Source organism: Phaenicophaeus curvirostris, chromosome 8, assembly GCF_032191515.1.
Source record: "Phaenicophaeus curvirostris isolate KB17595 chromosome 8, BPBGC_Pcur_1.0, whole genome shotgun sequence".
NCBI lineage: Eukaryota > Metazoa > Chordata > Aves > Cuculiformes > Cuculidae > Phaenicophaeus > Phaenicophaeus curvirostris.
In genome coordinates, this window is record NC_091399.1 from 4,231,950 (window position 1) to 4,296,008 (window position 64,059).

Here is a 64,059-nt window from a genome sequence, read left to right on the forward strand (position 1 = left end):
ACCATGACTACTTAAATGATCCACCTCCTTGCTTTGCTCAGACAAAATGCATCGACTGCAGCCATCTAAGAGGCCGTGATGTTCCAGTGTGACACAATGAACAAATTGTCTTTCCATTGTTTTCTTTCTAACCTATGTACAGGCTATGCACTTTACTTTGCTGTCACATCCATGCTCCTACATCACTTCCCTATAAAGCTTTTAACCATAAATGACTCTGTGGACTGTGCTAGTTGGGGAAAAAAAAAAATCAAAGTGGATTCCCAACCAGAAAAGTAGTTCAGATTCCAAAAACCATGCTATTCTGAACAGGAAAACATACTGCAAAGCTGCTATTTTCTGTGAAAAAAGCATTTGCTCTTACAAAAAACAGGATTACTCTGTAGGACTATAATTCACAGAAATATTTCCAACAAGCTCCACTCCATGGACTTTCATACTTATATCTTTAAAAATGAAGAAGCTGTTTTCAAGTCAGCAGTGTGTATGAAACTGCCTGTCAAGTGATGAAAGTATACTGCCATCAATACTTTTTATTGTTAAAAATATTGTAATAATGTAGCTTAATAACTTTGTGATTATGATAAAAGGTTTTAAAAAATCCTTGTCCTTCTTGTAAGAGAAGTAGGGGTTGATCATCTCTACAGTTAACAATGGTGCAGTCATTTCTTCTTTTAAGGACACCCTATGCTTTGCCAAGGAAATATTACCTTCAATTTTAGGAATGGTTTATTGCTTTCGAAGTTTTCATATCAGTTAATGGACTTCATTTTCAAAGATTCTCACTCTGGAGGAATGCTCCTTTGAGGATTTCCTCACAGAAAGAGATGCCTGCTTTGAAGACTGTCATTTTTTAAAAAAAAGTCACATTTCTGGGGTGTCCTCTTTGAAGACATTTTTCTGTAACACTTAAAAGGTTTCTACTTTGAATATCTTTTGCCACGATCGACAGCATCTATTTGAAAATATTTTTTTCTCTATGATATTCTTTTTGATAATTTACACAGTCTTGTGGGAGTCCACAGAATAATCCCTATGAAAAAAAGCCGAGGAACATAATGCTGTTCCTGCATAACGTGTAAAAGCATTTGGAAGAACTTTTGTAGGATGCGATGTTACGAGAGCACAGTTTTAGAAATATCGTACAAAAATAATTCAGTTTGCTAACATCAAAGAGTAAAGTGGAAAGGTGAGCTTATCTGTCACTTACACCACCTTTTAAAAATTACTGTGAGACACTTTTTATTTCTTTTATATTATTTGAGTTCAGAGTTCAAGTTCTGGCATTCCTGAAATCAATAGCAGAAGTCCCATTTCAGTCCAGCAGTGCAAAGAACATTCTTTGAAATTGCTGTAAGTTTTCTTCCTTTGTTTTAGAACATATTGCTTTAATTTACTGTGTTATTGGGAATTTGGTCTTTTCCTTGATGGTGTTAGTTTTTTTGAAAAATGTATGTTTTCCCCATTTCTTTTTTTTGTCACATTTTTTGGAATCATAGTGTTTGTAAAACTAGGCAACCTCAGATCTTGTACAAGACTGGGCTCACTGTGTACATTATGTAAAGTCTTCTGTCCTGTCTTAGTCTATGAGTTAGAAAGTGGGTGAGTCAAAACACATCTAGGCAACCTGTTAAGCTTACATCTAGCCTAGTTTTGTGATATTTACTGTGGTTATGGCTTAAGCCTCTGACCTGAGCTCACTCTTGTCTGTAGGGCACAGAGCAGGAAGGGCTCTCTGACTGCAAATGAGCAGCTGGAGCCAGAAGGATTTGGATCCTGGGGCTCTCCTCTGATAAAAACAACTGCGAGTCTGTCTAGATAGCTTCAGTGCAAAGTCAAACCAGATGAGTTGAGATCACGTGCAGCACTTGATTTGCTTGATTTTTGCACTGGGACAGAAAAAAAGCCCCATCTCCCAAGTAGGCATATGGCACAAGGAGGTTAATCATTGCCACCTCACAGCTACCACTAACTACCCTCCGGCTGAGACATTATGCTAGAGTACCATTAGCCAAAATTCGAGCATCTTCACTTAAGCTCAAAATGAAAATCACTTTGGCATTCCTAAATTTATACTTTGTGAGATCCTCAAACAGAGAACTTTTGTTACCTGCAATCCTGATTGGAAAAAGCTGTTGTAATGATGAGGGTGCCTCTAAGAATGAAAGTCAGACTTTTCTGATTGTGGGTCTTTTATTAACCCCCACATAAAAAAACCATTAAATAATCATTTTAAAAGAATTGTACTTAGAGATTTTTTAATGGCTTGTATGACTGTCTGGTAGGTAGGACAGCTATGCTGTCTGTAACATAAGGACCTAGGCTGGCAAAAGCACACATGATTAAGGGAGCAGTCCTCATCAATACTGGTCAACCATTTTACAGTCAGGTGAAAGCCAGGTTCTCACAACCAATCAAATTACTTTACTAATGTGCCTGGAGAGCAATTACAGTTTCAGCATTGGAATATTTCACCTGTGTCTTGTACACTGCCAGGCCAGCAGTTAGACACCTGTTTGTTACCACAGAAGGATCTATAAATTTTTTTTAGGTCAAGAAGCAGAGAATTTCCTATCCTTTGTCTTACAATCTCAACACAAATCTTTGCATTCAGGAAAAAAAAAATTGTTTTACTTCTTTTTCATGACAGAATACAGCACTCTCTTCCCAGAGCTGCAGCTCTGGCTGTACACAAACCACAACATGATCCTTACCCCACTACCAATCAGCTGAGGCAAAAAACCAACACAAACTCTATAGTAGGAAAGATGTTTGCAATCACCACTGGCATATAATGTTTATAATAGAAAGTAAAACTGATGTTCAGTCCCGAAGAAAGTAAGTGTGTATGTATTTAAACACAGTGGCAGAAAAAGGTGAATTTGCTCTGGAAAATAAATTTCCAGGTGGATATAATATAATATATATATAATATAATACAAGCAAGAGTGGGAAAGTGGGAAGGAAAATAATAATCCAGTTCGGACACATACAAATGTTTACTAAAATACAGTACGATCTATGTCACATGTTTTGGTGTTTGAGATGGTAAAGAGCAGTAACACTTCCAGCACATCCAAGATAATCTATCTTTCTAGAAAGGATGATAGAAATAAAATGTTGGAGAGCATCCTATGGGATTCACATCATCAAGACAAGTTCTAGCCTGAACTTGAAAAAGAGACATTTATTTAGGGCACTGTGCTTGCAAGAACTATCCAGTAGCTTCAAAACTTAGTTCAATAAAACAAAGTAAATCAACACAGACTGCTGGGAAGAAATGTTGATTAAGGATATTGTTTACAGGAGCACAAAAAGATGAATAGCTACTAATAAATGTTGGGACTTTGCTCAAAGGCATCTGGGGAATTTATGAAGTTGATAAGAACTGGCTTAAGATAGAATAATGTGGTTTAATATAACAAAGACTGGTAAACTGAATGATCAAACCTTTCCCATAATATCCAGAGGATCTATTGTACTAAGCAACACCATTCAATGACACTACTGCTAATAATATGAGAAAACTAAAGAGACAGGGCTATTTAGGTTGGTTATAGGGACAAATGAAGAGTTGTTACTGAATAACAGCATCTAATAGCAAAAAGTATATTCTTCCAAGGAGTCACTAAGTTTGACGTTTAGCACAGTCTGAACAGCATGATATAATTTAAAAATAAGAACTTGTTGAAATTTTCTCTCCAAAGCTCTTGAAAGAAATTAAGCTGATACAGGATTTACAGGTACATTCTTTGATATATGAATAATTCCTTAATAATTAGTTCTTAGTGCTAGATTATTAAAATATATTAAATGAAGGGCAAGAAAAAAATAGTCTGTTTTTTACAGTAGAGGGAGGTCACTGGTAGTGTACCAGAGACCTGCACTGTTCAGCATATTCTTAAATGATCTGGAAAAGAGAGTGATTATTGAGGCAACAAGTTTGCTGATGATGCTGAATTATTCATGGTAATAAAAACAAAAGCTGACCGTGACGAATTGTGGAAAGCTCTCATGATACTGTGTGACTGAATGATAAAATGGCAAGTTAAATTCTGTGCTGAAAAATGGAAGTAATATGCAAGGGAGAAAACAAGCCAAACTACACATGCAAAATCCTGGAATCTAAATGAATTACTTCAACATAGCAAAGAGTGCTTGTGAGTTGTGGGGAGCTCTGTGAAAACATCAGCTTATGGCTTAGCAGCATTCAAATGTGCAAATAAGATTTGCATTACCAGAAAAAAAAAAGAAAATATTAAACCAGAAATAAACCAGAAAAACATTTATTATGCACCTACATAAAGCCATTAGATTTGTAAATCGAATAATTAGGAATATTATCGTCTTCTAGAATAGGAGGTAGAAAGGTGCAGAAAAAGGCAAAACTAATTATTGAAAATCATAGAGTCATAGAATGATTTGAGTTGGAAGGGACTTTAAAGATCATCCAGTTCCAACACCCCTGCCATGGGCAGGGACACCTCCCACTAGATCAGGCTGCCCAAGGCCCATCCAACCTGGCCTGGAACACCTCCAGGGATGGGGCAGCCACAGCTTCCCTGGGCAACCTGGGCCAGAGCCTCACCGCCTTCACCATGAAGATACTCTTCCTAATGTCTAATCTAAATCATTCCCCTTCCAATATATAACCACCCCTCCCCATCCTATCACTCTTTGCCCTTGTAAAAAGTCCCTCCCCAGCTTTTCTGTAGCCCCTTCAGATACTGTACGGTCACTCTAAGGTCTCCCCAGAGCCTTCTCTTCTCCAGGCTGAGTAACCCCAACTCTCTCAGCCTGTTCTCATAGCAGAGATGTTCCAGCCCTCTGATTATCTTCGTAACCCTCTTCTGGACCCGTTCCAACAGTTCTGCAGTGGGTTTGAAACAAACAAAAAAAATATATTTTTCACACTATGATTTGTTAAATAGTGTAACTTGTTGCCCTAGAATGCTGCAGATGTCAAAAAGTGCTCAGGTAAATCCTTGGACAAGATATTTTCTGAGAGTGTGGATGCTGCTTTTTTTTTCCCAGCAATCCCAGGGACTCAATTTAGGACTAAGTACTGCAGGAAATATGTTTGTGTGCTTCCTAATTCCTATTGTGTTTCACTAAGCATACACCACTAACTACTTATACTGCTGCTGAACTACACAGACTATTATTTATTAGCTGTTCTTGAAATAAAAAGGATACAAGCAGTCAAAGCGGAACATGTAAGTATATCGATGATAAAAGGAAATTATCTTGGAAAATGAAATATTATTGCAGCAATAAGATTACTGGGGTTTAAAGAGTACTGAACTTTCGTACAACTAATAATAACGTCTACACTTAAATTTGGTTAGAACAAAATGGATATAGGATATAAGCCCTCATGCTTCATAATGCAACCACTGAATGTGGAGGGGTTTGGTAGTGCTGTTTTACTGAGTGGTTGCCTGTTACTGGATGTTTTAGCTGCCTTTAAAAATATCTGAGGCAAGACTTCAGCAGAGAGCTGATGGGTCCTAAGGACAAGAGGGTGTTTTTGGCAACTAGTTTTCCTGACCTTCGAAAACATGAAAAAGACAAAGCAAAGATACACTCTAGCAACAGAGAAAACAGATGACTAAATCACTATACATACTCTCACAATGTCCAAAATATGGTAAACATTTTAAAAAGCATCCAAAGGCATGCTAAAAATAATCTGATAGTATACAAACAATGAGCAAGAGAATGCTATGTCATTTTATTAGTAAGATGCTGGGTTTTGGTATCTTTTTTCCCTTCTACAATTAAATGTTCTAGCTAAAATCCTGGTTGATTGATTGATTGATTAATTATCACTTTTATTAATGGTTTTCAGCAGTACCAGAGTTTTGCTTTATAGAGTCACATCCATTATTTCACCAAGATTTGCAAACTCAGTTCCACTGGTTTTTTTCAGCTATAAATGCTCACACATACGCTGCTCACTCTCCCTTATATGGAAGAGCATCTCACTCAGAGGATAAACCACATGAGTATTAGCTCACTTAATCAGATTCTGGTAGGTGTCATAAAAGGAGAAACAAGAATATTACAAAAGGGATGAGAAAGACAGGTTTGAAGATGGCATTGCTATAAAAGCAAAGGAGGTAAGACAGGCAGTGAGACAGAGAAGCAGCTGGAAAGGCAGACTTTCTACTAATTGCAAAGAAGTAGAAGGATTGGTACATCTACCAATACAAACCTGGGCAAGATGTGTTTAGATTTATGGGGGGGGGTAATGACAAAAGTATCCCAGATACAGAGTGGTAACAAACAGGAGTAAGGACAGAGACAAATGAGAGAAACCAACTATAACTCCAAATTCCAGTGCTGCAAAGCCTCCTAAATGTGCCAGAATCTATATATGTAGAAAATATATAAAAATGCACTGGATTTATAGAGATGTTTATAAGCAATTCTCAGTCTCTGAAGTCCTTGATGTTACTTTCAGGCACAGCACTTCTTTAACACATGCAGTCAGTGAAGAATGCTATGACCAGATACTGTTTTTTTTAAAAAAAACCCCATAACAATGTTGAAAGAAAAAAAAAAGAATAGTGTTTTGCACGATGAACTTTATATACAATCTAAGGATTTTATAAGAATGAGAATCATCGATCATTTAGTCTAGTGGTCAGTGATGGGTGCTGAAGACAGCTGCTGAAAAAAAAGTACTGTAGGGGTGGTGAGGCAGAAAAGTCATGGATACTCCCTCCCTGGAGATGTTCAAGTCCAGGTTGTATGAGGTTTTGAGCAAAGGGGGGTTGGAACTGGATGATCTTTAAGGTCCCTTCCAACTCAGACCATTCCATGATACCCAAATGATACTGGCATTTAGGAGAAGCAATATTATTTTTGACGTAGTAAACTGGTTGCTAACCAACAACTCTGATAACCAGAGTGACTTTTCCACAACAGAACAACAAAATGTCACAGAGCAGAACGAGAATGTGCATATACTCCATTGTTACGTTAGTTACTGGGCTACTCATGTGGTCAGTTAGAGGAGAGGGAGACAGCATAGAACAGCATGGTAAAAATTCTCTAGTTATGGATATATGCATAGTTCTTTATCTCTTAAATTCTTTATCATGCTTCATTGCCACAGTTTTGGTGAGAGATTCCAAGGGACTTGCGCTAACTTGAAAACATTAAAGAGCAATCAAGTAATGGGTTACCTCCTCAAAATGTATTTTTGAAACCAGTACTGCCAGATCAAAATATAGAAAATTCAGATTATGCTTTGAACATTTTTTTTAATATCCCTCTAGGATTAGGGACTTTTAGGAACAGTTGGATCACATTTTCAAGTTTTCCTTCACAGGTATAACATCTTTACTTTGACTTCTTGTTTGAATGCAGTCCAGGATTGTCCCATGAACAGCTCATTCTAGAAAACTGTATCAAACCTTCTAATGTTTGTGATGGAATATTGAAACCTGCTAAAACCAAATAAAATATAGAGGAAAAGCGTATTTTGTAATGGCCACATCGAGCAAATAGGAATGTGAGAACTGATAAGTTTTGCTGCAGCTGGTTTGTATGTTTACTTATCCTGTCATATAAATCTGTCATGTATCAAGAAGTAATATGCAGACAATCTCCAAACATGGATAAATAACTTGAAAGTTATTTATCTTAGAGCTGCAAGACTTTACTGGTGTGCTTAGTTGTGTTGTAAGATGTAGCTTTTAGGTCAGGAGATAATCTGAAGTAAGTCTCCAGACATGATTGGATAATCTAAAAAAATTAAGAATTCTTTGGGGACTTACATGGTTCTTTGTCCAAAACTAGGATATATACCCACTGCTTTTGTGAGACAGTATGCCTTTTTTGAGAAGGGCATCCAATTCAGCACTGAATTGTAAAATAAAAATATTATTGTCTTTGCTTTGAAGACTTTGTCCTTTTCAATATTTTACCAGTGAATGAATGATTCTCACAGCCACATAGAGCAAACAGAACCATGGATACATCACTTTCTGTGAAGAAACAGCCTAACCCACGGCAGTAGTTAACTTCTGCGTCCACCTTACTTATGTTTTGAGATAGTATTGCTGAAGTCAACAGCTTGCTTGCTTATAAATGTCTGTGACTGAAGGCGCTGCCCAATGAACCCCCTATAGAATATTTTTGATTTAAGCTAAAGTAAAGTTTCATCTAAGTAAATGTGGGGGGGTTTTTAAGTTAGACAGAAAGTCCCTCTGGTAGCATATTTTCTTTCAAGCAGTGTTTTTCCAGACACTGTTCATTCTTCAGAGATGATAATGGCATGTGCGTGGTGTGAGCTGTGCTGAGCAGATAGAATCATAGAATCACCAGGTTGGAAGAGACCCACCGGATCATCAGGTCCAACCATTCCTATCAAACACTAAACCATGCCTCTCAGCGCCTTGTCCACCCGTGCCTTAAACACCTCCAGGGAAGGTGACTCAACCACCTCCCTGGGCAGCCTGTTCCAGTGCCCAATGACCCTTTCTGTGAAAAATTTTTTCCTAATGTCCAGCCTAAACCTCCCCTGGCTGAGGTTATTCCCTCTTGTCCTGTCCCCTGTCACTTGGGAGAAGAGGCCATCACCCTCCTCTCTACAACCTCCTTTCAGGTAGTTGTAGAGAGCAATGAGGTCTCCCCTCAGCCTCCTTTTCTCCAGGCTAAACCACCCCAGCTCTCTCAGCCGTTCCTCATAAGGCCTGTTCTCCAGCCCCTTCACCAGCTTTGTTGCTCTTCTCTGGACTCATTCCAGAGCCTCAACATCCTTCTTGTGGTGAGGGGCCCAGAACTGAGCACAGTATTCAAGGATGTGGCTCCTGCTGCCACTCCCTCCGTCTGCAGCCTTCTCCTACCCCAACGGCAGGAGTTTGGACTGTTGTGAAGTCCATAATAACGTTAAAATTAGTCCTTGGAAAGTAACAGATCATGCATAAGATTTCGGGGAAAATTTATCCATATGCAGTAAATGGGAAGCGCATCCTGTCCCCGGCCCTCGTCTGGCTGCACACGACGGATGGAGACCGCTTCCTCCCGTTTCCCAGCCCTGATAAAACGCGCTCTCTTTCTGAACTCCGAAGGGAGTCTCAGGTAGTTTATTTCCCCGCGTTTTCGGCCTCATCCCCGCCCCCGGCGCCGCGGCCGCTCGGCTCCTCCCGCCTCGCCCCTTCACACGCGCCGCGCCGGGGCAGGAGGAGCGGGCGGCGGGCGCTAGGACCGCGCGCGCGCGCCCCGTCCCCGCTGCTGGCAAAGGCTTCGCGGGGCGGGACGGCGCATGCCCGGGCGGGCGGCGCGTGCTCGGTGGCGGCGCGGGCCGGGGCGCGGGCTCGGGCTCTCGGCAACGTTCGGCGGTTTCCGTGCAGGCCAGGCCGCCATTTTCTCGCAGCCTCCGCGCTCCGCTCGCCCGCGCGGCCCTTTGTCCCGCTCGCCCGCGCTTCGTCCTGCCCGAGCGATGGACGGGTGAGTACGGCCCCGGGGCGGCCCCGGGGGCGCGGGAGCGGCCGCTGCCCCGGCGGGGCGGGCGGGGGCTCTCGGTACCGCGGGCCTCTCGGCAGCGCTCGCGCCGAGGGATCCGGGCTCTCCCCACCTCCGCAGCCCCTTGTTCTCTCCGCCTCTGCCCCGCGGGGCGCGCTCGGGGTTGCTCGGAGCCGCCTAGGGAGGAGAAGCGATACCAGCGGGAGGCAGGCGGCGTGTCTTTTGTTTTCAGAAATGGCCTAATGAGCCCTGTACACCCCGCACCGTCCCCAGGTAGAAAGATGCCTTTGTGTGCGCTGGAGACTGGCTGTAAACGCCAAAGAAGGGAAGGTTTGAAGGAGCCGGGGCCCTCGGCCTGGCCGGGAGCTGGGCGGGCGGTCCCCGCACACGAGGCCTTCTCTCTGCTGGACCTGGAAAATGAGGCGGGTGGCCGTGATCCTCCTCAGTGTAAACACAACGGCTTCCAGGTTTCCTACTGAGTTGTTTACACAGCTTCAAACAGAGAATCTCTGTGGTATGCTTTTAAGCATATAGCCTTTCGGCTGTGAGAGTTCTAAAGGCTTTTTATGGTTAGTTGTGATTACGATGTAGGGAGTTACAAATTCCGTCGGAGAGGTCCTGTCATGAATGAGTATTACACTGTGGAATGCTTCCATGTATTCATGTTTAACCTTTTCTTTTTTTTTCTTTTTGGTGCGTGGACTTAGTTTTCTTTTGGGTTTGTGTTACACACTCAGAGTTATGGAGTCAGAAGCTTTGAGAAGGATGTACCTTGATGTACCTGTTGCGAAGTTTCATATAGATGTTCTTGATTACATTTCACATAAATTTAAAATGCCAATGCATTCTTTTTTTCAAGGCGTTTTAAAAAAAGTGTTCGGTGCTTTTTGCTGTAAGAAGATCTGTAGGGTAGGCTATGTTACTGTCTAGTTGATAGGAGTGAGTGAGAAGTTCTGTACTTACTTTTAAATTCTTTTGTGTTCACCCTGTGGTGTCATGTAGTTCAGAAACTCGAGTTTCCTAAATAAATTTCCTGGTACTGCTGCTTTTGAATAATGTTTACTTGAAACTCCTAGTTCTTTTGGAGAAGTCTATAACCGGGGGGAGCTTGGTGGCCTTTGTAGGTTTCTTTTGTGCTTCCCGTCATCTTGATTGGGAAAGTTGTTAGCTATTTTGAGTCCTCCTTATTTCATGCAATACAATGAAAAGTTGGTTTTATGTGGATAAATTGATTGACTTCTTTTTTCTTCTTTTTTTTTTTTTACAGCGTTGTCACTGATGTTGCAGTTGGTGTGAAGGTAGGATAAACACTTAGCAAATAAGGGGGCACATTACTTATACAAAATGAACTAATTTGAACATCAGTAATTGCAAGTTTTAAGATTTTAACTAGTCATTGTGAGTTATTATTTAGTTACTAGTGTATGTGTTAACTAAAATATTTATTTATGCCTCCCTAGAGGTACATTGGAGGCTCTACACAAAAAGACTTTTCTAGGTACTGAACTGTAAACAGTGTATCTAGATTAATGTAATGGAGTCAGTTTCTTATTTTAAGGCTTAATTTTACAGCTTTTTTTTTCTAAACAACACTTTCTCATTGTTGCATGGTGACTGTGAAGGATGTATTTTCTTCTCCTCTCCCCACCCTCTTTTCAAAACAGTTACCACTGAAGTTAAAAAAAGTGGCGGAGTGTAATGGGACACAAAAATGTGTGAGGTAGAATATGTTGCGTACACAGAAATGGGCATTAGCTTTGCTTTACTTTTTATTTCTGAAGCTCAGTTTTGAATTTATTATGTTTGTTAAAACAAGGAAAGAACTTCTAAATGGTTGTTAATTTACTATGTTTCCCTTCGGTATTCTAGTCTGTTGCAGGGTTTAGATCAGTGCCTCATAGAAGTAGACTGAGAAATATTGAGAACTCAAAGATACATGGGACAAGGGAATGTTACATTGTATTAGTGAATGTTTGCAAGGAATTCTGTTTCAGTGATAGAAACATAGGCGTTTTCTAGTACATACAGATACGGCTCCACACTCGTCCAGGAATTTTGTGACTGTACTGTGTAGATGCCTTTTCACCTGAAGCTGATCTGTGTTAGCTGCTTGGTAAACCAGGTTTTGTTTAGTAAAGTACTGCCTCAGATTCAGTACTGGTCCTGCTAGATCTGGACTAGGCTTTAAATAATACAGCTAACCTGTAAATACAGCAGCTGCTTGGTCAGGTGCACCTGTGTTATGTTTCTGAGCAAGTTTGCTTCTAGGAGGAGCTGTAAGAAGTCACTTATGTAGATTCTGGACCCACTTAGCTCTGTATGTTTGTGTGGTATGGGAGACAAGCTTAAAATCACTGTCTGAATCAAGAGGAAAGTGGGGTGGTTAAACTATTTCTATGAAAGCTAATCCCGATCTGAAATATGAACTGGTCCAATCGGTTTTTTGTTGCCTGAGTGGATAAAGTGTGAACTGACTAAAACTTTAGGAATGTATTTAATAGTTTGGAGGAATGCCTGTGAAATGAAGACACTTCAGATGACATAATTATTTTTTTCTGTTGATTATAGACTTTATGAATGCAATATAAGAAGAAAGGCAGGACAGGTATGGAAGAGGTAGTAATGAAGATTAAAGGAAAGGCACGAAAGTGTCAAAAAAAGTTCTTTGCCTTGTAAAGATGGACTTAGTCTTTGGATTTTAAAGGGGAACAATCCATTTGTGCACTGAAATAGTGGAATAAAGAAAAAGGTAATGGTTTTCTGGAGAAAGCTGTTACTACAGGAGGGCAAAACTGAATAGTATTGTGGAGCTTCCTCAAGATGCTAATAAGAATGGAAAAATGGAATTTTTTGCTAATTGATGTATGCATTTTGGGTAACACTGAAATGGTAGCTTCAGTCATGTTTTGCAGAAGGCCATGTGAAACATTTGTCCTTTATATTCTCTGGTGGCTATTCATTGCTCTTGGTGAACTGCTGTTTTGAAGTGGAGGAATGCTTTACCCATAGGTGGTATATAAACAACTGGGAATGTTCATCTCCTTTTCTTGGCTGTAGTCTTTTATTTGGGATGCTTAGGGAATATGTAGGGAGCAAGTTTTGAGTCCAGGGAATTGCATCAACAGTTTTAATGCTCTTTTGGCACTGTGTTTTTTGTGACTGGCTAGCTGTTGGAAGTGGGCAAGGATTTACCTGTGCAAAATCAACTTGTTCAGGGTATTTGTTTGACCTGATGCTTTCTTGAGATTCTGCACCTACTGTACACGCTGATCAGTTATACAGCATGGTCATGATATTTGCAGTTTTACAATATCAGCAATACCTGCTAATGAGGCTGCTAAATTTGAAACTGTTAACATTGCTGTATGCTTTGATTTGATCTAAAACACTTTTTGATCAAAATTTTCACGTGTTCAATCTGGATTCTTATTTACATGTTGAGTCAACTAGAAATTAACATCTAAAGCTGAGGAAAAGAGAAAATTCAACATGGAGATGGAAAAAAGTGACAAATACTAATTGAAAACTTGGTTTACACAGAGTAAATATGGGGATTCGTGCAACTTGAAATATGTGATGGGGGAGCATGCTTGCCAGCTGAAATATCTCAGAGGAGCAGTGTGCTTTACATGTCAAACCCCAGTCATCTTCGAAGTACATATGAAATAATATCTCATTTGGTCTGTAATGTCTTGTTTTGCTTGCCTGGAGTTCATGGAGGCAATCAGATGTCACTTCACAAACAGTACACCCTTTATATCACAGTTTACAAAATAATACAAAAAAAAAAGAGCTTTAGCTCAATGTCTAATGTTACTTTGTGCAATATAAGCGGTTAGTATATTTTTTGAATAGAACAGAGCTAAAGATTCCAGTAGTATTATTACAAGGTCCTTAGTCACGAAAAATGGCCTAGTTAGCCTCTAGTTTCAAATTTATCTTTGCTCGTCGATTATGTAGGTTTGAGTAATAACTGCAGTTTGAATTGCTGTCTGTGTTCTCTTTGTGGTTATGGCAGTTTAGTGTGGATAAGTAAACTAACTTGGCATTTAGTGATACAGCCTTTTTCAACTGTTGAAGCAAATATATGAAGTGTCTTTTCTCTGGAGTAATTTAAAGAATCTATGGAAGGATATAAAGTAATGTAAAGAAGCAGTCGTTCTTTTCCAAATGCAATATTTGGTACATAGCATTTGGGAATTTGTGGCCTTGTTGACACTATTTTGGGCAACACTGGTCAAAGACTGAGCTTCAGCTGCCAACAGTGGACAGCCTCAGGGAGGGAGAACTTGTATGTTCCTGTGAACATAGTTTTGTAGTGTTTAAAGATGTGGATGTGGCCTTCTGTCTAAAAGTCAGGGCATTGGCCTTTGCGGTGTGTTTAAGAAAAGAGAGAATTCCTGATATGTATTCAGTTGTTTGTGTTAGGATTAGGTAGAAGATAGTAAGAAGTGCTGTCCCAGTATTTTCTAATGGTTTTCCCGATGGTTATGTGTCATGATGTCCCCCTTTTTCTGGCTTGCTGCAGTGTAACATGGGAGGATATAAGGTATGGAGGAAGAGCAGTAGGTAAAACCGCAAGAGAAGATCAGCTAATGGAGAAGTCTTTTTTTTTTTTTTTTTAACTCGGGTTCTGAGGGCAAATCACTTTCTTACAAAATTATAAAACACCTTTTTCTTTTTTTCTATTAATAACGGAGAGTTTCCCTGTGGTAGAAACAAGTACTGTGGGTATATTGTGATTTTTATTTTTTTTAATTATTATTTGATTGTACACTGTGTAATGAAAGCATGTAGAAAAATGTCACTTAGAAATTCTAGCAAATTGTCCGAAGATAAGTTTAGGCTTAAGAAATGAGAAAATATATTTAAATATAGCTTTTTACTTTTGGTGTCTTTTTTTTACTGAAATCTGTTTTGCCCTCACTGCTGTCTTTCTAGATACTTAAGAGGAAGGAAGTGGTAAGGTTGAAACTGTTTGACTCATACAGACTGAAACAAAAAATTTACACTCATTAACCAATGTGACTGTTAAGTTAGGTACTCTTTTTATACACCACTGGAGGAGAATTTATCCTTGGGGGGCTTCTGCCCAAAGGTGATTTCAGAGAAGTTTTTATACAGGGAGGTGTCTTCATATTCATAACTTTTCCACAAAATGACAAGCATGCCTTATTCCTGGAACCTCATTGCATATCCAGGGGGATAAAATTAATCCCATCCAGAGACATTAAAGCTTGGCCATAGCAGAGTGTTTAATGACTCTGGGTGACAAGAAGATAAGGGTTGTTATCATTATCTTAGTCATTAATCTTGTTTTAACACATTGCAGTTGACATTCCATCTCACCATTTACACATCACCATTGCAGGCAATAGCGTGCAATGTTCTGTTTTATTATATTTAAAATTTTAGAATGATAGTTACTAGTAGATTGCTAGTATATTAGACTAAGCCTTTTAATGGCAGTGGTATGAGGAAAATGGGTTGTTTGTGAATTAGAGGAACTTGTATTTTTGTGTTAGCTATAGGATGTTTTTAAATAGACTTCTGTATTCAGTAATACTTAGCTGTAGCAACAGTAGACAGCAAAAACTGTGCAGAACATTCTAATAGTGAATAAAGAAATAAATGTGATCACGTTCAGAAGTTTAGAACTGGCATCTGGTTTTGTCTTTCCAGCAGTGGTATGGGAAACATGTCCTTGGTGACAAAAAATAACTTCTTAAAATGAAAGACATCTGCTCTCTTTTTAACTCTTAACTTCTATAAATTGACCCTATTTGAAATGACTTAATCTTTATTTCCAGAACAATCTACTCAATTTTTTTTATTTGTAGCTTTTTCTTAATGCTCATTCTGCCACTGTGTAGTATGTGTGGGAAAATAAGGTGAGCTGGAAAAGGAGGGAAAAGAAGAATGTTGTAAGTGATTTTATGCTCTGTAGAAAGGCATCAGTGTAAGGAAGGCTTAATATAATTGTTTGATGTGTTTTGACGTTTGTAGTTAAGTGATCATACTTCTTACATCATCTGAAAAGAATGAGCCAATACCAGCATGAAAATACCTTTCACATTTCCTAAAGCTTTGGACCATGTTTTCATAAGAAAATCAAGCTGCCTAGCAGCTTTCTATTACTGTAATCTTGGCCAACAAATGTTTGGGTAGCCACCTCACAAACCTCTCTTGGGAACTTAACCAAGCTAAAGCTAAGCTGACAGAAGAGTGAGCTACATGTTTTTTGTCAGATTTGTACAAAAGTGTACGGTTGCGCAAACACTCATAGCAATGTACAGTAGGGAGGACAGTATAGGAACAAGTTGCTGGGGCCAGGGAGAAGGTAGTACTGTTGCTTTTGACGGTAGTTGGCTCAAATGAGGTTGTGATTTCACAGGCTGTAAGTGAGACTGTAGTTTTCGATTTAAGTGTTCGAGTGTTTTTTCCAGCTGCAAGTACGTACAGCCTTTCTTTATTTTTTCATAAAATGAGCTTTTTCTATGAATGTGTAATGTGAGTATTGAGTTATAGATAAAATGGCACTAGCAATTTTAATTTATTGTGAAATAGCAGGGAATGAAGTAGAAAATACCTTCTTTGTGGATCTTTTTTGAGTTGTAGAAACTGCTACTGAACAACCAAATCTGTATATCTAAATGCCATTATTCTCTAACCAGAAAGCTGAGAACATGGCCAGGTGGTAGCTTTGGTGAGTTATTCTCGCCTGTTCTAATTTACTACCAGTTATGTACAGCTGCTTCAGAGGAACATTTTCTTTCCCTGTGAAAGTGGAGAGAAAATCTGAAATAAGGTAATTTATTCCATTGTTTGTGTACTTCCTTCAGGATGTTGGAAGTGATGACTTGTATTGGACTAGGATCTTGCCTGCAGTCTTTCATTACACAAGAGAAAGGTTGAACATTTCCATATGCGGGTGGGTGGTGTGCTTGAAGTGGAGCTTTTTGTTCTTTATGCTTCAGCTTTCTAGGGTAATAATTCATCTTGATCTTCATAGAATCGTAGAATGATAGGTTGGAAGGGACCTCAAGGATCATCTGATCCTGCCTTTTTAAGTGATAAGATGTTCAGATGCTTTGAAAAATTTGACTCATTTCTACTATGTATTTTGAGAACTTGAAGGCTTTTCAGAGGAGCCAAGACTTGCCTTTTTCAGTTATAAAGACTTTTCAGATTCCCTTGATTGTGCTCTCTCAATTTCTACAAATTGGTGTGTTTTCATAAATCAGGTGCATGGCACATATAGTTACAAGAAAAAAGATTAAAAGCTTAATTTTCTTCTTGATCCTTCCATACTGAAGTTGTGTATGTAAAAATGGTGAGGTTAGTTGTTAGGATATATGAATAATATTTGGTTGTCTAAGCACAGCACTCAAAAAGAATTGAAATGGGGGAAAAAAGAGAATACAGAGAATAAGCATGGAAAAGTGGTCATATTGTATCCAATTAACTTCATAGGAATTAAAAGCAAGTCATGTTATAAATGAGTTATTAGCATCCATGGAGTTCATGGCCTTGTTTGATAAGATTTCATGCTAATATAGTTAAATAGTGTAGTCTTTAAAAAAAAAACAAACACCAAAAAAACCCGCAACAAACAACCCCAAAAAACCCCAGATCAAGTATATATGCTCTTGGTGTGTGAGGTTCTCATGAAGTGATGACAGGCTTTTAGTTTAAACTATATGCTTTGTAAAATACCTGGGAACCTACATAGATTTCCGTTTGGATTGTATGTTCGGGTTTGGCTTGTCCTGTCCTGAATGAGTCTCCTGTGATCCTATACACGAGAAGTGTAGCGATCTGTTCATTAGGTAATTTGGATTATGTGTTTTGGTAGTAGTGTGTATAGTTAGGGCATAAGTCAGGTCAAGTATTTCTTCTTCACTAAAGACTATGTGAGGATGTATTTATGCAATATTTTATTAAAAGTGTATCCTGTTAAAAATGAAACATTCATTAAATTCTGATTCATTGCACGTAAACTGAAGGGAGCTTATAAATGCTGTGTTTGGGGGTTTAAAGTGTGTTGTCCAGTTTGTTTCCAACGTCCAGTCCCCAAAGTTAATTTAGCCACTGAACGTAGAAGCAGTGTGTTTACAAGCGTGCATCTGTTAGATGGGATTGCTTATGTTCCTCTCCCATACCATCAGGTTTCTAGCTTGCTCTCTTAAATTGTTCCCAGATGTTGTTAAAAATGAAGTGGTTTACAATGCTCTTAAGCTTCTTTAAATCATGACATTGGTCTCCTAGCTTGTCCTCCCCCTTGGGAAATTCATGCCTGTAGGCTGGGAATGGCTGTGGCAATGCTCAGTTTCTTTTCTCTTTCATCTGGAAGGAGGGGGTGGGGATAGAGGGAGTTGGGGGCAAAAGCATCATATTCTTGAGTGTTGTCGTCATATCAGTGCCTTTGAATACCACAAATGACAGATTTGTTTAGAAAATGCATTTTTCAATAACTTGGAGTGTGTTCTTTATCTTTTCTAGTGGGAATTTGAGAAAATATTTTAGCTTACGCTATTGACTTTTCAACAAAGTGCAGTTTTGTCACTTGTTTACTGTTTCTAGTTGCATTGGTTTAGTGTTCTTGCAGTATTGTAGTGCATCTACACATGCTTTTAATAAGCCTTCTGTAATACAGTTTGCTACATTGGGTTTAGCCATAACTTCTGATCAGTCTTCATAGCCCTGAATTACTGGAAAAAGAGCCGATAGCGTTTCTCTTTTATATGCAATTGTGAAAAAAGTACTTTGCTTAAAAGACTAAATCTCTTTACCTCTCAAGCCAAAGTTGTTAGTGTTTTGGGGTTTTATTACCATGAATGTAATAAAATATAGGGAATGTTTGAAATATTTCAAGTGCTGTCTGGAGTGTGGGGAAAATAGTTGGCAAAGGCTTCTTAATGGTATATTTTTTATTAGCCTGGAAGGGTAGCATGACTGTAATGACTTCCTGAAATTGCATAGCTGCTTAATATAACCCGTGATTGCGTGAAGCCTTACAGTATTCTATTATGGGAGGGGAGTTTGAAATTCTGCTGTGTAAATCCAGCTTGTGTAGTGAGGGATTCTGAGTTAGCTATGACTGTTAAAGCAAGGAACTAGGAGATTAATTTGCAAAGCTAGGGGCTTAATTGACTGTAAATTCTAGCAGAGACATACAATAACTGCGTTAAATTACAGGAATTAACTGAAATATCAGTGTTATATTCAATTTACAGTATATAAAGTAGTTCATATATATGTACATGTCTTCAAAGTTTGAGTTGGTATGTTTTTCATCTTCTGAAAGTGATTCTACATGTCAGTCTTGTGTTGAAGCCATGTACTGTTTTCATACCACTGTTGGAAATGCTCTCATGGGGGCAAGGGTGCGATAACATGGGCTTAATTGAAAGGACAGTATTGACTCTGCAACAGATTTAAGGTTCACTCACTGCAATAAGTTAGTTTGGCAATTCCCTTGTTTATTTTGTGTCATGGTATTTTGACAAATGCTGGTTTCATGGAGAAATATTGTAGATATCTCTGATCTGAATAGTTAGTGGTTTATCTTTGTGGAAGATTAAAGGTCTGGAATAGAAATGTGGTATTGAAAACTTGTGCTGTTGAGGACTAGCTGTCAGAAAAAGACCTATTAATAGTACAGTAGTAGTCTGTACTTCTTTTGTCCTTTCTGATCTCCTCCTTGAATGCTAAAATGGGTATTAGTTAGTCTCTGTTGTGTTCCTATTATAGGGACTTTGCAGTCCACGGTGAAATAAAATACTTGTGTTGGGTTTTTTGTTCGTTTGTTAACTTGGATTTGGATATTTGTGATCTGTGTGTTGGTATATATATTCAGTCTTGTTATACAATCTCAAACTTGCTTTGATTCTTTAGAACACGGCAGTTTGCACAGATGGGGAAGACAGTGAACATTGCTCTTGGATCTTCCATTCTTCTTTGAATCTTATTCACTGTGTTTCTCAAAGATCTGAGTTTAGTTTCCTTATCTCTGAAACACTTGGAATTTAGCTAAAGTAGTTTAAAGGTTTCCTTGCTTTGCACGATATAACTAGCAGAGATGACATACTTCAGAATAAGATTAGCGAATGTTCAAGATGCTTGGGAAGTGGGTTATAATTCTGAAACTGGAGGGAAGAGCAGCTTTGTCCTTGGAGTAAGACACTAGTCCCTTTTGGCTTAGCACCCTCTGAAAGAAAATGCACGTAAAAACAAAGCCAAGCACCCCAAACCACAAATTGAATGAAGTCTTGTCTTTGCTAAGTAAATGTAAGTAAAGTAAGTATTTTTGTCTATGCTATTACTCAGGAGGTGCTTATGTTGCACAGTAGTGCTAGTCTAAGAGTACATATTGGCTTACTTGAAATGCTTTTATTAAATTGCTTTACTAGACAGCTGTCATCTTAAGATAACCCTTTTGAAGTAAATGACAATTACCAGGCAGTTACTGCTTTTGATTTGGTAAATTAACTGCTCTGTGTCCAAGTATGCCATGTGTCTTGCTGTATAGCTGGTTTTAAAGTTACTTCCTGAACGAAGTACAGGGGTGTCTAGGCTGTTTATCATGTATGTCTAATAAGATCATTACTCGCATGGTAAAAGGTCTGTCTTACCAAAAGCTTGGCAAGTATATATGGGAGTGTGTTAGCGGGGGTTTGCTATATGTTTGTGGTTTCATGGAGAACTGGAAGAATACCCGACATGTTTTTTCTCACAGAAGTTCATAGCTAATGTAGAATTTATTATACATGCCGGTATAAAGAATTCACATTTACTTGTTCTTCTGAAGCAAAACTGTTAAAACTTCTTGAAGTGTAATGACAAAATCTTGTGATTGATTCTGAATGTATTCATGAAATGCAAAATGATACATTTCAAAAGAAGAGAAAGCTATTTTAATTGTTCATGAAACACAAATAAAGTAACTGAATAGCCACTCCATTGAGTAATTTGTGCTCCTTTTAGTTTTTTTCTTCATTGGATTAAGTAATTAACAGCTTCTTGAAAGCCTGATTTACTAGGAACAAGAAGTTTATGTAATAATCGCTCTTGCATTCTGTGAGTCAGCATTTGCTGATATAAGTCACTTTTTGAAGCTGAAGACAACTCAAATTTAAGATATTTTGGAATTGTGAAGTTACTGCAGTTTTTGGGAGGAGCATTTGTTTGACGTTTGGCATGCTTTAGCTGTTTATGTAGTAACTGAGGTACTGTTATAAATTAAGGCCTGGCATATTAACGAAAAAAAAAATATTGCTGCTGAGTTATCTTAATATACCTGACTATGAACTGATTCAGCCTTTGTTGCTGCTTTTGCCTCTTCAGTTGAGCTGTCCAGGCTACAGGCAAGGGCTTCTAAGCAAGGCTATGTGGATAGCTGCAAATGGAAATAACTGAAGTTATCAATGAACAAGTTAATACTGCTAGTAATCTTGAACTTTGCAATTTTCTACCCATGTAAAAAGCTACGTTAGAAAAGTAAAATGTCAAAGAGAAAGAAGAAATGTTTGTTTCAACTTATATTGAGCACCTGGGTTAGTGTATTATATATACAATAGCAAGTAAGGTAGTTTGAATAACTTTTAACTTGTTTTTCAGTCTGTCCAGCTAAATTTTTCTTTAGCTATGTCTGACTAGAAATCTGAGCTTACAGGACAAGAAGGACAAGATGTGGTCCTTCTCATGGTCCTACCTAATTTTGGTATTAGGCATTACTCAGTTTTAAAGGAGGTATGTTGTTCATTTGATAGGCATAGCTTCGTTGATTGCTATATACCCTAAAGAGCTTTGAGTGTTCAATAAACTGTGTAAAGACTCTTCAGAGCTGATGTTGAAAACTAAATAAACTTTAATGACTCTGTGTGCATACACATCCATAGTTTATTTTAGACATTCTGAACTTCAGGTGTGGATTAAAGAAACTTCAGCATTCTGTTCTGTGTATGGACACATACTATGATAAATTGGTAAAGGTTTAATTCTCCACATCTTGCAACTATGCTACCTATACAGGTGATATTCTTAATTTATTTTACGTGCAGTACTGAAGACCCTGTAAAACATATTTACTAACTATTCTTGAGATTCTGTCGTAGTGCACATAACAAAATTGAAAACATTTACTTTTATAAAGATAGGTAGTGATTGTTTTCTTTCCTCATTTACATTTTAGCAGTGACCTGGGTTAGTGGTAAGGGTGCTGGGGAAACACTTTTGAAGTGGGGAAGAAATCAATAGAAGTTAAAGATAATTTTCAAATTATGTCAGGTTTACTCTCTTTAAAAAAGAAGTCTTTTAATTAAAGATAACCTAAATATTTGGGCTTTTTGAAAGATAACATCTTGAAGGATAGAGGGGGTTGGGTTGCGGGTAAAAGAGGGGGAGAGGCGGAAAAAGCGTGAAAAGAAGCAAAAGCCACTTCAGCTGTATCAAATGCCCATCTTGCAAATAGTTTGAGGAAAAGATTATCTTGTAAGTTTTCAATATAAGCTCTCCTCTGATTTTTGCAGCCCACTTTGAGATCATTTTCAAAAAGACCATTTAATTGATACTTTTAATATTTTAATCATTAAAATGAAGATGTAATTCCCTGCCCTGAACTGTGTTTTGCAGGACAAATGGGTGTCCTCAAAATGAAAATTAATAATTTCCTGTGAATACAAGTCATTTTTTTTAAAGTGAGGTGTTAGACTTTATAGATAAACTCCGCACTTCTATTTGTATAGAGTTCCCTTGTAGTTTCAGCTATATGTAATAATTTAATATATGTGCATATTAAAATATTAAGTTAATTTAAATGTTCTTCAGATAGACTAAATATATTTAATTATAATTAATGTTTTAATTTGAAATCCTGGAAAAAATTATTGTTCAGCAGTTCTCATTATATCTGGAGGTTGCTACGTTTCAGTGGTGGGTGAAACAACTGTGCTTAAGCTGCTCTCATTTCAGATTGCTGTGTAAATATATTGCTTTACGTAGATTTCAAGTTGTTGCTCATATCTGAAAAGACGACGTCTGCCAAATCTGAATAGGTTTGGTTATACTTGCTTGAGTTCTTCTAAAGGTTTTCCCTGTCAAATTGACATTTTTAATACAATCTTTACAAATCACAAAATAGAGGAAAAAATCTCTTACTGTCTCTTTCTTTTTAGAGAGGATCTGACGAACTTCTTTCAGGCAGTGTACTCAATAGCCCGAACTCTAACATGAGCAGCATGGTAGTTACTGGTAAGTGATGCCCTTTCAAAGGAGAAATCTATCATTTATACCTGGACTCATTTCCTGTTTACAAGGGGACGACACTGAAATGAGAATCCTTTGTGCTATAGAGGGATAAACTGTTCGCATGCATTAGACTACAGTGACCTTGTATATACTCAAAAACCTTGGGTATCTGAGAAGAATAATGCCATAAAACAAGAGGCAACTTGCAAATGTCTGTACGCAAAATTGTTGGTGGGCGATGGGGTGAAAAGTTGCACTTGTCTTGCACAGCTGCCTCCAAAATAAGGAATCACCACTAACAAGCAAAGGTAAACAGCTTAACAATTCCTGTATGATGTCGGCTTTTTCACGCTTTTTCATCTGTGAGTCTGGGCATTACAGGGAAGAACACTGTGCCAATTTAATAATATGGTATGGATTCAGGAAAACAGAATTTTGCTCTGTTCTCATTTAGACTTCTAAAGCAGAGAACTTTGCTACTTCAGTCTGAGATTGCAGTGGTAGAATCTCAGAATGTCATTGCAAAGTGAGCGTGGCTGTTCTTTAGTCAGGTTTCTGGTTATGCTACATAGAAAGGCTTTTCATGAATTGGCACATACTAAAATGCTTTCTATTGCAATTAATGCCTTCTGTATGTTGAACATGAGTTGAGTTCCCTTGGAAGGCTTGCTTCAGAGGGCTTGCTTGTTTCTTTCCGCATGTGGTTTTTTTTTTTTTTTCCTTCCTCAGACGTGGAGAAATTGGTTCCTGGCATCGGAATGTTGCTGAGCTTTCCAAGTAGTTGTGTGGTTCACTGCTTTAATGTGCCTTATCTGTTTTTCTGTATTTTTGTGCTGAGCAGTATCGTCACTGATATTAGTGGCAAAGTCTTTCCTTTTAATCTAGCGGTAGAAGATTGGGATTTAGGGTGCAATTTCATGTTACAGTTAGGTTGCTGACATAGCAGCCATTGCCAGGATTGGTAGTTCTATGCTTTCTGTTCCTACATCCTTATGACAAACAGGAAAAAAATCCTAAACCCAACTCTGTGTGTTTCTGCTCAGCTCTCTGTGATGGGTTGCTCAAACACATACTTGCAGAATGAGCTAATCCAGCACTAAACTACTGCCTAGAAGTGTGGTTTTTCCCTTGGAGCAGCTTGCCTATAGTCATGTAGCTGCAGAGTTGCTATATCCAGTGCAATGTGGGGTGGAGATGTGTGGTGACAGAAGAGAGGAGAGCAAGTTCCAATGACAGTTCTGTAACCAAAGGTGAGGAGATGATACTTCATTGGAATAGAAGCAAAATGCAGTGGAGTACATTCATAGCCATTTTAGAACCTCAGAATATTTATCTTCCCTGCTTCTCTTGCCTCTTTCTGGTTGTGGAAAAGATCCCTTTTCTTGTTTTCGATTTCTTGTAGTCCTGGATTTTAGTGTTTCAGCAGTTTGTTGTAATGAGATGAGAAACAAGAATGAGGAGGATCTTGGGTTGCATGTGTGAGGGTTTGAATTGGGACGGTGGGAGGAGTGGGGAGGAAGAGCACTGTTACCAGGACAGAGTCCTAAATGTTAGTCCTAGATACATTTTCAGACAAACTTCTAGTTCAAGAAAACTAGATGCAAGTTAGTTTATCAAAGGAAAAAGCTTAAAAGCTAAAGGAAAAAAAATGAAATTAGAATTATTATAATTTTGAGTTTCTGGAAGAAAAGCTACAGAAGCTTGTCTAAGAAGCCTCAATATAGAAATTTTTTTCTCCTCAAAAAGTCCTTAAAATGGGAAACAATGCTTTGATTCCAGTATATGGACTTAGGAGTTTGATGTGTTTATCAAATACTAATTCTCCTCCCCATCTTATTTTTTTTCCCCTCCTTTTTATGCTGGTTTAAGGCTTGGGTTTTGTATGTGAGGTTGGGTGTGGGGGTTGGTTGGGTCTTTTTCTTGTGTGTTTTGGTGGGTTTTGTTTTGGTTTTTTTTGTTGTTGTTTTGTTACCAAAGAATAAGCATTTGTGAGAGAGTTTTCAAATTAATTCATTTGTTATATTTCATACAGGTAAGACCTATTGATATGTCTCTAGGCATCCAGAACCATAAATGACTTCTTGGAGACAATCTCGTGAAGAAGCAATAGCTTAGTGGCCCAATTCCTGTAGTATCAGTTACTTGTTAAAAGTTTTCATATTAATTGTGTAATACATAAAGGAAGTTGGTGGAAAAATAATTCCAAACAAACAAAAAACCCCTCAAGCTGAATGCACTATTATAATTAAAGCCATTCTCTATATATGTCAGTGGAAAGTGAGCTGGTTTGGCTTGGGGTTTTCTGTTTAAGCTGTTTCTTGGGACTGTGTTCAAATTTCTGCCAGCCTGTCTTTGTTAAACAGCACAGAAAAAAACCCTGTAGAGTAGGCTAAATCCACAGTTCAGTGTTATTTCTGAATACGTCCTCCCATAGTTGTCTTGTTTATTGTGTATTTGGGAGCACTTTTTCAGATTTGTACAGTTTACAAGTTCTTACTGTTGACTTGGAAGAAACCAGGTCTTAGATAGAAACCCGTATATGAATTTCTCTGTACCTGTCTTCTAAAGACAAATGGTTTGAGGTATTTGTCTGAATTAGTGTTCTCCTTTTGCTTCAATTCTGTTGTTACTTTTCTCTTTAGAAGTATTTAAAACTTTCGTGAACAGGTTTTTTTTGCTGTACCAAAGGCACGATAGTGATGAATCTTCCTCAGATTTTCTAGGTCTTAAGAGAATCAGTAGTCATTGATTACATTCTTTGTGGAGGAGACTTGTAGGAATTGGCTTACCCTATAGCTTTTAAAACTAATACTAGTTTTTGCCCTTTCATTCTTACAGTTTGAAAGTGTTATGATTTTGAGGATTGGTCACTGCTTTCTGGAGTACAAAGAAACGTGTTCTGATTTTGCCCTTTGTATTTTCAGCATCTGTTCCCATGATATTTTTCCAAACAGATACCTAGATGAATAGAAGAAAGGGACAGTTTCTTTTCGTAATCCTATAAGCCTTATTGGTAAAAGTATGCACAATCAAAAAAACTGTTTTCAGTAGAAGTGCCGTGGCAGGCCTAAACTTAGAGCAAAATCTTGTGAATTGTAGCCTCATTTTTTTTAAAAAAATATCTGCTATAGAAATATTAACCCAAAACAAGTTGCCGAAGTTGCCAAAAAAACAAAAGACCTTTTCATGGGCACAGGTGGTGTTTGTAGCACTAAGGGCCTGTGTCTTCAGGGTTAAGACCAAAGATGACTTTTTTAAATGATCATCCCACCCTTTTATTGTGGTAATAGCTTTTGTGGTAGCAGGTTTTCTTTCTGTTGAGCTGCTGTTTGATTAGAATACTTTAATGTACTTTAATGCTTTGTGGATGTTCTTGTTTTAATTCCCTTTCTTAGTCACAGAAAGGCACAAAAATGCATGCTTTATAGGCAGTCTTGCGTATGAATCCCTCCCTTCTTTCACTAGAAAAAAACCCTTGCAAAACTGCTTGACAAACATTTGGATTGCAGCCTTATTATTTGAACCATTGATAAGCAATAGGGAATTAAAGAAAATGCTAGCATGTTGGACTGTTGTCCAAAGGCCATTGCTCAAAATACGGGGCCTGATCCTTCAGCATTTTCTAAAACTGGTAATTGGTATTCGTCTTCAGGACTGTATAGATTAAAGGGAATTGACAGTGTATTATATTAATAACTACAAGTCACATTACTAAGAACTTAATGTGTCTTTTGTAAAAGAACAGCCTTAAAAGAAAGTTAGACTTGGGTAATTGAGGATGATTTCTGTATGAGTTTTTACTGCTTAATTCTGAACCCTTTTCTCTTCCGATTTGGACATAAGTTCATTACTGTCCCTGTTGCTGTAGAATTTTGTTTCTGTTTATCATTTATACTTAAATCTATGGGATTTTTTTTCCTCAGTTAGCTTATAAGCGGTATGGCAGAACATAATTTTGTAAACATTGAGGGAAGAAACCTATCTACTAGATCAGAATTGGTTGTAAGGGAAGACAACTTGCAAGGTTCCAGATCAGCAAATACCTGAGCTTTTTAAGTTCTGTTTTTGATGTCAACTGTTTTAAGTTTCTGAGCTTCTTAGTGCAACCTGACATTGATATGTTTAAATTGTATTGTCAGAACCACAGGCCTTCTGCTACTGCTTGAAGTAACTGCCAGTGTTTTCCCTTCAGCTTTTCTGAAAATAATGTCAAAGTCTATCCATATTCTCTATCATAATCTTGTTTAGCTCCTATCTCTTTGGAGAACATAACAGTATCAAAGATGTTTGAACTGATTTTTTTCATGTTGATCCACAGCAGACAATGACTAGAAAAGCACCTTGTGTAAACTAAAATATGGTTTGATAACAGGATTCTTGAAAACCACAGCTGAAGTCAAGGTATTTAAGAAAAATTTTTGACTCTGGATGCTTTCAAAAACATAAGTTATGCATGTTGTACATAACTTTTTTCCTCCTTTCATTGGTATATGTTGAGTAAATATGTAACTGCCCTTGCTTATTTTGCAGCTTTTAAATTTAAGAAAAAAGGCCCTCAAAGGCAGTGATGTGTTTACTTTTATGCCAAACTACTTGTGAGATTTTTTTTTTTTTCGGGTGGAGGTATGCTTAATGAAAGTTTTAGGAATAGCTGTATGTGTGGAGATGCTCATGCTCTGGACTGTATTTCCAAAATCCACACGCATACACAAAAAAAATTGAGAGGGATGTAGATAAAAAGTGCAAGGTATTGATGAAAGTTATATGAAAATTGCCTTGTTTAAGGACGAGGGATTGAAGCAGAAAAGTTCAGTTTTGTTACTCTAGGTGCCACCAGTTTCATAGTTCACATTTGTATGATAAAGTTCAATCAGTAAAAACACTTCAAAAAACATTTTGCAGCGGAGCTCACCTAGATCCTTCAACTTTAAATGATAATATTAATCTTGATCTTGTTTGTACTTCATTAGCAGGGAATGTTAGCAGGAACTTTGATAGGTAATTTATTGTATTAATGGAATACTTAGCGCTGAGGCGTACAAGCTAATATTATTTCAAGTACTGTGTTTAACTTGGGGGAATAAACATAGATACACTGTTTTTGATGGCACGTTAAGTGAAATTGGTTATTAGTTAACGCTAATGATGCCTAAACATAGGTAATTTACTTCTAAAGTTTGCAAATTGATTACAATTAATAGTAATTGGAAAGATTTGAAGTACAGCATGTTAGATGGAAAAATATAATAATTTAATAATAGACTATAATTTACATTTTTCTATAGGTATACATGGGAAGGTGCATGTGGAGGAACTAAATTTTAATGTGGCAGATGCCTGAACAACATATCTTATTATAAATTAAGAAACTTAAAAAAAATTCTGAAAAAACCAACCCTCTCAAAAACCTTAGAATGCGAGAAATAAAAGGTGGCCATTATTATTGATTTAATTAATTTCTTCCTGCATCATTATGCCATGGTAATTAATTTTTTTCCACTTCAGTTGCATTTCACTCTATCTGTAGTATTTTTACAAATTTTTAAGGGCCAAAGGAAATTGTATTACTTTTAGATTGTGCAGCATTGAATGGCCAGTATACTGTATTGTGTGTTATCATAGTTGCTTAGAAAACTGACTTAGTGCTCCTCTTTGAGAGGCACAGCCTATGTGCAGATGTGACAATTCAAAGCTGTGTCATTTTTTAATTGCTTGACCACATTTACATATTTAAGCTCAAATGCCCAATAGGCAGTGTTCTTTGTACTACAGGATAGCTTTATTGTCAGTCAAGATTTTCCTTTGCCCACAGCCCATGTCCATGGTAGAAAACCACCTGTTACAACTGGTTAATGCTTTAGCTCAGGTGGTGAGAATTCTGCATTGTAGCAGGGGCAGAGATAATGGGGCATAAAGCACTTGGAAGTGCAAAGTCTTGCAGAACACACTTCTCCTTCCCCGAGCCCCAAAATAACAACAAAAAAAAAGCCCCACCAACCAAACTAGCGTAATTAATATTGAACATGTAACCTTTAACAAATGCTGAACTTGGAGAACTTCACATTCTTCATATTTTTATCTTATATTTGAGTGTAGTATCTCCTTTTTTGGTCAAACATTTTAAATTTCAGATTTTGTCTTTATCTCGAACTCGAAGAGATCTGCTAAAACAAAGTCCTGTTTTTATTGTTTTGGGAACTTGTTGGCACTTATGATAGTTTATCAGTGGATTAGGCCAAAGGTGGTGTCTTCTTAGATCTTATCTGCAGGCTGTATATTTTTAAGGAGAGAACTTCAGAAATGAAACCACAGCGATCTCTGTTGTACCCTCCAGATTTGTGTTTGTCTGCAGTTTCCTTAGGTGGCTGTTTTATGCAGATGATTGTGTTCAGTAGCCACTGCAATATTAAATCTTTGTCTAGTCATAATTCACATTTATAAATGAGGTACCTTTGCAATTCCATTGCCTTTCTCTTGGTCGGGCATTACCTATGTCAAAATGTGTCCTATGTTCTACTTGTTGGTAACATTAAATTTCACATGTTTAGCTAATGTGAAACAAGAAGCAATTTCTACATTAGCAGAAGCAATGAGTGATACTGTTAGTAAGCTGCTTGTCTTTATTGCTTAAAATGATTGTGTTGCAGGGTGAAATAAATCTTTTGGGGAAACCTAAGTTATTTACTTCTTTATTATTATTTTAGTTGGTTGTTGGTTTGTACAACAGTTGTGAAACACAATAACTTCTGCAGAAAGGATGTTTATGAATTATTTTACTACTGCAGAAATGCAGGGAATTCTAGTCAGCATCTTCTGATGAACTTTTAACACTTTTTCCTTCTTTCCAGGAAAGGTAGGTGAAAGCAACTTTTTATTGTGTGCAAAATCTTTGCCTGTAGCCATGTAGTTATATTTCTATATGAGGAGGTTATGTGAATATGTAAGAAGGTTATCATGAAGGTAAATTGCACATCTAAAATAAAGGTTTCAAATATTTTCCATTTAAAAGGTACTTTTACTTCAAAACACTTTAGGTTGTATTTATATATCTCTTGAAAAATAAAAAAAAAATTGTGTGCAGAGACAAACTCCTCTAGGATGAGATCTCTTTAAAACAGATTTTTTAAAGTAGTTACCAGCAAGAAGGAAGTTGTTCGCTATTAACTAGGTGTTACGCTGAACTTCAAGATCAGTTTTTCTGCAAGAACTGCTTGAGAGCATTAAGTCTTCATAATGATTGAATGTCATGGACTTAGAGTATATCACAAGTACATTACACTTCATTCTTGATAATATATACTTTCCTATTTCCATGTTTAATAAAATAGGACTTTCTAGCTAAAAATGCCCGGGATCCAAGTTGTTTAGATAGTGGCTGTTTTGTAGGCTTTATCAGCCCTTAAGCATTCGTTGTCAACAACTTGATTTATGCTAAAGTGAAGGAACTCTGTGCAGCAGGGAGGTGACTTATGTATCAATTACGTTTAGTCTGTATTTTCCAACTTAGGTGGGAGAATAAGGCTTTGAATGCCATTTGTGGATATGAGATTTTGTTTAGAAATAGGCAGTTGGTGTCTTATTGAAACTGGATTTTTCTTCTGCTTGGTGGAGAGCCAGAGAGGGTTATATCAGTGCAGTGGCTGTTAGAGGACAGGGGTTGTTTTGATAATCTGAATTGAAGATACTGAATATTCCGGGTTAGATTTCTGATTGAATTTTTTTTAACTGTGTATTTAAGCCTATAACTTCATTAGTAAATGAACTATTACCAACACTGTGCTTTTTAGTCGTATTATTCTCATAGTAATTTTTTTTTCCCCCCAGTGTAGATGTTTTACTATTTTACTCTTCAGTGCATCTCTGTTTGTTAAAGTGTTAGCCTCAAGAGGTTTGAATTGGATCAGGCTTTTCAAGTCCAGTGAAAGCCAAACTACCTGATGAAATAGCTACTTGCCAGTAAGCTTTCAGCTTAATAATAGTTCCTCAGTAGTAGTTAATTGTTGGCTTGTGAGGTTTCCCCCTCCAGCATCCCCTTGCCTGTGTCCCCCCCCACTGCTTCCCTCCAGTAGTCTGCAGTTTTGTCTTTCTCCAGCTGATTCGTTTAGATTCCTTGTCTTATCTTCAGAGAGTCTGTTTCTGACAAAAGACGATGTTGTTCTTTTGATACCTTACTTTTTTTGACTTACCTTGTAATGTCGATGGACACTGATTATGCTGATACAGTTCGTAAAAGGATAAAGTTGTTGGTTTAACAGTAGTTGAATTCACCTTTCAGTCGCTCTGAACAAGTTGTGTTCCCATGTTTTAAATGCTGGTTTTCTGTTCCCAAGTGTGGTTTAATGATGTGTCTCCAGTTGAGAAGTACAATTTTAAATGGCAAGTAAAAGACTGAAGTTAGGTAGGTTTTCATACAGTGAGAAAACCTCTTTAATAATTGTTCTAAACGCTAAATGTCATTTGTTCTATGAAAGTTTTGAAAAATTCACTTGTGTGTTGTATGCATATTTAGTATTTGACACACTTCATTAATTTACCATTTCAATAACGGCAGTAGTATTAGTCTGTGCTGACTGGATAAGAAAGTTGAAACAGTACATGTTCTCATGGCTTTCAAGAAGAGCAGTTATCACTGTGTTTATTTCTTCTGTCTTCTTAAATTCCACTGTTAAAGGTTTTGGGATAAATTTTATTTTAAGGAAGTGAGCTTCGGTCTTCATTAATGTCACCAGTTCAGCTTTCATTGTGCAGGGTATGCTTCTGCTGATAAGTAATAAACAGCTTTTGTTATGGTTGCTTGACCTACTGCTGAAAACTTCCTTTGGGCATTTACATATCATTGAGAACACTTGTTGCCAGTGCCCCATCCTGTGATTTTCGCCCCCTCCGTTTTTGATTTTCATACATTCTTCAGTGCATAATATTTTATGGTTTTGTGTCTATTTTACTATATTATGTACTTACTTTTTCATTTAAACATTTTGGCACAGGTGCTTGCCTATACAGCTTTTTTTTGTTTAGAGTTAGTAAAAAGTTTAAAGAATAGTAGATGTTTATTTTAAGATTGTTAAAAAAAATTGTAAGGCTTGTCTACATGAGGTAAGTTAAAGCTGTTGACTGCTTTTTAAGAAAAGATTTTATGTATATAGTACAACAAAATATTTCTTCCAAATTTGTTCTTTAAACCTACTGCAGCAAAAGTTGAAAACCTGTAAAAATCAAATATTAAATAGCAGTGTTAATAGGTAGAAAAACAATTTATTCAGGTAATATGGTAATTATTAAAGGAAAATCTTGCAAATAGGATTATGTGAGTGATTGTATACTGGCCAGTGGTACTTTTACTAGTAACATTGGTATTAACTAAAGCCTATTCCAAATACAAGCTTTAGTTTTTTAACAAAAATAATTCTTGGACATTATGCTGTAGGAGGGTTAATATGGCAAAATGATATGTTAAAAAACACAGAATAAATGTGTAAATGGTAACTGTTCTGTGAGCATTCATGGTGTATACTTTCCTGGTGATGTAATAAACAACAGAGTTTTCTTATCAGAGAACTCTTTTATTCAGTTTCTCATTTCTTATTGTTAATGTTTGATAGTTAATTTTTAGAACTTGTAATGAATTCAAATTGAGAAAGGCAAATTCAAATTATTTATGAATGGCATTAGAAATCTAATTTCAGTATCACTGTAATTGTGCTATTCTTTGCAGTTTTGGTCATAATGTGTTTGTAATACATTAAGCCGAACACACTTTACCAAAAACTAGAAGAAAACATAGTAGAGATGTATGTTGAGAACTAGGGAAGACTCTTGTGTAATGAGCTTCAGCTGAAAAATGAAAGTAGTTTTTTATGAACTTTGGCTGTTGCTCTGAGGAGACATTTGAGGTGTAATTTTGAACAGGTGAAATCTGGCTACCTGGAAGCCCAGTCTCTGCGTTTACCAAAATGATACAGGTTAGAGCCTTGTGTAGACTAAGGATGGACTGAAGTCCTAGTTCAGTATGTATTTTTGAATTTTTACTTGTCTGTCTTCCATCAGAGTTTTTCCTTCTGTGCAGCAGACGAAAATAAAATAAAATAAAATATGCACTGTTGCATGGATTAATCTCCTTCTAGCATTCAGTTGGGAATACCTCTAGCTGAAGTTTAAGCAGTTCTGAAGTCACTAGGTTTTTGTTGTTTTGTTTGCTGTAGTAAGTTGGAACAGACTTAGTGTTAAGAAGCTCAGTCCTGGATTTTTTGGGGGGGTGTGTATGTTTTGGGAGGGAAGTTAAGGGATGATCTGCCTCTAAGGCATAAAGTTTTTTAACTAAAACAGTATCTTGAATTTTAGATTTAGCTAAATCTAAAGATATATGCCTGCAGTGAAAGCTAAATACATGCAAACTAGAGTGAAGAGGTTTAGCTGTTAGGAAAAGATATATGTGGAGACAGTTCCTGACAAGTAGATTTATCCTTTTACTATCAATTCCCATAATGGAAGTACAGAGAATGATCTTATTCTTGAAAAAGTATAAAGTATGCTCATAGTCTTAGTGACCACAAGTTGCTAGTTTTCCTAATGGAACTGAAAAGGTAGTTAAATATTGTACCATGTTTGGCTTTTCAGATCCTGATCTGGAGTGTGGATGTTCTTGACTTGGAGAAATAAGAATCCATTTCATTCTTTGCTTTTAATCTTCAGTAAGCTGGCCTGGTTAGGCAAATTGAGTTAAGAAATTGAATTCTTGATTATGATTTAGGCATACCTTTAGCAAATCTTTTCGTGCTCACTGGTCATAAATGAATGCAGTATTTTATGTAGTGAATTGGATTAGGTGTAGATGATTATTTTTTTTCTCACAAATTCAGAATTATATTCTGTAGCTGAGTGATAGTTGAGGACTTCTCTATTCTCTTCCCTCTGGAAATTGCAGCCATCAGCTTTATTATGAAGATGAGGATTTTGGAGGACAGTGTTATTGACTGCACTTTCCCTCCCTTTATCGTTTCTCCTTTTTTAGTGAGTAGGTAAAAGTAGTCTTGTTCATAATTTTTTTTAAAAATCCCCTGTGATATGAGCCCTCAACCCATCCATTTGAACTTTAATTACAAATATTTTTCTAGTAGTCACAATTTGTGTGTTTTTTGGAAATGCAGGTAACAATTAAATTGCTCGTTTAGCAGGAATTCAAAGGTTGAATAGCTCATACACTCACATGCGTGTTTTTATAACCTGGAGTAGAAAAAGGAAATCTTAACACTTGCTTCTCTCATATCTAAATGCATTCTGGTTTCCAGCATTGATTAATTCATGAATATCCACATATCTTATGACAGTGTTGTTCTTTAGCTCTTGATTTTTTTTCTGATGCTTACTCCATTGACAATTGTAGGCTGCAGTTGTATTACTTTTAAACAAAGGAGAGATTCTTTTCCTTGCCCTCTTTCAAAGCAAGACTCCTTCCATCTGACAGACTAGCACTCTGCTGCATATGTTCAAGAAAAAAGATTCTTGGAGTCACGGTAGAGTTTTGTACAAGAATTCTGAAGACTATTCCAAAAAGTTATGTTTTTGGAGTTTTGTACAACGATGTTAATTCTTCCCTGCTTCTGCTAGTAAAATCTTGTCTGGCTTCTCCCTCTTCCCCTCCTTATTGGCTGCATCCTGTTTATTAGCTTTTCCTTTTCTATGCATAAGCTTGTAGTTCATATGGACATTTTTGTACTTTGCTCTTAAATTGAGAGGTTGTGGGTTTCATCAGACTTCTGTGATGTCAGTGCTCTGGGTTGTCCCCTTTCTCCAGTGAGATCCTTTTCAGCATTAATAATGCTTTTGGTCGTCTTTTTGATACTTCTATACTTTTTTGTGTCTGGTGACTTAGCGCAAACAATCCTTAAATCATTACTTTAGGAGCTCTTTCAGTAACTATTCACCACTATTTTTCTCCTTTAAAAAAAAAAAAATCCTGTACTTTAGAGTTATCTGAGCCCTGACGAGTCATAATAGATATTCTTATATGAGATACTTCACTGAAAGTGAGGTGAGAAGGATTTGCTGTGTTTCTCTTTAGAAAATGAGTTGTGACAGAGGGCTGTTGAGTTAGTCTCCATTAGCCCACCTTTCGTGAAGCATTTGTCTCTTCAGAATTTGTTCTGAACCCTTGATATTTATTTAGATCAAACTAAGAGATGGCTTACTTAAAAATTACCTCATATTTGTGATTAAAAGCATTTTTAAAATAAAACACTATTAATCAGTAAACTTTTCAAATAGAACCTGAATATGTCTTCTTTCAGCCAATGGTAATGACAACAAGAAATTCAAAGGTGACGATAAAATGGATGGGGCTCCTTCTCGTGTTCTTCATATCAGGAAATTGCCTGGGGAAGTGACGGAAACAGAAGTTATTGCTTTAGGTTTACCTTTTGGTAAGGTAACCAACATCCTGATGCTGAAAGGGAAAAATCAGGTAACTTGTTGCTTTCTGGTTTTTTAGTATGCTTACTGTCTAGTTACAAAATGCTAATAAAATGCTATTGAAATAAGTCATATAACAGTAAGTGTAAACTTCTAGGAAGAATGAGGGATTGTTGGCAGCTACATAAAGCAGGAAGTCAGCTGTAAGATAAATAGTCACTTCTGCATCTGAATTTTTGGAGATTAAGTAGCTTAGCAAATAAAGTTGGTGCATTGAGAACGACATCCTCTGAAGACTGATATTTGTTAAAATGTGTTATCAAACCCTTTAAATGTGTTTTTTTTTAAAACCTATTTCAAGTGTTTTGAATATGCTGCTAATATGAAGATTATCTGCTTTGTAAGTACTGAAAACTAACTTTAATTACAGGCATTTTTGGAACTTGCCACAGAAGAAGCAGCTATCACTATGGTTAATTACTACTCTGCTGTGACGCCTCATCTTCGTAACCAACCTATTTATATCCAGTATTCCAATCATAAAGAACTAAAGACTGATAACACACTTAACCAGGTAAATGTACAGCTATGTATATTACAAATGCAGATGGCAGGAAATCAGGTGAGGTGTGGCATGTACTATTGGCTCCTGTTGCAGATGTTTAAATCATTTGGTTTTGTTCACATTCTAACACTACTGTAGTCTTTCCTATGATCATTCCTTTTTGTGACATTTTGTAGCATTGAAAGGGATTTGCTTTCAGTGATCTTTGCATTACAGTGAGTTTTCTTAGTGTTTATTGTCAAAATAAAGATTCTGAAGTGTCTTTTAACTTTTTTTTTAATAAAATAAATTTTCATCTTAGTTCAGACTGTAGGGTGAAATAATTAACTTTCTGACACGTGTGATTCTAATGCCAGTTTAAATTTCCCTAGTGATAATGATGTAATGTGTACATTTCAGTGCTTTGAGTCATCACTCTGGTAGCACTTAGCTTAGCACTGGTAACCTTTAGTGATCTGCTGTTACTGGAGAATACCTTAATGATCACTGTAGAGCCAAATACACTTAATAACAAAAAAAAAGATGTTTTTCTCTTGCCTCTGCAGAATCTGTTTCACAATAAATACAGATACATGTGTCTGGTTTTAGTAGAACAGAAAAATGAGCATAAGTAACATGGTGACAATTTTGTACAAATTATAATTGGGGGGGGAAGACATCAATTTGCCACAAGTCAGATGATTATTTTAATGTTAATTTATCTTATGTTAAGAGAGACAGCATAAGTTTCAAGTTACACTTTCTGTTACTTATATCTTCCTTGTGGTAAAGTATGGAAATAGTAAAATTATAGCTGTTACGTTTAAAAATTATTTCAGGGTAATCTGTTGAAAGGCACCTTGGTATGGATCAAGTATAGTGTTGATTTTCCTGTTGATCTCTGTAAACATTTTGGTTTCTTAGAATCTTTTGATAGCTTTTCTGCTAAAGGTTCTTTTTTAAAAATTTAAATTTCTCCCCTGAAAATGCCAGTTTTAAAGAAAAAGTACCTTCATATACTTTTGAAAAAAGAGGATTAATCGTCTGCACATATAATAGATGGGTGGAATTCCTTAAGAAGCTTTTGCTTACATTGTCCTCTGGCTTCTGTGGTGATATTGGTCTTGTGTTCCACATCTACCCTTTCAATATGTAGGACTTTTCAGCAGCTTTTATGCCGTTATGTGCATTAATGCCCAGTTTTAACATATTCCCAGTCTTTCAGTTCTGTTTCTTTCATTTAGAACTGTATAAATGGCTGCTTGGAGTAAGTATTCTGTAACTAGTATCAACCAAGGTGTTCTGTAAAAAAATAAGATGGCTGGATGCTGTTTCTTTAAAGAATAAAGGTGGTGCAGGTATTGCTCGTAGTCTGCTTTTTTTGGTACTCAAACCTTATATTTTTAGTCTCTGTTTGAAAGATTCGTCATCCAGCCAAAGTAATTTTGAAGTTGTCTTTTGCTGGATGTTCAAGCAAGAAGATGCAAAGAAGTTAGCGTGCTACTACATGTAACTGTAAAGATGTGCTAAAAAAATTAAACAAATATGCAAGTATCTCAGTTGTAGGAAGATGGGGGGTGGAAAACACGTTTGACCAAGAAGTTTTTCAATCAGCTAGGCATTTAGAAGTAAGGAACGAAGGAAAAGTTCCATTAAGCTGTTGTTCTTAGTTTCTCAATAATAGTAGCTTCCAAGATTATTTCTACTTACATATTTGGAATGAATTAGTGCTGAATAGAGAGATTGAAAAGGGACCATCTCAACTTTATAATTGTATAAAACTCCTCTTTGTGTGAGACATCGAAACTGAGAGGAGCATTTAAACTCAGATTTAAAACAAACACCTCTTAGCTTGTTTCAAGCAGTATCTAGAGTCAGAAGAATTAGTATCTAGACTCGGAAGAATTGAAAACAGAATGACCTCTGTAACTGTAATTCTGTTTAATCATCAGCCTGTCATAAATGCACGGTGTTAGTCTTTATGCACTGCCATTGCAACATTTAGGAATAAATAAATGTTATACATTCTGAATGGTTTAGCTGATACATGTAAATTAATTGCAGTTTTGTAAAAATAAGAGAAGAGCTTTACATTACTACTCAAATGTCTGAAGAGGTGGCTGTGTCTGTGTGATACCAAGTGTTGTTTTGAAGTTGTTTGACAAAAATGCTCATAGTTGTAATTCACATTAACTTTAATGGAATTAAATATGATGTATAAGCATAGATGGAGAGTGCTAACAAGGGTAATATGTTAAAATTGACTTGACAAGTTTTGATTCTTTGGGTTATACAGTCTAAGCTTTTCCAGTCACTTTAAGGAGTGATTTGTGAATTGTTATCTGCTGCTTCTATGCCTAAAAAAGAGAATAGGGAGTAATTACGCACCTCAGCCAAATATCTGGCCAGCCTGAGTGTTGTTTATTTAATATATTAGGGGGAAAAAAGGTGTTATCGAAAGATGTTTTTACAGAGTTACAGTAATTAATGCTAGAGGTAAATATTGTTTTCCCAGCTAGTGTTCACCAGGTCTTTTTTTTTCCCCTCACTTTCCTTACTCCTTGATTCGTTTCAGTATGAGGAGTATCATGTAAGTTGTGAGACATGAAACGGTGTAGTAGCTCTGATACCTTTAAAATATGCAGTATACGTTAATATGGTGTATATTATTTTTACCTGGCATGCTCACTTGTCTTTGTTTTGTATTGTTTTGTTTCATAAGGCTACTGTAATGAAAGCATTAAATGGAAACCCTTTTTTCTGCACTTTTTCTTTCTGAGAAAAAGACATCTAATCTTTCTCATACTGTCAGCTTTGGCAGTTGAACTAGTTATAGATGTGTGTTTTTGTGATGTCATCATGTTACCTCTAAATTTCGAAAACCCTGCTTGTGTTTAAAAACAAAAAAATCACCACACACAGAGGATTTTGTTTTTCTTTTTATGAAAGAGGTTGGATAACAGACACTGGTTTGTTTACCTGTCTGGATACTACTTTCTTACACTTGCCAGTCTTGTATATTATTTCATTGTGTTAAAACTGAGAAGTCTGGGGGTGTGAGTTTAGCATTATTCCTACCTATTAGAGCCTTCTGCATAATTGAAACGGCAGTGAAATGTTAAACGTAATACAGTCTCATGAAAATGGGGTAAACACTTTGGTTTCTGTAGACTGGTTTTGGTGTTTGTTAGGGTTTTTTGTGGCTTTTTGTTTATTTTGATGGATTTTTACTATTTAAAGGAAAGGAAAAAGTGTAAAGAGTCTTGAAACCTGCAAAATCCTCACTTTCTTCTTTCTTACTAGTAGAACACTGAGCTTTGCTACTAGGAAGATTGGTATTGGTGCTGTTTAAATATCCTCCTTACTGTGACATAAGGATTAATTGATGTCTTCGTTTTTATTGTCTCTTCTCACAACGTTGAACTGCATTGCACTTCCATTGTATTATGTCTGTAGCTCAGAGTTTTTTAAATAAGTGGACTGCTTTATGTTTCTGAAGTTAACTATATCAATGTTGCTAATGAATTTCTACCTATTGTCTTGAAATATTACAGATTTTTTTTTATTTTTTTTTTTTTTGTTAAGCGGGCCCAAGCTGTTCTTCAGGCTGTGACTGCCGTGCAGGCAACAAACGCTCCCATTAGCGGGACCACTGTTAGTGAGAGTGCAGTGACTCCAGCTCAGAGTCCGGTACTTAGAATAATTATTGACAATATGTACTATCCGGTCACCCTGGATGTTCTTCATCAGGTAAACCAAATTTCATTTTAACTTGAGTTGTCATTGGGAGGAACTTGTGTGTAAAACTTTACAATGTTTTTGGCAGATATTCTCTAAATTTGGTGCTGTATTGAAGATAATCACATTCACAAAGAATAACCAGTTTCAAGCTTTACTGCAATATGGTGATCCAGTAAACTCTCAGCAAGCAAAACTAGTAAGTATATTTAATGCTGGAAACCTTCTTGTGCTCTAGATGTTTGTAAAATATTAATATAACCGAGTACTAACCGTAATAACGTTATCCACCAATTGCGTGAATTTTTTGAGATTAAAAATAACAGGAGTTACTATATCATGTTGTTGTATTGTGCAAAATCAGTGCTTAAAGATACTGTGTTTAAGGATAGTCTGTCTAAATAATTATATACAACTGTAATTATGAACAAATATTTCAATGGTACTGCTCAGAGATTAAATAATATGCAAGACTGCAATAGTGTAAACGTCAACCAGAGTTAACTATTCATACACAGTTAATTCACTGCAAGCAGCAAATTTAGTATGCCCATTGAATTATTGTTGGTAGATACTTTCTAAGCATCAAAACAAAGATGCGATTTGTGGATTGTGTACAGGTTTATGGAAGTATTGAGTTATAGTATCCTAAAAAAAAACAAACCAAAACCAAAAACCTAGGCTTCATTATTATTAACCATAAATACGCAGAAGAGACTGCTGTCTCACTCATGGGACCCAGCTATGAAGAAGTGTTGCAGCAGTGATGGATAAGAGTAGGATCTTACTTTTGTTAAATAGGAGACTCTCCTATCCTGCGTAGAAGAGGCAGGAACAGGTAACTGGTTTGATGCATTATAGGAGAAGAGAGTCAGTGGATAAATTATGCAAAGATCAACAGCATGTCATCTTGACCAGATCTCTTGAATTAATTGAATGGGTTATGTTCAGATCTGTGGCAATAAGAAAGTTGAATCAGAGGGGAAGGCTAGATTTTTTTTGTTTCTTTTCAAGCGATAAATAGAATGAATTTATATTTTCAAACCTTCACATGCAGTCTGGGTTTGAAGAAGGCTGATTAAAGTTGATGTGCTGATTAAGTGTTGTTTGGCAGAATAGAAAGTGCTTAGTGTCATAGATGACAGAATAGCTGAGAACTTCAGAGAAAAATGAAAAGCTTGCACCTCCAACTTAAGTTGACAATGACTATCTTGAAGTAGCAGAAAAAAAATAGACTTAGTATTCCATTGCAAAGAATAATGACTATTGAAATGAAGACCTTCATTAAATGGTAGAGGACGGTTATCTTTAGTGTCAGCACCAAATGAAATACTAAGTATTGATTAAAAGAGTGTGAGGTGGTCAAGATAGGGAATTACAAAAAATAGGAGATGCTTTCAAAAAGCAGAACACAAGTTTTCATACTATTGAGAAAAATAAAGTTGGCCAAAGACAAGATGTTTTGCAACTTGATTTATGATGATCTGTTTTAATCTACTTCTGAAAAGCAGTCTGGAAATATTTGTAGATTTGTAGTGCAATTTAAACTAGGGATATTCTTCTCAGAGATGAATATTATCAAATATTAGATTGTATCTCAAAGTAGAGGGAGATGAAAATATGTTACTGTAATATATAAGATTTTGCTTGAATGGGATGTACCTTTCACGTACTTTTTCAAGTTTAAAATAGTAATACAGAAACTAGATCTTTAACAAATTGCTGCAGAAATCTACTGTAGTCATTTAGATCTGTATTTGAAATAGTTGGTGAACAGCTGGATGCTAACATGTTTGTTGCAGAATGTTGTAGTTCAGGCTTGATTAGTTTGGAACGTTACTTGTCAGTACTAGATGTTAATGCTGCTTTTAAAGTGCATTTTTGAAGCAAAATATTACATCAATGGATATATCTTTTGACTTTGGTTTTTGAGTCTTACGTGTATTATCAGAAGATTTAATGGAAAGATGGTGCCTATGAAACTGTAGTGATTTGAAAATTATCAATGTAATTCTAGGAATATACTATAAACCGGCAAAATAACCAAACGATGAGGTATGTAAAAGTATGAAAGGAACTTAAGAACCTCTAGCCATTGCTGACTTCTGACAAACTGATACTGGTGCGTGAGACACTGTATTAGTTAGAATCCCCCCCCGCCTTTAAAAAGCATGTATTTGTACTCCAGTTCTGCATGTTTTGATTAGGGTAGCTCATGTGCAAATGACTAAACTTCATTGAATAACAGTGACTTCTGCATGTACAGTCATTGTCAGAGTGATCTTGGAGTCTTAGTGACAAAATAAATGGTCTTAGTTAAAATACGAAACTATAAACCTTATCTATACGTAAACAGACAAAATGCAAGCAGTAATACCAGCTTCAAGTATTGAAGGAAGATTTGATTTCTCTGTTACCCTCCCAAGCTAAATAGAGTAAAATAAGTACAGTTCTTATGGTTGAGCTACTGTGGTAAAATGTGAAGTGCCACCAAAACAAAAATACCTGAAGGAGAAAGCAACAGTTAGATGATAGGAAAAAACCCCTCTTTTTAAAATTAATCCGAAAGTACAGTAAAATCAAGAGGATCTGCTGGCTACACTTAAGTTGCATGGAGTTCAAAATTAAAAGCATGCTCAGAAAGTAAAGAACTTTTCAATTTGTTTTCCGTCAGTTGTTACTGTGGAAGATAATGGGGAAATTTAATTTTCCACTGGCACTCTTCACAGGAAATCAGAATGTGGCCTTAATAGAAATTGAAGACTTATTAAGGAAGTTAAAGAGCAATTTGAAAAACTCAAGTGATGTAAGTACCAAGGAGAGATGCTATTCATTCGAAGGTTCTGAGAAAATAGTGACACTGACAAGAATGTACAATACAAAGCCTCTAGCCCTCTGGGATCACTTTTGCTATTTGAATGAGCAAGTAGTGAAAAATTGCATTCCTGCCTCACTTGCTTGGTGAGAAACTCATTTCCTGTAAAAGCAGATTATGGCTACACTGATTCATGTTTCATCACCACCCTCAGATTGGATCACTGTAGATTGTTACACCATCAAGTTCAGGAGAAGATGACAAATTTCAGGTTGTGTGCAGTGCAGCAGTCTAGCCATGGCTTGCAGAAAGTGCTGAGAATGTGCAACAGTAGAGCGTGTTGAGCTATTGTGTTTCCCCTAGTGAAGCAGAAGGTGTTGTCCTGGAGATGTCTGTATGCATAAGGACATTTTCTAAACATGAAAAATAGCTCTTTTTCATAGTAAATGATCAGTACCCTCAGCATAAGCAGCAGACTTATATATCAAGTATCAATGATCTGGTATGCCATAGAAAAATTAGAGTGCTAGTGTTTGCCTGAACAACTGGGTAATCCAGCATGTTGTCTTTGTGTGAATGCACCAAAAGTATTCTTGATGAATCTTGGATGTTAATGGAGCCTGTGGAGGGTTAACGGTGAATCATGTAGCATGTGACAGTCAACACAACATGGATTAAAAATAGTGCAAGTCTAAGTAAGTTTGTTACAGTTGGCCAGTTGGTCCTTACCTGGTTCAAAGGTAATTAGGACTTCTACAGCGATTCTGGTGAGGTTTCATAGAATCATAGAATAACCAGGTTGGAAGAGACCCACCGGATCATCGAGTCCAACCATTCCTATCAAACACTAAACCATGCCTCTTAGCACCTCGTCCACCCGTGCCTTAAACACCTCCAGGGAAGGTGACTCAACCACCTCCCTGGGCAGCCTGTTTCAGTGCCCAATGACCCTTTCTGTGAAAAATTTTTTCCTAATGTCCAGCCTAAACCTCCCCTGGCTGAGGTTGAGGCCATTTCCTCTTGTCCTGTCCCCTGTCACTTGGGAGAAGAAGCCAGCACCCTCCTCTCTACAACCTCCTTTCAGGTAGTTAGAGAGCAATGAGGTCTCCTCTCAGCCTCCTCTTCTCCAGGCTAAACAACCCCAGCTCTCTCAGCCGTTCCTTATAAGGCCTGTTCTCCAGCCCCTTTACCAGCTTCATTGCTCTTCTCTGGATTCGCTCCAGAGCCTTAACCTTCTAGGCTACATTGCCCTAAAATCTGCAGTACGTAGTCATTGCTGGAATGGAAAACAAGGATATCTCCAGTTAAGATATTTAACGTCAGGGCAATTATCTGTGATTATTGCATTAAGGATTTGGGGGCATCTTGACTCGAAAAGAGCACAGGTTTTTTCCTTGGAAATGGTAAATAATGTCAATAAATGGAAGATTACTGGATGATATCAGAAAGCCTAAGAAGTGCTGCAACAATGTGCATGCCCTGGATTTTCTGATTTTGTAGAAATCAATAATATATGTAACTGGTCCTTCAGTCAAGGGTCTGCATGTTAAAAAGTCTTATTAACTGTTTTGCATACAGTTTTTGGCTATAGAAACTTCTTGTATCCGAGGCATTAATCTCAAAGGAAATGAATTCTATGCCAATGCATTTGGGACACTTGTCTCCCAAGACACATTTACCATACTGAACTGATGTTCAGTTACTTTGATACACTTACGTGAGCTGGAGTATGTTTGGTGAGGATTACTTGGGTTTTTTTTAATGCCTTAAACCGTTGGACCCTTCTGAAAGTCTTGTGTGCTTTGAGAAGAGAGTGTGTAGGGACTAGTTTTCCCTCTCTCTTTTTCCTTAAGAGTTTGGAGAGAAGTTACTGGCTCTGTGTTGCCCCTCTCTGTGTCGCCCCTCTCTGTGTCCTCCCACTCCTTTTTTTTTTCCCCCCATTCTAATTTGATTTTTATGAGACTTCAGAAAATTCTTTCAAGCTTTCCTTCAAGAGATCCGTTTCCTGTCTTGGGTCATCATCTTAGGTGTTTACTGTGCTTGACAGAGACAAAGGAAGATGCAGGGTTTGTTGTTTCTTGAAGCCATTTGTCTCCAGAAATATTTGCTAGCTAAATCTGAGCTCTGTTTCTGAACTGAAAAATGAGAATATCAAAACAAAAAATTCTTTTTCCCTAAACTTGTTCTTGTCTGTCTTCTAGCTACTGTATGTGAATTAGCTGAAGGGTACTGACAGTGACATATCTCTTCCTAACTTTCAGAGGTCTACTTTGACCATCTCCTGTAGTGAGGTCTCATTCCACAAACTCATGGTCTATGCAGACCTTGGGTTAAGCTCATCAAAGCATAGTTCCTAGGTATGTAGCGCTTCTCAAGGGACTCTTCTTTCACAAGGATTTTCAGGCATCTGCAACACTGAAAGTAAAAAGAGGGGCAGTGTATTCTATCCATTACATCTGAAAGCCCTTCATCCAGGTGAGGAAAGCCTGAGAGAAGAAATGATTCTAGGAATGTACTTCCTTTGCTTCAGAGCCTGCTGATAGATCTGACTCTTACCGGCATGAAGTTGCATCAGAAAGCTGCCATCAGTCATTCAGGATCTTAGAATACCTTGTAACTTTGATCTCAGATGACAAAAGTACTCCACACTGTTGCAGCTTTTAAGACTTCTCTCAAGCATCCACAAGCATGTTGGGAAACGATAAATCCTACTGTCATGGCTCCATGTTGACTAGATAGAAATTTTCACTGTCCTTCTTCAGAAAAGCTTGAGTGTGGTTGATTACATCAGCAGCAGGAGAAAATACTGAGCTCTTCCCTGTCCCTCTCTTCCCCCCCCACCCCCCCCCCCGGGAATAGTCTATTGTCTCACCTCTATCTGTGGGATATTTTCTCAGCATTTTTCATCTCTTCATTTTTCTGGCTGCTATGAGCAAGAAGAGGATGGTTTGATGTACTACTAAGAAATGGAAAAGCACTGTATTTTGTGCGCAGTCCTCCGTTTTGTCAATATTCCCTGCACAATTATCTCTACAGTTTCTGAGAGACACTCAGGTCTGTTCTCGAGCTGTTTCTGCTAATTTCTGAGGTGTTAGGCTTTGTTTTCTTCAGTGAAAGGTGCTGCCTTGAGACACAAGCAGATTTTGGATTGTTTGTGAATATAACCCTGATTATTAAAACCCTTTTTACAAACTTTATATTTTTGTACTTTAGTAGTTGTCTGGGATTTCTAGCTTCTTTTCAGCCGACTCCACTATTTTAGAACTTTCATTAATATTCGGGATTGTGATTTTCTTTATTTCTGGTTTTGTCCCTTTCTTAACTGCCTTGGCTGATGTAGAACCATGCAGCACGCTTGCTTACTAGGAGTCATCTTTTATTGTTTAATTGGTGTGGGTTTGTGATTGGGTTTATGTGGGGGGGGGTGGATTTTTTTTTTTGTTGGTGTTTTTTTCCCCTTCTAAAACCAATCTAAGTGGCAATAGAAACTTGTACAGATGAGAGTATCTTTGCACTGTGGAGTTGAGGTCATTGTGTCAGTTCAGGCATGTTTCTCTCTCTTTGGGTTATGTTGTTGGTCTGAATTGAGAAATGGATTTTTCTTTGTTCTTATACACTGTTTTCTATTGGTCTTCTGCATGTTCATACTAGTTGTCTTATTTCTGTGCTCCTAAATACCACAATGTGTTTTTTCAGGAACCTGTTTGCTAGTAAGTTCTTGGCAGGAAGTGAGCCACTCATCAGAATTATTTCCCCCTTTTGGAAAAGTCCAAGAGGAGGGTACTTTTTAGTAACAAGATGGAGAGGAGGCAGAGGCCTGGAACTGATTCAGTATCATTACACCCTTAGTATTGCACGATGACGTAAGTTTTGATATCTCTGTTGTTGAATTTTAAGTAACAGGTTTGTTGGCACAGGCAAGGTAAAGAATGATACTCAGATTTGTAGAAGAGTCCCCTGATACTAGATCTCCTTAGTTTGGTACTGCATTGCATGTGAATTGTGTGGATAAATAGAGATTAGTGAATTTCATAGAAATAACTAGGATTCTTTGATATGGTGTCTGTATGTACATTCGCTAACAGTGTGGCTACTCTCTTCTCGAGTTTCTTTTTTTCAGGATGTTTGTTTGAGAGGAACAGGGTTTTGAGGGTTTACTGCACAACTTTTGTTGCCATGTAAGGAGCAGCTCAGGACACACATATTTGCAATTGTGACTTTGTGTGTGAATCTTGGAAAAAGGATAGTTGCTGGTAATATTTCTTCCATTTTTGTTGGAGGTGTATGATGCTGCTGGTAGAGGTGGGTGGGGTGAGGCTTTTTCAGGTTTTTATCTGTTGCAAGGAGCTTTCCCAGACTGTGACTATGCTGCTCATTAAGAGTATGTCTCCTTCCTTTCCATTTTACGATGTTTTTTCGAAGTGTTTGCATCCCAACTACAAGGGATTTCTCTTGCGCAGTATTCTTTTGTATGTGCTTTTGGTCACTTTGAATTTGTCAGAAGAGTTTTTGCTGTTTCAGTTTTAAGTTCTAGCTACTTGTGCAGCTCCTTTTAAATTACTACTCTGAAAACTACAAATAACCAATATATTTTGGTTTGCTGCTGTTTAATACTAAAAGATGTGCATCAACTGAAACTTTGTCAGCCATAAATCAGTGTATTTACAGGCTCCACACAAAGCTATAATATGGGTATTTCCTTGGTACTAATACCATTGTCTTTGACAACAAGTAAGGTCTGGTTGCATAAGAGACCTACCAGTAATCCATCTTTTAGTAGATTTCAGAAGGTGAAAAGTCTTCTAGGAGTAATGACTGAATCTCAGTGTATAATATTTTTATATGTAAGTGTTTTAGTGAGGTTCTCTTCCCAAATACTAGCATTAGGAGTCTTGGATTCTGCTTTGCCACTGCATATAGAAGAGCTAGCAAATTCTGTATTCTATAGTGATGATACCCACCACCGTCCAGCAATACAGGATTAATCCTTACCTTGTATTTTGTGAATCAGGACCGTAGATTTTGCTTTGTCAATATTGTATAAAGCATTGCTTAAGCTCAGTTTCAAGCACAGGAGTTTCTCTTTAATGCCTAACTATTTGTTGAGGTGACATCTGTATTCTCGGGTTTCTGTACTTTTTTGTATTATTTTATATTTTCTCATTACTTAGAACTAATAATACTAACCTACTTATTCTTGTACATTGACTGCTAATGGTGGTAATTCTTTTAAGTCATTTCTTGAGCCCTGTGGATGTCAGCTGTGATAATACCTTTTGTAGGAAGGGACAGCGTTGCTGGCCCTGACCTAGCAGAGGGATGTCTGCAGGATGTTCACTTTCCAGATGCATCACTGTATGAAAATAGCTATGTTGCTTCTATACCCAGCAGGCACACTAGATTCGTGTAGTGCTTGGCTCAAAATAGTAAGTCCTACCAGAGCTTAAATGTGTTGAAAAGTGTGTTTCAGATGTTACCAAGCTAGCTGTGCAAGAGCTAGCTCAGGTCAAAAAGAGGTAAATTTCACTCCAGTGTTAATCCAGAGAAACCAGAGATCTGATTTGTGAATTGAAAGTATGATTTATTTGGTTTTTTTTTCACCATCTGTGTGTATATGTATGTATGTGTATATATAAGGTAATTTTATATTTACCATAAGCATTTGATTGAATGGATTAATTTAAGAGCTGTGTCTTTTCTTCCTAGCATTTCTTTAAGATATAAACCAACTTAGTAACAAAAATTTCTGTGGTTTTAGTCTCTCATACTTAGGTGTTAGTGCTTCAAGTGAAAGGAAGGTATGCCCAAAATGTAAATGGAATAAAATCCAGGTATATCTGTTCACCTAGTATATAATGAAAACAGGCAGAGTGTATATAATTAGGGCTTTTTAGAGAGTCTTTTCATAAGAGTTCTAGGTGGTGTCATGTTAAGAATTAATGTGAATTTTGCTGTTAACAGGCATCCTTTGAGAAGCACTAATGAATTGGGAAAATAAGAACCTCTTAGAAAAGAGTTAATAACATTAGGTTAGCAGATTAAGTAGGTTTTCTTCAAGTTTTGGCATGGGGCAGAAGGAAAACATGCAGGACCAATGTAAATATTCTGCTTTACCAAATAACTGCCCAACATGGTATTTAAGTCTAGTTTATTCCCCCCCCCCGCCCCTCAGGTTAGCCTTACATGTAGAAGAGTAATTGTGATTTTTTTGTTTGGTTGGGTTTTTTTGTTTGAGAAATGTATTTGTCATTGTGTCTGAACTAAAACTGTGGAGTACAGGTTAATTAACTATATTCAGCAGACTAACTTTTAAGTTTGACTACGTTAAAATGGTTCTTACCACTTTGGTGCATAAACAGTTTCTAGGTAAGAGAAGTAAACATCAAGCTTCCTGCTGTCGTGTTGAGAGGTTGATGCATTTTAATCTTAACTGATTTTAAGATGGACAGTAAGGCAGATAAATGTCTAGATGCTAACCTTGCTTTATTTTTACAAAAAAAAAATGAACAAAGTTGTGCAACCAACCTGTATTGTGTATTTTTTTAAATAAACTGACTTCTTTTTCTAGGCCTTAGATGGTCAGAATATTTATAATGCTTGCTGTACCCTACGGATTGATTTTTCCAAATTGGTGAATTTGAATGTAAAGTACAACAATGATAAAAGCAGGGATTACACTCGTCCTGATCTTCCGTCTGGTGATGGACAGCCAGCGCTGGACCCAGCTATTGCTGCAGCATTTGCAAAGGAGACCTCCCTTCTAGGTATGATTCTGAAATTGTTCTTTGGTATTGCAAACTCGCTTGATAAAAATGTTTAACCTTTTTGTCAACTGAAGATCTTAAATTGTGGTAGTGTTCAAAGGCCCATTCAGGGTTCCGCCTATATTGTGATCTGAATTATGGTAAGGCAATTACATTATTGTTAGAAGTCCATCAAACAAATGAGAGAATGCATGACAAAATGAGAAGTGTACAAAGTATAAGGAAAAGTCAAGTTACTTCTTATTTTTAAATCTATCCTCCTTTATTTCATATATTCCTGTTAGCTGCCACTGCCCATCTTGCCCACCCAGATTTCTAACAAGAATATTAACGTGATTTGCATGTCTCATTCATGCTAATACTTATTTATAATATCAGGCTATGAAAGTAGCATTTTGTTGTTTTTCTTCAATGAGGAAAAGTCTTGCTCTTTGCTTAAAAAAAAAAAAATGCTAACCTATGGTTTCTATAAAGAAGAGGGAAAAATATGTAGTTGCGCTTCCAGTGCCATGATATGTGAGTTCTAATATCCTGTCAGCTTTTGAGTTCAGTAGCATTCGGTGAAATGCTTTGAGAAAGATACACATGGCTATATATTCTGATTATTAGCAAAATAATTAACGCATACTTTTAGAGAAACTTGTAGATTTTTTTTTTTATCACAATTCATTGCATACGTTTCCCTCCTACTTCTGTCAAGTTGCTGGTTTTGGGGGAGAACACCTTTCACTCTTCAAAATCTAATAGTACTTGGACATATTTTATTGTGGTCATTGTTCTTCCCACTTAGTCTTTTTTTCTTATTTTATTATTCTTTCATCATTTTCCATTTTTCTTCTAAAGAAAACTTGAGATCAACATACATTTACAGTCTTATTTTTTGTACAGGATGAGCTCACTTAGAGTAAACCAGAGTAATGTGGTAAGAGAGGCCTCTGCTCTCTGTAACAGAAGTTACAATGCATTTAGTGAATGATGTGAGCCAGGGAAAAGGGTGACTACTGTAGCTGAGGCTACTGAATACTGTGCTAGATCTACCTCTTTTCCATAATCAGATTACCTTTCATATCTAGTTGTAAATTACACACCCCTACCTCTCACAAACTTTGGAATGTTCATCTTGAGATCCTCCATTATGACTTGCAAAATGGTGTATCATTTGTAGCAACAGCAGAAGTTTTGGAAAGTAAAAAAAAAAAAAAATAAGAAGAGAGAGGAGAGAGTTAAAGATTACGACTGATAAACAGTGCCAAATGCAGTGTTACTTATCTAACTAGTTCTGACACTTTCCAGAATCCTGAGAAGTCACTTTCCAGTCTCAGACTTACTAACATACTTCTTCGTGTATAATGCTTATAGTATACATCAAATTAACAGATTCAATTTGCGTGGCATAGTGGAATCACAGTCTGAGAATGCCAGGATTGCTGCATCATTTTGAATACGTTTAATAATTGGGGTTGTTATTGTCTATCCCACTGACTTTAGCTTTAACGGACTTTATGTTCTGGTGCATTAGGCTTGAAAGTCATTTAGATGCTTTTTAGAGTTTTGTCTGCAAAAGTACGTACACTTTCTAACCTGATTTTAATGAGACTCATTCTTTTGTGAATATTAAAGGATTTTGGTAGTGAAATTGTGAAGATGACAGTCATAATAACTAAATATTTTAATTCTTATTCTCTGGATGGACATCTTTAAATGCACTGTTTTCCCAAGCAGCAGAAAATTAAAAGTTACATGACCTGAGTAACTTCCATTGCAGCTGTGAAACATTTTCAGAGCACCAGTGATGTCAGTCATGTTTATTTTGCTAAGCAATGGGGATTGTCATAGCTGTTTTTCCTTCTGTAAAAGTATTCATTGTTTTGAATGAGACTTAGGGGAGATGAATGATTCTGCTTGTGGCCAGTTGGGTGAGTTTGGGGATGATTATAGTCCTCTCTTTTTGGATTTCGTGGTCTTTTTCCTAGTTGCATATTTTTTGGTTGGTTTTTACAGAAATTGAGCTCTACAACTGAAAAACTTTTACAAAAAATGCTCCATAGTACCGTTGGTGCCTTAGCCATTTGAGTAGTTGTCTAAATGGGAATGGTGCTTGTTTGGATATGTAAGAACAGCATTCTTGCTATAGGCTACTTCCTGTGGAAAAAGGCACAAAATATGATACAAATAAGAAAGGACAAAGGATAGAAAAAAATCAAAAGCCTTCATGGATGCTTGCACATGCAATTTACAACTGCATTTTTATTCAGTTGCTCAAAAGGAGAAGAATAAGAATGCTTTAAAAGTTCAGTGTGTTGGAAGATGGAGGTTGGCAAAGTGTGAAATACAGCAGAATGATAGTGGTGACCTTCCTCCTGCTTCTTTCTTTTATCATAGTATTTTATTTCCTTTTATCTGCTTTAAAATTCTTATTTCTGTAATGTTGATAAAGATACTTTCAGAGTGTATGCAGAGCATCCACCACACCCTGGTCACAGATCGTTCCCAAAGGGCATGTTCCTCCATGAAAGAGTGGAGCTCTATTTTGAGCTTAATGTGATATTCTTTCACGTTCTTTTACATGCTCAATACTATAACTTGAACCTGTGTCATTCTTGTTCAAAGTCTCTCTGTGGCTGTTCTCTTATACGTATATAATGAGATCACTAAGAGAAAATGTGTCAAGAACTCAGTTCTGACTTTCTCCAATGTTGTGCTATTACACGCTGGATAGTTGTAAAACTTGGGTGCCTTTTTGTTGTTGGTTTTTTAACAGTATTCGGTAATTCATATGTCAGCAGTGAGGTTTAGGTTTAACCTAATTTTGTGATTTGAGTTCTATTGACAAGATGTGAGCCTTGTTAGTGCTGGTGTTTAAAGCTACGTTCATACTAAACTGTTACATGTCTTAATTTCCTTTTGGATGGAATTAGTCCTCCTCTTCAGTCCATGTAACTTTATGATGTACTGTACTAACACCTAGAGCTTCATAAGTTGTTATGCAGAGATTTTACAGGATGCTAGTATCTCCCCCAAATCCAGTGTGGCTAAGTGTAAGTAGTAGGGCAATAACCAGTTCAAAAAAGGCAGGTTACTTGACTTAGACACGAAAATGTTCATGACAGGGCTAGGGACTAAATCCAGTTCTTAGTTGCAGTTATGCGTATTTGCATTAAGATGACTACACCATACTGCCTGGGGTTTTCACACAGAAGTTCATAATATATTTTTAGTATAGCTTTAACTTGCCTGTTAGTGAAATGGCATTACAAATTTGCATTTCAGAAGTCATGCAAAAAGATACAGTGAAGGGGAGTAAATCATGTGATGTGCTGTGTTTAAACTTCATTGAGGAAAAAGACCTAAAATGGCAAGGAAAAATGTGTATAATATTTGTGTTTTCATTAATATGGGGTAAGAAGCTACAAAACTGTTATCTGTCCTTGTTGGAAGCTAAAATAGATCTTTCCTAGTACCTGTTGATCATGTTGACGAAGTAGCTAACATTTCTGAATAGTTTCAGTCCTCAAGTCTTAATGTGTTGCATGGTAAGGAATAATTGGAACACAAGTTGCTAGTATTTTTATTATTTTATATGCTTAAATCAAAATGGCAAGTTAGAGTGCAGTGGAAACCTACAGAAGAGTTGTGTTTTCTGTGGGTTTGTAATTTCTCTGACCTTTCCAAGAAGCGAGATCTGTGTGTCCTACGTGATCAGTTAGAAACGTATCAATCAAACAGATGATCCTAGCCTGCATGCATCGCTATTCATTCATCTGCAATATTCTCACCTATGATGAAATAATGTGTCGGAAGTCTTTGGCACTGTAAATTGGACATGTTTTCAATGAGTCTAGTTGCCTTTTAAAAAGAGAGAATCACTAATGGACAAAATAGCCTGGTTTCAAATGAATTATCAGAAACAAATGGTTGATTTCACCCCGTGTCCCCCAAGCTCTGTTTTTTTTACAGAGAAACAACTTAGATTAAACAACCACTGTATTATACCGAACTGCAACAAACAATTTAAATAAGAGCTGCTAATAATTGTAAATACTAATATGTAATAATACTTTAACGAAAATTTAGATATTTGTTTGATTTTTACAGCTGGAAATATATTGTAGTTGGGGTTCCCACAGCTTTATCCCATGCTATTGTCACTGACTTTCTTTATTAACATTTCCCAATAGTGCCCTTTTTTAAGGTTCTTATTAATTTAATCTGTTTCAAAGGGTAGTAACTGGAAATACTTTTGTATAAATGCTGTTGAATTAATGTTTGTTTTTAACTTCTTCAGTGGGACCAAAGGATGTCCTGTAGAACATGTGATGTTAGGAAGAATTTTGTCTTTTAAAGTATGACTTACTCAGCTATGCTCTGCCCAGCAATCAAAGAGCCATAAAAATTTCACAGGTCATCTTTAAGTTATATTATTCCTAAAAACGCTGGGCTGGCTTAAAGCTTCTAAGAGTAGAGAGATATCCCTAAAAACACTAGAAGATTTGAAATGCTTTAGTACCTTGGCATTTTCTAGTACTTAAATGTTTGCTATTGACCTAGTATAAAATAAGTTGTTTCCCTTCAGGTGGACGTTTGTCTCCTCTTGCTATCATTCTTCATGTTTCCATCTGTATTACCTGTACAGAAGCTGAGTGTAAATAAACATGACTTTAGTTATAACTACATCCTTTACTTTTGTGGAAAAAAAAAATTATAAAGCTATATTCTTCAGCTTTAACCCAAGATCAGAATATGCATCATTTTTATGGTATGTCTTGCTGTTGATATACATAAGTATATAGCCTTACACTTTCATTTCCTGTCAAAGGAATTTTGAGAAACAGAATTGCTATTCTTGGACTAGCAATGGTCCAATCTAATTCTATATCCTTTCTCTGACAGCAAGTGTTATTTCTGTATTCTCTGATGGAAGACCTAGCGCAGCCATCATAATGGATGATCATACGGTAGCATAAATGGGGGAGGGTGTTTGCTTTCCTAACCTCCAGGTAGCCCATGCTTGGCTTACGTGATGAAACTACGCTGTCACTTTATTGCCTATTTAATGTCACTGGTTGTTGTGTCCATAGACCATCTCATACAGTCTCAAATCTGATAAGTGTTTTTGCAGGGTGCAAGGGAGAAAGACAAGATAGGGGGTTTCCTTCTTTTTATGTATTCCAGTCAGTCCCACAAATACCACATATAATGCAACAGAAAGATCGTATTTGTTGCCGTTTGATTCAAGTAGATTTTTCCTTTATCTTGTGGCGTGAGAGATAACTAGAATTGCCATTACTCAGAACTTTCTGTTTCTTTGGTTTGGCCCCTGAATGCTAGCATTTTTAATCTTTTAAACTTTATTGGAAAGCATTCCATATCTCTATAATTTCCTTAGAACACTGACTGTTTTTTCTTTGTGCTTTAGCAGGAAATGACCACAAAATATTTGAGTGATTGATCAGTAATATGTTAAGCACTATCGCAAAGTAGTGATTGATGTGCTGTTTCCTTTGAGGAGTCAGTTGTCCAGCCCAGCAAAATCTTTCTCCTTTTTTTTAATTTTAAATTATTTGTTTTTCACGAGTTTTGTAACAGTATAAATAAATTGGAATGGAGATAGAAATCTTCTCTAGGGAATTAAAAAAAAGTAATTGTAACATACCTTATTCTGCCTTCTGCCTCTGTTCTGTCCCCCATGTGTTGCCTTTTGACACTAAATCTGGGATTACTGGGGTTTTTTTTTAAAGTAATGGTGGAATACATTCACCTATCTGCTTAATATTTGGACATTGACTGAAACTGAAGAATATTTAGTTTTTTCTTATAACTTCCTTTAAAGTAAAACTTTGTGGGAAGAAAAGTAGTCTTAAGTATGTAGTGTAAAGGTTATGTTTAGTCTGTCTATTTGACATGTGAGAATATGGTCAAAAGTTGTTAGCACGATCATATAAATATTGGGAACTTTGCCAAAATACTGAAATCTGAGAAATGAGTTGCAGTAAAAAAAAATAACGCAACAACTGAAGTTATAATTCCCTGTTGTTTTTTATACATTTTACTACTTCAGTGTCCTTTTACTGAACTCTTAAAATGTGCAAATTTTGATTGAATACAATAAAACTGTTCCTGTGTAAACTACTCTAGTCCATATGTATCAGAAAATCCTTTCACACATCCCAGGAGTAGCACACTCACTCACCTAAAATACCCTGCTGACTTTGTAAAACCAGCAGGTCTCTGAAAGACCCAATTTTCCTTGGAAGAAATAAAAAACACAGCTGAAGGTTTAGTGAATGGTAACATGCTTGTTCAGGGAATAGGCTTACGGAGGCACAGAATGTGATTGGTGGTGCTAACTTGAGTCTTGAACTTGAGAAGTTGCCTCCTTCACTCTTTTATGCTAAGGCTCCAAGAGATACTTGGGCCTTTTTACATACCCAACTCATATTGTATATTCAGTCTGAAGCATCAAGTTGAAGTAAAAAATGCCCCTCAAATAGTTATGCAAATTATGGATATGATGATGCAGAGAGCACTATTAGTGTTTATTCTTACTGTTTTGATCAACGTTTACTTGATACCATTTTGGTAAGCTAAACACTGTAAGCATTTTGGAATGCATTGGAAACAGTTTTGGTGCGCAAGAATTAAGTACTTTTTACATCATGTCTCTTCTTTGAAGACTTACATTTCTCTTCTTTATGTTAATTTAACAACCCATGTTGCAACCTTTTGGATGACTTAAACGATGGAATGGTCTGCTTTGTGGAGTGTTGTTTGTAACACTTGTACTGATACAAGTACTTTTTTTAACGACTTGTGTGTGTTTCGTAAAATATGCTTTATTTTAAAATTAGGGCTTCCTGTTGCAGCTGTTCCAGGAGCTCTGAGTCCCTTGGCTATTCCAAATGCTGCTGCTGCAGCTGCAGCTGCTGCTGCTGGCCGTGTGGGTATGCCTGGAGTTTCAGCTGGTGGCAACACAGTCCTCCTGGTTAGCAATTTAAATGAAGAGGTTAGTGAAACAATTTCACTGTTTTTTTTCCCTCTCTTTAGTCACACTTCATTTGTCTGTATTATAATTTCTTTGCGTTTGACCTCTTCCATTTGGATTTTAAGCTCAAAGTATTTTTGCTGTTTTTAATAATCCCCCAAAGTTAATTGTAAAGCCGTTATTGTTAAATACTTTTGTTTTCCCAGGTAGCTAACAACCTGTAATGTCCTTTAATGGTCTGCTACCCTTTTTTTTTTCCCTAAGAAAAATGTGGTAACTACTGCATGTTTGACATTTGAATTGAAAACTTTATTTTTACAAAATAGCAACTTTGCTTTTATTTTGCAATTACAGTCATGTAAACTAGAATTTCTATATTGTTTCTTCTAATTGTTTGCTGTTTCATTTCATGCTTATATCTCACATTTTAAGGTCTTAATTTATGTGAACTACTCTAACACATTTTTCTTTGAAGGTTCTCCCAAAGATCTTGATGAGGCACTCTTCCAGTCTCTCTTAGTAATTTTTTTCTTTGCAGTTACTCATTTGTCTTTAAAAAATAAAAAATGATGGCAAGGCATTTTCACCTTAACTGTATCTTTCCTGCTAACTCTGAAATCTAAAGGGGTTTATTTAGTTTTGCATTTTTACTGTTGTTTACATTTATTTTGATGGCTGTGAAAGCTGGTATGAAATGTGGGAAGTTTGTATCAGTGTAGGTGTTCCATTTTTAACTGGCCTCTGTCACTGTAAATCATTAAGCTTTTTTTTTTATCATCTGGTACTATTTTGTCATCCACAGTCTTGCATGTTAAAATGTTTTAGATCAGAGCGCCATTTTGAAAGATGTTTTGCCTGCATTTCATAACCAGCCATGCTTACGCAGTTGAAGTTCAAAGTTTAAAATTTCTATTGCATGCTTCTTTTTATTTATTTTCATGTTGAGATGAAATGCTGTAGTTTACTCTTGATATGAATGTACTTTACCCATATTTGTCTTGGGTGACTGCATTTTATTCAGTTTTTCTTGTACAGTACATAAACCAACCATTTTCTGACCAAATTCCTGCATTTCCTATGTACTGACCTATATTTTATTTTTTTTTTGTTCCCCACTTTCTTATTTTTTTTCTTCTGCATTGCTGTATTCCCTTCCCCATTTCATCCTTTTCCCTTTGTGTTCAACTTCCCTTTCCTTGTGTTCACCCAAATTCCCATGCCCTTCCCTGTCTTACCCTTCTTGTCTTTGTCTACGTTCCCTGTCTTCATTCCCTATGTTCATGCTTCTGTGCTTGAACAAAATGTTCCTCGGACCAACTTGCCCCAATTAACCGCCTTGAAACCATGATCCATGACCACCTCACCATTCTGCGGGAACCACCCTTCGTTATGGATGATCTGTTCATCTCCGCTCTTCCTCGACTCTTCTCTCTTCTTGTCTTACGCTGCTTGCTCTTCTCTCCTTCTAAAGATGGTTACGCCCCAAAGTCTGTTTACCCTCTTCGGTATGTTATTGTTAGCACTATACTTTTATTATTGATTTGATTTTTGTTTTGGTTTTTTTTGGTTTTGGTTTTTTTTGTTTCACCTTAATTCTTATTTGTAGCTAGCACTTTGGCTTAAAGTTGAATAGTAAATCTTTTGCTATTTTTCTTTTGCTGTTTAAAACTCTCCATAAACACAGATTTTCTTTTAATGCATGCTAATATATTTTGCATGGTCTTTAATTTAATATCATTCACATAGCTTTGAGGGTTTATCAGAAATTATTCTTTTCAAAATTCACTATTCAAAATCTTATTCTCCTTTATTCATTTGTGAGAGTGTTGCGTTTGAGTGAATGGTCTTGTTGCTGTCTGAATGTTCCATTGATATGTCAAAATGTTATTTAGGCGACTGGCTTTAAAATGAACTTTTTTTGGGTTACCTTTGACTTTGAAAAGGTGTTTATGGTGATGTGCAGCGTGTGAAGATTTTATACAATAAGAAAGACAGTGCTCTTATACAGATGGCTGATGGAAACCAGTCACAGCTGGGTAAGGCTAGTTTTTTGTTTATATTCCCATTAGTCTAAGTACTTGAAATTATGCTTAGTTCACCTGATTTTACACAGCATGTTTACATTTCACAGTGTGTCTTGTCTCCTGGTTACCCACAAGATTCAAAACCTTATTGCATGCACTTGTATTCTAGAAGGTGTGCACAATATCCTAAATGAATTCAACAGCTGAGTCACATGTGACGGTCTTCAAGTAACATTAAACATTCATGCAGATTCTGCAGACGTAGTTCTCTAATCCAGTCTTTTAGCACATTGACCCTTTGATTTGCTTGGGTGTTTCTTGTTTGCTTGTGTAGTGTACCACAAACTGTTGAAAAGTAACACTGAATTGAGGAAACCTCTTTTCTTTTTCAGCCATGAGCCATCTTAATGGACAAAAAATGTACGGAAAGATTATTCGGGTTACCCTTTCTAAACATCAGACAGTACAACTACCTCGAGAGGGACTTGATGACCAAGGGCTGACTAAAGATTTTGGTAATTCACCTCTACATCGCTTCAAAAAACCTGGTTCAAAAAACTTTCAAAATATATTCCCTCCTTCTGCAACACTTCATCTGTCCAATATTCCGTAAGTATTGACTGTCAGTGAGCCTGTAGTATTAACATGAATCACAATGTGCTGAATTGGCTAAATAGGTCTGTCTTACACTTGTTTTCTTTCTGTCTATAGACCATCAGTAGCAGAAGAGGATCTACGCACATTGTTTGCCAACACTGGAGGCACTGTGAAAGCATTTAAATTTTTTCAGTAAGTACCTTTTCTGTACACATCTCTAACAAAAGACTGCCTAAGTGTGTTTTTGCAGAAGGTCTTAAGGAAAACCACAGAAGATAGCAAACATTAGGAGCAGCCCCTTTAGTGTTCAAGTTCCTAATGCCATTATTTTGTTTCAGAAGAGATCACAAGATGGCACTTCTTCAGATGTCAACAGTAGAAGAAGCTATTCAGGCTTTGATTGATCTTCACAATTACAATCTGGGAGAAAATCACCATCTGAGAGTTTCTTTCTCCAAGTCAACTATTTAAAAAGGCAGTTGAAAACAAGGGTGCATTGCATTGTTTGGTGTTGTCACCTATTGACTGTTCAGGAAAGTGGGGACCAGAGTTTGTCTTCTGTTTGTTTTTTAAATTTTTTTTCCATGCCGTTATCATTCCTTGGTGGTTTTAAAAAATAAAAAATAAAATAAAAAATAAGCAGTGATGTTAACTGCTGTTGTTTCAACTGTTGTTTAGATAAATCATCATTTTGTTTAAAAGATTTCAAGTTAATACCACAATTTTTCAACTTGGTTGACATACGTGCCTTAAAAAGGAAAACTAGTACTGCTGGAATTGCATAACTAGTAAAAAGCGAATTTGGTTGTCTGGGGCACATTGTTACATGATAATTTAAATATGTTTAGGCAGGGGTGTGTAAAAAGGTTAAGCTTTTGTTTCTCCTGCTTGATAGATTTCTTTATCTGCTGACTTGTCACTTATTTTTCTTTTTAATTGGATAAGATGCATTACGCTGAAAGAGTAAAATGATGTTATTTGATTTCTGCTACTTTTTGCTTTGCGCTTTTTTTTTTTTAAAAAAAAAGGCCTTTTGAATTTCATGGTTCTGGTCTAGATTCAGTTATGACTGTAGGCATTAGTTAAAATTAACAAGGTACAGCATATTAATTTCTTAAAGGACAAAAAGTGACTTCTGTGACTTTAAGCCCTACATGAAAAGCATTGTGGAATCTTAACCTTTTTGTACACACTCTTATGGGATGTATCATATAAATGTCAGCACTAAGTAATGTCTTGTTTGTGGCTGAATATTTTTCGTAGATGTTTTTGAAGTTGACATGACTTATGTGCGTTTCAATATATATTGCCATCTTTAGTTTGTAATTAAGATATGGAATATGGTTGTGGATTTCTGAGCATGTACAGACTGGTCAAGCTAGTTCAGGAAATGGTGCACGTGTTTTTCAACGATGAAGAAAGTTTGCTGCAGATGATTGCAGGAAATTTTGTGGCAGTTTTCTAAAACTGACAACCAGGTGGGACCAAAGTTTATGTGCCTTTAGTCTTAATTTACCTTGCATTGTAATATTCAGTTTTAATAAATCTCTTCAAAATATTTTGTATTTAGAAATTGATCTGACTTTACTATAAACATGGCTCAGAATCTACAGATCCAGTTAATTTCAAAGCAGTTCTCTGTCAGTCTGAACTGTTACCTTGATTCTGTTTAAATGACCAATACTTTTTGAAATTGATGTACTTAGTTTCAAGATTCATAGATTCTGTTATCTATGTAGAAAAAAAAAAAAGGTCATGTATATTTTCTATTAGTTGAGTTTTTACATCTTTAGAATTGTAAAATTCAGTATAGTTTGGAAGTGGCACAATTAAAAATTAATTTTCTAACAAAGTTGGGAGGTTTGATGGTTGTTTAATTTCATTTTGTGTGTACTCTGCTTACCTCTGTAGCATGCTCAATAAACACTTCTGTAGCTCTGTATTCACCTTTTCTGTCTTTCTCTGCTGCTTTCTATCTCTCCTCTTTATTTTCACTTCTACTGTGCTTCTAAATTCATGTTTATTCTCTGCCAGGGTGGGAAAAGCATAATATTTAAAAATACAATTTATGGCTTCTTACATAAATCTGATGCTGTGAAAAATATCGGCTTTTTATTTTCAGAAAGATGGTGACCCCTTTGCAGACGTGTGCATATTAAACATTTCCCACCCTGTTATAACTTACTGCTTTAAAGACATAACTTTTATTGTAGTTCGTTAGCTCTCTCTTTCTATCTTTTTAAGTTTTTAAGCAGATATATGCACTAATAGATCTCTCAGGTTTGCCATGCTCTCTTGCTGCAGTTTCATACTCCATTTTTTTTGTCTGCTGAAGATTTTCTACTAATCATACAGTATACTTGTGGGTTAAAGTAACATTTTTAACATTAGTAGGGAGGACCGTACATATTCCAAGATCAGATATTTCAACTTTTGAGGGACATGGATTCAAAAGAATATAAAAACTGTTTGGGTACTTGAATTGATTGTTGTGGGGTCTCTTTCCCCTCTATTAGAAACAGGTTTAAAACTTCTGCACAGTCTCCTTTTAAGAGTGACTGTATGATTGTAAAGCATTACATTGGTAAAAGCTGTCAGTGTTCAATTTGAAGCATTTTCCTGTCCCTTCTCCAGTACAATTGCTGTAGATTTATTGATGTCAGATTACTTTGTGACCCAATGTCTGTTCGCTGGGTTGGCTTTCAAATCAATAAATAGCTATTGGCTTTTTTAAAGGTCATGGTAGGGGGCTTGCATTAGTCTTCACTACATTAAACAAAATGCATTAGGTTCTTACCTGTTTTATCAGAAATACACCCAAGATATGACTAAAGTTATACTCCAGATATCAGTGATCACTCAGTCTGAAATGCTGGTAGAATCGGATTAATCCATACATAAAAGTTGTTAATCAACATCTCTTTACAACTCAGGCACCCAAATTTATTGATGTGACTATCTCCCAGTTGACCTGAACTGTAGTTAAGGGTCTGACAGAGCTAACTTTTAAGTTTTTTCCATCTATGTAGTGTATAGCATAGTATTTTTAAAAGGAAAACTCCATCAGGTTCCCTTTTGCTTATGAGAATGTGCTTGCATGTTTCACATAGAAACGTGAATTGAAATTTACAATTCCATAGGTTCAACTTGTGCCAAACTATTTCCACTTTTAAATGTCTGTATCAGATGGCATACAGTGATTGCCATAACTTAACTTTCATCATTTGCAGGGCTGGGTATTTACAAATACAGGGGTTTGTGAAACTGAGCTTACTTGTCTCTTTCCAGGTTTACTTCCTTAAAAAGAAGTTTCTGTGCCGCTTTTCTCATTTTGAAAAGTTCTGTGGCAAAAACCTCAAAGGAAAGAATGTATATTGTTTGTGTTTATGAATTCAGAACTTTTATTATGAGGTTATGTTTGTAACAGTCAAAATTAAAAGCAATGGTAGCCATAATTGGCATGAGAGCATTTTTTTATTACTAAAGAAAATTACTGTACAGTTATTGATGCTTGGTCCTTAAAGTGGTATCTCTTCAGAAAATACAGGTTTTATGTCCTAAATGCTAGAACTTTCAAAATCTTGGTTTTCTTGAGATGGTAGTACACTTTGTATAGTTATTTGTATATTGTTGTTGTTATAAAATGTAAATAAGTTTTTTATATTTTTTAGCTCTTCGGAGTGTGCAAATGCAAAGCATCATTTTTATTAAAGTTTTACTAAAAATAAGATTTATGAATAGCTTCTTATACTCCATGGAACGTGAGCGTTCAGTTTACGTCAGTGGAACATTGCTGTAGGCATTTTAATTTTCTAAACTCAATTTCAGTTTTTAAAAATAATTTTTATAATTTTTCTTGGAATTGTTAGATTTTTCTCTAATGAAGCAGTGAAATTAGGTGGAGAGTTCCAAAAACTATTCATTGATCATGTAATGTCTGCTGGCAAATACAATGTGGAAATCAAGTAAAACAGAACCTTTTAGCATTCTGACTAAAAATCATGACAAAACTTGACAAGTGAAGGCACTTTGAAGTATTTCTGTAGTGTTATTTAACATCTTGTTAAAGTGCTCCTGTGCTGTGCAGAAATGACTGATGCCCTGCTCATATGACTATTTGTAGATTGTTGGTTTTAATGTTTTACATTCATTTTCAGTTTTATACGTGATCTTAAAAAAAAATTCCTCTGATTCATCTGAAATTTCTTTGTTTATTATAGCATGTTATAGCATGAAAGCACCAATCAGACATTTATGTGCAGTATTTAACGCACTGTAATTTCATATTCCAGTTTTACTCCAGATAATTGTCTTAATTCTGTGCTTAGATAATAAGCTCTGTTGAAACGCAAGAAAAAAAGATAATTCTTATGTCTGCCTTTGTAAACAAGTATATAAATTCACTAGTCCATCTCAAGGAATAGTATTACCAATGCTAAATGTTTTACAATGAGCAAGGCTTCTTAAAAAGTTTTAATCGTGTTAGGTAGAGATGCGGTTGAAGTCTGTATCTATTAGACCTTACTCCATTCCAGAGACTGAGACAACCTGGAGTTTTCCTGAGGTGGACAAATTTTCTTTTAAATTATGTGGCAAAATGTTCCATCCCCTGTAAATTTGGCCTGTGTAGAAAGGACTATGTAAGTATTGAAAGTGATCAAGATTGTATTTGAAGATTGGTTTTTCCAGGTCTTGGTCATGCAGCCTGTACAATTTTTCTGACCTCCCTGGTCTCTCGGGGAGCAGCTGCAGCCTGCTAACTCAGTCTTGATCCACACAGGACAAGGAGAGAGACTGGATTTTTCAGGAACTGTCTCATTTGGCATGCTTTTTTCTACTTAATGGGCCTTGGTAAAGTTAAGTGGATGGCAGTAATCTGACTGTTAGAGAATGATAATTGAGTATAAATTATTCTGTTGGTCCACAATTAGCTTGTGAGAACCAGTGACAAGGTTGCTTGCTGAGGAATTATCTGCCATAACAATGAAGCTTTAGAGAATTTCTTTTTTGTTTTTTATTTTAATGTAAGAGATTATTTAGAATTACCTAAACTGAGTCTCTTGAGCTTTGAAAATCTCTACAGTGCATCTACAAATATGCGCATGCGCGTTTGATTTCTTCAGGATCGCTAACAAAAGGAGATTGGTGAGTTCCTGCTTCACCTTAAAAAAATGCCATTTTTACTGCACGATGTACCTTTGTTGTCATTTTCTGAGTTTACTAAACTTTCCCCTAATCAACAGATTCGCAAGAGGATTATATTGCTTTTTCCCTTTTAAACTTTATAGCGTGTAGTGTTTATAGTTTTGATTAGTTCTGCCTGCAGGCAGGAAAGGAAAGGCAAAGGACTCTTCTTTGGCAAAGTATGAATTAAATGCAGATTGGTTTAAATATCTCAAAAAAAAAAAAAAGCTCAAAATAGTACTCCTATTACCAAAGAGCTTTACATGTTTTATGAGTTG

General features: G+C 36.5%; 1 protein-coding gene across 5 annotated transcripts; it reads left to right on the top strand.

Moving 5' to 3' along the window:
- Positions 1-9,274: 9,274 nt before the first annotated feature.
- PTBP2 (polypyrimidine tract binding protein 2) lies at positions 9,275-60,546 on the top strand. Of its 5 annotated transcripts, none has more exons than XM_069862155.1 (14): positions 9,275-9,462; positions 10,745-10,775; positions 22,653-22,728; positions 35,013-35,185; positions 35,564-35,707; positions 39,263-39,427; positions 39,504-39,614; positions 48,799-48,994; positions 55,843-55,997; positions 57,448-57,481; positions 57,920-58,012; positions 58,393-58,609; positions 58,712-58,789; positions 58,936-60,546. In XM_069862155.1, exons 1-14 carry the CDS (start codon positions 9,278-9,280, stop codon positions 59,066-59,068), a joined length of 1,791 nt encoding a protein of 596 aa, XP_069718256.1. In that variant the 5' UTR covers positions 9,275-9,277; the 3' UTR covers positions 59,069-60,546. The 5 variants fall into 5 exon arrangements, with proteins under 5 accessions (XP_069718256.1, XP_069718257.1, XP_069718258.1 ...); XM_069862156.1 differs by having other exon boundaries at positions 58,939-60,546; XM_069862157.1 differs by having other exon boundaries at positions 55,858-55,997.
- The last annotated feature ends 3,513 nt before the right edge of the window (positions 60,547-64,059 follow it).

Bases quoted from the DNA above. Each gene is read 5' to 3' on its own strand.
- PTBP2 (XM_069862155.1), top strand. From the start codon at position 9,278: ATGCCCGGGCGGGCGGCGCGTGCTCGGTGGCGGCGCGGGCCGGGGCGC. The intron at 9,463-10,744 runs GTGAGTACGGCC...TTTTTTTTACAG, and splicing joins CCTGCCCGAGCGATGGACGG to CGTTGTCACTGATGTTGCAG. The intron at 22,729-35,012 runs GTAAGTGATGCC...GTCTTCTTTCAG, and splicing joins GAGCAGCATGGTAGTTACTG to CCAATGGTAATGACAACAAG.